Consider the following 57665-nt stretch of genomic DNA (forward strand, 5'->3'; position numbering starts at 1 on the left):
AGCAGAACAAACCGTTTGCGCCGCACTTTTAAAAGGTGAGACGTTTAAAGAATAATATTATCTTATTCTGTATATTATCAGTACATCTAAATAAAAATAACTTGTAAATTAATACCTTATAGTTGAGTATTACTCATTAAATTAGGAGATAAGGGATGTTATCGGATAACTAACAGATTAGGCAAGGATTGGAGCTGGATAAAGTTAGTAACGAACACCCTATTAATTGTAAAATCTTTGCAAATACCTCACACATTTTTTTGTTGTTGTAATTTTTATTTATATTTAGATTGCTCCTGCTGACTTGAGCCAACCATTTTTTTCTCCTCTCCATGTCAGTGGGGAAGCCATACATTCACACACCTTTCTCTGAGCGATTGGAGCATCCCCATGCAGCACAGCAAACCATGGTGAAGACTATGCAACGACAACATGAAAGAAAGGACACATACAAAATGCTTGGCATGCTATTTAATTTATTAGAAATGTATTCATGAATTGCTGTAAATAGTTATTGCATTTATTTGAATAAAAATACAAAAAAAAAGTAATATCGTAATATATTATTACAATTTAAAATAACTGTTTTCTATTTGAATGTATTTTAAAATGTAATTTACTCCTGTGATGCCAAGCTGAATTTTCAGCCTCATTACTTTTGAACGGCAGTTTATATACAAGTTGTTTTAAAGCTGAATATATTGTGTATATGAATAAGTATTGTAAGAATTATACATTAGATATATAATATTTATAATACATAAATAATTATATTACTATATATAGAATTGTAAACAATAAGCTTCATTTCACTAAATTTTACATTTACGTAACTGCTGCTAATAATTAATAGTTCATTGACCCATTGTGCGGTGCGAGCTGGAAATCACCTGTCACCAGCCTGTCTCTGTACTATCTGAAAAGTCATAAATATGACATTAGTTACCATGAGATTAGTGACAGATTAGAAACAATGAACATGAGGTAACATAAAAAGGCAACAGAAACCCTAGCCTGAAATAAGTTGAGGCAAATAACGGTAAGCGGACACTAATCCTCAAATATTAGCTGATTTGATCTTTAAAAAACAACATCGCTGTAACAACATACTCATGCTACATACATATGTCGGTGTGCTACATAAATATATAAAATAAATGCATTTATTGACTACTAATTACCAGAAATCGCAGTTCTGTCACTCTAACAGTTTGGAATGCCCGCCAAAGCACTTCCTGGAACTATCTGAAGTCTACGTGAATCACGTGACGATCAAGCATTTAGAACTTCCGTTGTCGCAACTCTCTCTCTGGCCCAACGGTCAGCGGATGTAGAAAGGAAGTCCCGCCTTACATTTAAAAGGGCCAATGACCTTTTAGATACACACATCACCTGTCAATCAACTTTAGAACGCACATGCGCATTAACTAGACAAGCCGGTGTGTTTTTTGTTGTTGTTTTTTTTTTTTTTTGGCGTAATATCAGTATTGTCAGATTTTACTGCTGATTTGAAATATGTTCTTGATCGTAATCTTTACCAACCATTTTTGAGATTTTGGTCTTTCTCCATTCAAGTAGATAGGAGCTGCACTGGCATGATTGGAAATAACCTCCTGAGAGCATTGCAAAGATGGCCGACAGTGGACTGACTTGCTAGAAAGACTTTGTTTATCCTCACATCATATAGATTTTTTTAAATAGGCCCATTGAAACGATGATTTTGTTTTTGTTTTCTTTTATGAATTCATTTTTAACAGTCATGTTAATTTGATGGACCCACATATTGATTTAAATGTGGATATAGACATAAATAGACAGTGACACCTAGTGGTGTGGATGCAGCATCATTTAAATCAATAGTTTTCATTTACAGATGCCATTGTAGAAATTCACTATTCACAATCAGCCACGATTCATTTAATCCAAGAGTGAAGTGTCCAATAACAATACGGTTACTGAGATTAAGCGAGTAGTATTCTGCTGGTCATCTGATCCTAATATGGCCGCCCCCATGAGGGCGCCCCTGCCCCATGTAGAATAAAACAGCTTTTATATGGTTACATGTTTACATGTTTCAATCCATAATTTTTTACATTACTTTCATTAATTTTTTTTTAAATGTCAAATTTCTGAAAATTTAATTTTTGTTGCACATTCGAGCACCGAACGATACATTTACCTGATCTACAGTCAGATTTTCCCTTTTCAATAGTAATTCATTTAATCTGAGGTGGGAAAACTGATCCTAGACCAGCGGTTCTGATTAAGATGTGTTATGATGAGTACTTTTTAGTGTCATCATATTAGAGACAAGTGTTCATACTGATATTGGGGCAAGCAAATTTATGATTCCCCTGAAAGATATTATCTAGCTTTTTATATATTTATTTAGTATAATACATAATATAACTGTTACACTGTAGATTAAAACAAAATTTACCAACACTTAAAAATACTTTTAATAACTGTTAAATGAGTTTGAATAAGCATTTAATTGATATAAATGTTACACAGAAGTCTTGCCAAATCAAAAATATTTTTGCATATCGAGACAAATTGCCATCATTATTGCCCTCAGATCTACACTTTATCACCTGTGGAAGTCTTTTGCCCCTTGAGTTACAATGGATGCCTTGGTGCTGTTATTTAACCATTAATTAAAAGTTTAATTATGAAAGACCACAGGATTTGGAATTGAGAATTCTCAAACAATACATTGGTCACAATTGAGCCCTCATTCTGAGAGCTTTAATTTGCTGGTCTGACTGTTGCCTGATATCTTTCTGCACAGACACATACACAGAAGACGTTCTGCCTGTATTTAATGTGTGTATTTATTGACATTGCATTCAGTGTTCAATCATGGCACTGTTTCAGAATTTTCTTGGATGGCTTGGTCGCTTGAGTCACTGCATATCCAGAAGGAACTCAAACCTGAGTGCACAATGTGCTGAACAATGGGCCAGCATCCCGAAGATGGAGTCCAGATACCTGTAGCTGGAAGATCAGGCATCCATGAGGGCTAAGGGGAGGCAGGCATTCGATTTGAGCACTATAGATAGGAATTACTGGATAAGATGGTGCCACATACTGGACAATTACCTGCAAAAAGAGAGAAGAGAAAGAGAAGGGGAGAAAGGAGAAGGAAAGGAGAGAGACAGGATCTACAAGGGCTGACGAGAGACAGGCCTTTGATTTCAGTATGACTGACTGGAACTACTGGATAAAGGGCCGCCTGATCATAGAGAAATACCTGGAAAGGCTGGGAAAAGAGAGAGGAAGGAAAAAGGAAATGTGCAAAAGAAAAATAGAGGCTGAAGAAAAGAGACAGACAGGGTGTTTTAAAAAAAGAAAGAACTCGAAAGGTAGAAAGATGAAGGAAGACCAAAAAGACCAACACTCAACTCTAATGCGTGTTGAGGTCAAGCCCGTGTCGCCTTCTGAATCCCTTGATTCACTTGTATCAGAATCATTGGTGGATCAAAGGGCCTCTCTTCGACTGACTCCAGCTGTCAAGATTAAATCCTACCTCTTTCAAATCACCAGCAGAACCATTGGAGGTCATACGAGTCTCTCCAAAGCCAACTCCACCCCTGTCCGGTTCTTCAATCCATGGGTCATGGGTGGCGGAACCAGTGGTGGTTCAGGTGGCCTCTCAAAACCTATTCTAACATTCATCAAGATGAAACCCACAGTGAGTTTTCCTGTCCAAAATGGGCCAGACATAGGTCAGATGGCCTTAAGACACCAAACTTCACAAGCCGTCAACCATAAACCCTCAGCCGGTTCTCCCTCTGTCAGGTCATCAATGGCAGAACCATTGGTGGATAAAAGGGCCTCTCTAAAACTGACTCCAGTTGTCACGATTAAATCTTTGGCCAGTTCTACCTCTCTCAAAACTTCAGCAGAACCATTGGAGGGCATACAGGTCACTCAAACGCGAACTCTACCTCTGCCTGGTTCTTCAATCCACAGGACATCAGTGACAGAACCAGTGGTGGTACAGATGGCCTCAAAAACCTACTCAACCTGTTGTCAAGATGAAATCTGTGGCCGGTTCTTCCATCCTAAAATGGACAGTGGCAGAACCAGTGGTAGTTCAGATGACCTCTCGAGATCAGACTCCACCAGCCGTCAACAGCAAACCCTCAGCCAGTTCTTCCCTTGTCAGGACATCAATGGTAGAACCTGGCTTGTGATGAAACCTGAACGATTGTATAAGGAAACATTTGCGTGGCAGTTCCTCTAGGACCCCCTACACCGGTTGCTAAGCAACCCGGCTCACCGCTACTAGTACGTTAGGTAAAATGCCAATATAGTAGCTGCAAATCATAGCACTTGGCATCTCTGCAAACTTCAGCTGAGGTGAAGCCACAGTCAGCCTGTTCATCCATGTTTGGGCTAGTTGCAGAACTCAACTTACTGGACAGTGATATAGAAGAGAGCGATTATGTGGAGTACACCAGTAGGACGCTCTCTCCCAGTGATATTGAGGAGGCCAAACACCAACAATAGAAGAAGGATAGGAGGAAGCGCGACAGGCTCTTTAGATGGATGGAGAAGGAAAGTAACGACGAATAGAGGCTGGTGTCCTTCCTAATCTGTGTGATTGTCTGTCTCATCTACACCTGTCTACAGTGACAAATGTCAAGGTGAATGGCGACTCTCCCCTCTGATGTCTCCCCATATGCATCTGTGCATGATGCTTGCACACCCGGCCCCTAATCAGGCTGATTAGCCCTCGAGAGGGATAAAGGCCGACCGAAGATGGCAGTGGGACAGAGAGAGAGATTTACGGACAGCTGTCCGACACCTGTGTGTGTTTGTCTTTTTGGTTAAGTTTATAATTAAAATATTCTTTATATTGTGAAGCTGGTTCTCATCTCCTCCTTTCCCATGAATCCCCTTTACACTGGTGCCGAAACTCGGGAAGGAGCAGGGATGCGCCATAGTAGAGTCCTCACCACTACCATCCACCCCAAAGGAGCAGCTGAGGCCATCCAATGGAGGAGCCCAGCCACCTGGAAGCGGAGGGACGAGGGGCTCCCAACCAACCGCCTGGGGCGGTTACCGGAGACCTCAACCGTCCACCAAAAACACGGCGGGGCGTTCCGTCTGGAGGACTGCCTCCGATCCGCCCGGGGAGATGCGGCTGTCGTCTGTTAGAGGGTGGAGGAGTGGCCGAGGACCAAGCTACATCGTATCGGAGAACCGGCGAGTAAGTGTTTTTCTCTCTCTGTCTCTCTCCCGCTGCCGCTCTCACGATCGCCGTTACGGTATGTTGGTGCCACATTTTGTTGTGTTTCCCTACCTCATCCAGGTGGGGATGACCTGCCGGCACGCTGTTCTCCAGGGAAAGGGGGGTGTAAGTCATGTCGGGGTCTCCCCGGCCTGAGAGAACAAGGAAGGAATGTGGCAGGGCAGAGGGCGGGGCCGGGTCGTGATGCTACACACCCGGTCCCTAATCAGGCTGATTAGCCCTCGAGAGGAATAAAAGCCGACTGACGACGACAGTGCGACAGAGAGAGAGATTTACGGGCAGCTGTCCGACACCTGTGTAAGTGTTTGTCTTTTTGGTTCAGTTTCATATTAAAATATTATTTATATTATCAAGCCTGTAAATCATGAAGAGGAATCGTCCTCTTAAAAATGACATTTCATTACATTAGCCTCAGTCACCATTCACTGTCCATAAAATCAATGTGAATGCACGGTGACTGAGGCTAACATTCTGCCAAACATCTCCGTTTGTGTTCCACACATGAAGGTAATTCATAAAGGTTTGGAACAACATGAGGGTGAATAAGCGATGACAGAAGTTTTATTTTTGAGTGAACTATAACTTTTTTTCCCACATTTTTAAGTAAAGGCAAGCATTCACACTGATAATGGGACAAACCATTTTAATATTCCATGCCAGGACATTATTTACAACTTTTTCATTCAGCAAAAATATTTGGAATACAAAATATAACTGTAGCGCCATGTCCTAACCAGATGAGATTCCTACGACAAGCAACTTGTCAGTCCAAATGTAACGTGAAGTCAACATTATTATTCAACTAGAGCATATTTAATGTACTGTATAATGTACAGTTATGAGAAGCAGGATTTTGGAATGGCACGACACAAAACAAAAAGTGATCGAAATTTGCTTTATCACGTCAGGTCTGGTTAGGACACGTATTGACACTGTACATCAAAACTAACATTATAAGCATTATTAAAAAAAACTAAAAATCTGTTTGAAGATTAAAACTGAAGAGGGAATTAAAATCAAAGAACTCATGCTTAAAGTGCAGCCGGTGCTATTTAATCTGCAATAAGACATTTTTAACCAAAAGACATTATTGCCTTATTGAACTGCCCCTGAAAACGTTTGCTTTTGTGCTTTGGGTTGGTCTACTCAACGCAAATCTCAGGAAAACATCCTGAGGACAGTATAACGTGAAAGTTAAATGACTGTTTGACGATAAAGTCATTTAAGTGACATTTCCATGGATCCAAAAAACTAAACATTAAATACAATGTCACAGTTTTTTGCAGCGTTACGGGTCAAAGGTCAGATCATTACAAATAGTGCAAGTACAATCTATGGCTATGTTCAGAGGAGCATACTACCATACAACTCTGAATAATTCTGCAGTATGTAGGATGCAGTATGTAGTATGGATAGTGTTTCTAGTATGCAAGTGAATGAATACACGTGTGATGACTTACTACAGTTGCTCAAACGTGCAGTATGCAACCAGTGCACACTACATGCAATGGCATACTAGCATAATACTCGAACTACTTCTGCTGTATATGGTATCTTTTCCATGTGATGATAACATGTGATGTGATGAGGTCATATGACAACAATGTAGCATGCTTGAAATATTTATGATGGAATAATGCATTCTGTTTATTTCCTTCACGGTATTCCGTACGTAGTAAGCCAGTATTCCATTCTGAATGCAGCCAGTGTTCCAGTAAGCAAAGGAAAACATCATACTACTATTAAGGACACACAAAAGCGCAGAAGAGCGCTGAAGTCTTACAAAGGTCAAGCATCAAAAACAATTATTACGATTCAAAGTGCTTGATTATGGAATGTCAATGAAGTGAAGAATAGTGAACACATATTCAAATTTGACCCTGTTTACTTAAAGCACATTCCTGGTCTTATTGTAACTGGTTACATCAATATAGCGTTTGAAATGGGAATTTGAGCATCGTTTCTATCGCGGTTATGCAAAATGTCACCGCATGATCCAAATAAGAGTTTAAGCTACACATATGCGTTATATTATAAGCATTATAAGGGCTGAACGATTTGGATAAAATGTCATTGAAATTATTTAAAAAATATTCAAAACCCTTGTGATTTGTTTTTAATTTATCAAAATGAAATAATGTTCTAGAACGGGTGAGTCCTCTTAAAAAGAACCAAACTAAATAAATAAAACATCTTCGCACCTGTTCACTGTGTACCTGTGTGTGTGTGTGTGTGTGTGTGTGTGTGTGTGTGCGTGTGTGTGCGTGTGTGTGAGAAATGGTCTCAGCACACTTTTCATCTTTCTTTTTTACCCAGTCGACATGAAAATGATATAACTGTTATAAACTGTAATACAGAATTATGAAGATTATAATAATATAACAACTATTAAAATGATTTTAAATTATTATTATTATTATTATTATTTTAGGAAAATATTATTATTATTGCATAATAAAAATAATAATAATAACTTATTATTAAATTAAGAAAATATTATTATTGCATAATAAAAATAATAATATGAATAACTTATAAATAAGTTAAGAAAATATTATTATTATTATTATTATTATTGCATTAAAATTATAATATTAATAACTTAAGTTAAGAATATATTATTATTATTGCTTAATAAAATAATAATATTAATAACTTATAAGTTAAGAAAATATTATTATAATTATTATTGCATTAAAATAATAATATTAATAACTTATTTATAAGTTAAGAAAATATTATTATAATTATTATTGCATTAAAATAATAATATTAATAACTTATTTATAAGTTAAGAAAATATTATTATTATTGCACAATACAAATAATAATAATAGTAACTTATTATTAAGTTAAGAAAATATTATTATTATTATACAATAGTAATATATTTCTGTAATAATTTCTTAACTTGCTCGTGACTTTCCACTGCAGTCCAGTTAAACCCTCAAGCTTTTTATTATTAATTAATATTATTAATAGTATTATTATTATTATATAATAATGTATACACAGTTTATATATATATATATATATATATATATATATATATATATATATATATATATATATACACTATTCATTATTTTTAATAATTAAGATTTTTAATCTTTTAGCAATTTTTTGCATTTCTACTATTACTTTGGACATCGTTTTAAATCATGAAGGATTTTTTACAATTCTATTTATTTTTTAATCACTTTTTATAAAAATACGTATATCATGATATATATCGTTATCGGCCAAAAAAAAATTTCTTTGCTAGTTATAAGCTAATAAGCTAATCTTAAATGAAAATGTAATAACTTGCTCCGCCTCATCGTCGGAAATCCTTACATTTCAACTTCGCCCCTCCAACCACCCTCCATTCTTTTATGTAATTCCCAATTTTCACCATCCAATCAATTCATGATGGATAAAATAAAGTACCATCCCACATTTGTTCTTCTTCAATATCCTGTTTCACCTGTAAACTCCGTTGCATTACAGAAGACTTAGTGACAGTCCACAGAACAGGTAAAGTTATATGGGTTTGGAACAACATGAGGGTGAGTAAATGATTGCAGGTTTTGGTTTAGTCGTGGGGGTCACTGATCTCTAGGTGGTCTGGTATGGGCAGCCCAGTGAGGACAGTCAAGCATTTGTTCCAGATGCTGAATACGGGACAGATGGGCTGCGAGAAGGTGATGTCAAACGTGTACAGATGTTGCGTTCCAGCCGCATCGTAAAACGCTAACGAACCCGAGTCGTAGTCGAGCAGAACGCCCAGACGGCGCATGCGAGGAGAGGGGTCGATTGGAAACTCTTTGCCGTTATGCCGCACTGCCCATGACGTGTTGCATCGGCAGAGCACCCATGACGCCGAATCCTTACCGACCCACGTGTGCTTGGGAGCTGATTTGTAGGCAATACCGATGGCGAACCTTGAAGCAATTAAAGAAACACAAACATAAATAACAGATGTTTTAAAGGAACAGTTCATCCAAAAACAATGCTCTAAATCTGTATATTGTTATTTCTTCTATAAAACACAAAAGGAATTTTTTTTTCAGCTTTCTTGCCATAAGACAGTTTATAGTGACTACATAAGTCCAGCTCCTAAATGCACACACAAGCAGCACTAACATTAAATGTGCAATCACATTCCATAACATCATCATGTGGCATTGCATCATACTGTATCATATCACTGAATCTATATAAGGGTCTGCGTTTACCATGTGCTCCCTCCAATCAGAACTTCCCAGTAGTGTCGTCCGCTGTCTATGTACACATTCCCAGTGACACCATAGTTCCCAGTGCTGCTGAAGCGGTCCTGTGCGTGGCTTTTCATGGACGATGTCTCGTCGCGCTCCACAGTCAGACTGTCGTGTGATACCTTTAACTTCCTGTGGGCGGACTTCGGGTCGAGTTTAAACGGCTGACCTGTCAATCAACATTAACTACAGTCAACAATGCAATGCAAGTTCATCCATTGCATTAACCCTCTACTAGGTAACGAAATGATTTTTTTTTTATGATTCACACTGGTGCATAAACTTTATTTTAAAACATTTAGATGGACCAAAATGGTTTCTATGTTAATTGCTTAAATGCCTTTGTTGACAAGCAACCCTGTGTGACAGTGGAATGAAAAACAGGTAAGCTAGGACAGGGTTTCTCAAACTGGGTTCTGGGGACCCTTCAGGGGGCCACAAAGCAGTTTTAGAGGGTCCAAATTTTTGGGGGGAAAAGTGTGAAAAAATGTAATATTATTTGATATTGGGGGTCTGTGTATCTCAGCGAGTATTGGCGCTGACTATCGCACCTGGAGTCGTGAGTTTGAGTGACTCCAGTCAGGTCTCCTTAGCAACCAAATTGGCCCGGTTGCTAGGGAGGGTAGAGTCACATGGGGTAACCTCCTCGTGGTCGTTATAATGTGGTTCTCTCTCTCAGAAGGGCGTGTGGCGAGTTGTGCGTGGATGCTGCGGAGAATAGCGTGAAGCCTCCACATGCGCTACGTCTCCACGGTAACACACTCAACAAGTCACGTGATAAGATGTGCGGATTGACGGTCTCAGACGTGGAGGCAACCGAGATTCATCCTGCGCCACCAGGATTGAGGCGAGTCATTACGCCACCACGAGGACTTAGAGCGCATTGGGAATTGGGCGTTCCAAATTGGAAAGAAAATCCAAAATATACACATCTGCATTTATTTAATTTACATTTACATTTATGCATTTGGCAGACGCTTTTATCCAAAGTGACTTACAGAGCACTTATTACAGGGACAATCCCCCCGGAGCAACTTGGAGTTAAGTGTCTTACTCAAGGACACAATGGTGGTGACTGTGGGGATCGAACCAGCAACCTTCTGAATACCAGTTATGTGCTTTAGCCCACTACACCACCACCACTCCATATATATAAAGAATCATGCATAATGCATGCATCTTGATGCAGATTACAGTTAATACAGTCATTAGAGGCTAATCTCGCAGGAAAGCATTAAGCATTTTACTAACATAGATGTCACAGAATTAAGTGCATACTCACTGTTGGTCTTCAGTTTGCCTGGTGCACTGCTGCGGGTCCCGGCCTGGTTTATGGCTTTCACCAGGAAAATGTACATGGTTCCACTCTGCAGCCCGTGAACAGTGTAATGATTCTGTTTAATGTTGGGAACGATCATCCAGCTATCCATCGATTTACACAGACCTGGAGCAACAAAACCAGAAACTTACTGCAAAATTAAAACAAGTGATATATTGAAAACCATAACATGTTCTATATGACGTGCATCAAGTCATCTGATGTCACAGGATAGCTTTGTGCGAGGAACCCAAATAGTGTGGCCTTATTTACTGAGTAAGCTTGTGATCTTGATTCATATTGTACTACATGCCCAATCCTTTACAAAATAATCTGCTCCATTTCCATCATTCCCACAGATGTGGCATGTTGATGCACAATTGGATGACACATTTTCATGGATTCCTGCAGAATTCTGTGGTGAAAATGTTTATTTCTGAGTCAGAACATCAAGTTCCCTGCAGTGCTTTTATGATGCGCTTGGTTTATTATACAATTATAGCCTGATTTAATCTGATTTTCGCTTTTCTGGTAATGAGGTCACCATTGAATGCTCCAATGGATTGGATACGGTCAGGCTGCACTTTGAAGACAGTTCATCTGGACTGAATTTGAATATTGTTCTCTTCTCGCTCCGCTCGCTTTACTTACTGACAACATTAGTGTGTCCGGTGGAGATGGTGTACTGGAGCTCGTAAGAAACAATGCTGAATTCATCCTCTGATGTCCAGTGCACTGTGATGGTGTCGTAAGATGCTGTGCAAAGCTCCTCGCGTATAGCAGGCGCACTAGGAGCTGGGACAAAACAAAACAGTTTAGTCACAGAGAACTAATGTAACTGAATATGAGGTTTAGTTCAGTAGTGTGGTAAGAAAACAGTTGGCAAACATTGTTGTTCTTGATACTGGCACGAAGAACTTATTTTGCACAGTCAAACAGATGGATAGACAGATGACGATATATCGGCCAATATTCAGACATTTAGTTGATATATGGGCCGATGGATGGATGGAAGAAAGGTCCGAAGGATGATTGGACAGACAGATGTCAATATTTGGTCAATTTGTTGATAAATCGGCCAACAGACAAATGGACAGAGATTTCTGCTAATCGACCAAAATGACATTTTGAGTAATTATTTGGCATTTCCGTGATATATTGGCTAACGGACGGACATATCGGCTGATATACTGGCCAATATTTGGACATTTTCAGTCATTTTGTTGGTATATTCGCTGACGGATTGAGATATTGGCTGACATATCGGCCAGTTGTTGGACATTTTATTGATATATCGGCTGGCGGACGGACATATCGGCTGAAATATTGGCCAATATTTGGTCATTTTGAGTAATTGTTGGTCATTTTATTGATAAATCGGCTGACAGACGGACATATAAGCTGATCTATTGGCTAATATTTAGCCGTTTTCAGTCATATTGTTGATAAATTGGCTGACGGATGGAGATATTGGCTGACATATTGGCCAGTTTTTGGTCATTTTGAGTCATTTTTGGTCATTTTATTGATATTTCGGCTGACGGATGGACATATCGGCTGATATATCAGCTAATATTTAGACATTTTCAGTCATTTTGTTGATAAATTTGCTGAAGGATGGAAATATTGGCTGATATACCGGCTAGTTTTTGGTAATATTTTAAAATTTTAGGTCATTTTATTGATATATTGGCTGGCAGACGGACATATCGGCTGTAACATTGGCCAATATTTGGACATTTTGAGTAACTTTTGGTCATTTTGAGAAGTTTTGGTCAATTTATTGATATATCGGCTGACGGACAGACATATCGGCTGAAATATTGGCCAATTTTTGGTCATTTTATTGATAAATTGGCTGACGGATGGAGATATTGGCTAACGTACCGGACAGTTTTTGGTAATTTGGAGTAATTTTTGGTCATTTTATTGATATATCGGCTGACAGATGGACAGATATGTAGATCGATAGATATCAGCGGATATATCAGCCAATATTTGGTCATTTTGAGTCATTTTTGGTCATTTTATTGATATATCGGCTGGCGGACGGACATATCGGCTGAAATATTGGCCAATATTTGGTCATTTTGAGTAATTGTTGGTCATTTTATTGATAAATCGGCTGACGGACAGACATATAAGCTGATCTATTGGCTAATATTTAGCCGTTTTCAGTCATATTGTTGATAAATTGGCTGACGGATGGAGATATTGGCTGACATATTGGCCAGTTTTTGGTCATTTTGAGTCATTTTTGGTCATTTTATTGATATTTCGGCTGACGGATGGACATATCGGCTGATATATCAGCTAATATTTAGACATTTTCAGTCATTTTGTTGATAAATTTGCTGAAGGATGGAAATATTGGCTGATATACCGGCTAGTTTTTGGTAATATTTTAGAATTTTAGGTCATTTTATTGATATATTGGCTGGCAGACGGACATATCGGCTGTAACATTGGCCAATATTTGGACATTTTGAGTAACTTTTGGTCATTTTGAGAAGTTTTGGTCAATTTATTGATATATCGGCCGACGGACAGACATATCGGCTGAAATATTGGCCAATTTTTGGACATTTTATTGATATATCGGCTGACAGATGGACAGATATGTAGATCGATAGATATCAGCGGATATATCAGCCAATATTTGGTCATTTTGAGTCAATTTGGTCATTTTCTTGATATATCGAATGATGGACGGACATATCGGCTGATATATCGGCTAATATTTGGTCATTTTCAGTAATTTGTGACCATTTTGTTGATATATCGTCTGACAGACGTACAGATATATAGATCAATATATATTGGCGTATATATCTGTCAATTTTTGGTCATTTTATTGATATATTGGCTGGCGGACGGACATATCAGCTGAAATATTGGCCAATATTTGGTCATTTTGAGTAACTTTTGGTCATTTTCTTGATATATCGAATGACGGATGGACATATCGGATGAAATATTAGCTAATATTTGGACATATTCAGTCATTTTGTTGATAAACTGGCTAATGGATGGAGATGTCAGCTGATATACAGGCTAATATTTGGTCATTTTGAGTCATTGGATGGATAGATGGATTTTTTCTTCTGGAACCAGACTGGTACCCTCTATTGTAAACACAGACATCCTTTCTTTTACTCTTCCTCTTACAAATGCCATCCAATCCTCATCAAATGTGGCGCATAAGCAGCAGAAAAGGATTAATGCCCCAAGGAGCCTGATGGTGTCAGACATTAACAGACATCTGTGAACAAACCTGTGAGGTAATCCAAACTCTCCAGCAGTTTCTTCTCTCTGCTAAAGTCCAGTGTGAACGCATCAAACGTGTCATTCAGGTTCATCTCTGGGATCAGGACCTGTGATGATGCTGTTGCCATGGAGACTCTACAATCACATTTGAAACAGAGAATAGGTTAAAACATTAGCTGTGTCTCGTTTCAAAGGCTGCGTCCCCTGGAGGTCGCATTAGTCGGCCGCATACGTCATCGAGGCGGTCTCATTTCAGAAAAGCAAGTAGGACACACCGAATGCAACCTTTGAATGTGACCTTCTTTCACGGCAATTCGGAGGATGCATGAGGTGTATCCATCGTGGACACTTACAACCCACAAATGACGCCAATTTGCCTGAAAACATGAACATAAACGCAAGTAATATTGCAGTACCTCAGTAGACGGGTGCAGAGTATATAATACTGTATGTATAATTATAGTAATACATATATCTCCACATCATTATAGCTCTCCTAAAATCTACCTCATACACTCCCATCCAAAGGGAATTTGTTCCCTTCTCACTCAAAGCGCTAGTGCTTGTTAAAGAGTGGCGTGTTGTCATAGCAACCATGATAAGTTCAGTTTCCTTTTGTCCCACAATGGCCGTCTCGTTTAAATAAGGCTTGTTTAAAGGAGGATGCTCGGTATACTGCAGTCTTTAAAGGACGTGTCCTAGCTAGCACGCAGCCTTCGAAACGAGACACAGCTATTGATTTATTAGCAATGGAACAGTCTGACGTAAATGTTTGTTTTGAGTCTATTTGAACACTTTTTTTTTTTTAATAATTTATGTTCAATGTGAATTAGCTGTCATTAAGTCATTTTGAGTCATTTTTGGTCATTTTGAATAGTTTTGGTCATTTTATTGATATTTCGGCTGACGGATGGACATATCGGCTGATATATCGGCTAATATTTAGATGTTTTCAGTCATTTTATTGATATTTCTGCTGACGGATGGACATATCGGCTGATATATCGGCCAGTTTTTGGTCATTTTATTGATATTTCGGCTGACGGATGGACATATCGTCTGATATATCGGCTAATATCTAGATGTTTTCAGTCATTTTATTGATATTTCTGCTGACGGATGGACATATCGGCTGCTATATCGGCCAGTTTTTGGTCATTTTATTGATATTTCAGCTGACGGATGGACATATCGGCTGATATATCGGCTAATATCTAGATGTTTTCAGTCATTTTATTGATATTTCTGCTGACAGATGGACATATCGGCTGCTATATCGGCCAGTTTTTGGTCATTTTATTGATATTTCGGCTGACGGATGGACATATCGGCTGCTATATCCGCCAGTTTTTGGTCATGTTATTGATATTTCGGCTGACGGATGGACATATCGGCTGATATATCGGCGAATATTTAGATGTTTTCAGTCATTTTATTCACAGTTCGGCTGACAGATGGGCATATCGGCTGCTATATCGGACAGTTTTTGGTCATTTTATTGATATTTCGGCTGACGGATGGACATATCGGCTGCTATATCCGCCAGTTTTTGGTCATGTTATTGATATTTCGGCTGACGGATGGACATATCGGCTGATATATCGGCTAATATTTAGATGTTTTCAGTAATTTTATTGATATTTCGGCTGACGGATGGACATATCGGCTGCTATATCGGCCAGTTTTTGGTCATTTTATTGATATTTCGGCTGACGGATGGACATATCGGCTGATATATCGGCCAGTTTTTGGTCATTTTATTGATATTTCGGCTGACGGATGGACATATCGGCTGATATATCAGCTAATATTTAGATGTTTTCAGTCATTTTATTCATAGTTCGGCTGACAGATGGGCATATCGGCTGATATATCGGCCAGTTTTTGGTCATGTTATTGATATTTCAGCTGACGGATGGACATATCGGCGAATATTTAGATGTTTTCAGTCATTTTATTGATATTTCAGCTGACGGATGGACATTTCGGCTGCTATATCGGATAATATTTAGATGTTTTCAGTCATTTTATTGATATATCGAATGACGGATGGACATATCGGCTGATATATCGGCTAATATTTAGATGTTTTCAGTCATTTTATTGATATTTCAGCTATATCGGATAATATTTAGATGTTTTCAGTCATTTTATTGATATATCGAATGACGGATGGACAGATCGGCTGATATATCAGCTAATATTTAGATGTTTTCAGTCATTTTATTGATATTTCAGCTGACGGATGGACATATCGGCTGCTATATCGGATAATATTTAGATGTTTTCAGTCATTTTATTGATATATCGAATGACGGACGGACATATCGGCTGATTTATCAGCTAATATTTAGACATTTTCAGTCATATTGTCGATAAATTGGCTGATGGATGGAGATATTGGCTGATATACCGGACAGTTTTTGGTCATTATTAATAATTTGAAGTCATTTTGTTGATATATTGGCTGGCAGATGGACATATCAGCTGAAATATTGGCCAATATTTGGTCATTTTGAGTCACTTTTGGTCATTTTATTGATATATCGGCTGACAGATGGACAGAAATGTAGATCGATAGATATCAGCAGATATATCAGTTAATATTTGGTCATTTTGAGCCACTTTTGGTCATTTTGAGTAGTTTTGGTCATTTTATTGATATATCGGCTGACGGATGGACATATCGGCTGATATATCAGCTAATATTTCAAAGTTTTCAGTAATTTTGTTGATAAATTGGCTGACGGATGGAGATATTGGCTGATATATCGGCCAGATTTTGGTCATGTTATTGATATTTCGGCTGACGGACGGACATATCAGCTGATCTATCAGCTAATATTTCGACGTTTTTAGTCATTTTGTTAATAAATTGGCTGAAGGATGGAGATGTTGGCTGATATACCGGCCAGTTTTTGGTCATTATTAATAATTTTAGGTAATTTTGTTGATATATCGAATGACAGACGGACATATCGGCTGATATATCGGCTAATAATTGGTAATTTTCAGTAATTTGTGGCCATTTTTTATATATATATATATATACACACAAGCTAAAAGTGGTCTAATTCACATTGATCATATACTGTATATATATGATCAATGTGAATTAGACCACTTTTAGCTTCCTTCCACTATAAATCTCGTGTAGTCAAACTTTTGACTTTCGGCATATACTCTCTGGTCCACACTGCAGCACACATGTGATGTTTCTTTACCTCTCTGAGATGCTCTTTGCGGTCTGTAGAAAACGGGCGTGATCGTTCTCTTTCAGGACGTGGTCGGCTTGAGTGATGAGCGATGAAGATCTCTCCATGAACTGTTTACAGTTAGCTATCTGTTGAGCGAGCTTTCTCAACCGAACCACCTACAAACAAACACACATTGCAAACAAACAACAACTATTAGCATAATAGCTAAAGCAAATGGAGCAAAATATGAGATCTAGAATTTGGATCTTAAAGAATTAAAGTACACATGGCTTATACAGTATTAAAACGTTGAATTTTCAAGGCTTTTTAAACTTTTTATTAAAGGTGCATTTGGGAAATCGGTGTTCTCAATCGACATCTGTAGTTGAAACATAAAATTACAAATGACTTAATAGCTACCCCAAGAGTCACGATATGTTTCCATTCATGTTCCGAATTCAATTTATGTGGAAAAAGTGAAATATTGCACAATAAATTGGCATGTAAAGGCTTATTGCATAGCAAAATAGAAATTAAAATAGAAAATAGAAATGCAAGTTGACGCTACTGTGGCCCTTAGATGAGGACTTGATCGTCAGAGCCGTAGCCTAGCGTGCTGCGCTCATGACGTGTGGTGCTGATGCATCGCGGGTGACCTTGAGTTCGAGTCCTGGCTCGTGAGGTCCTTACCCGATCCCATTCCCATTCAAAGCCAAATGGACAAAAAAACTAAAACAGACGGAGCGTATTTCCAAATGCACAGATTACGCTAAATTTGACACACAGACCTAAAAACGCTGTTTACGCGATGCAACCAAAGTGAGATGCTCTTATAAAAGCCCTTAAAATAAATCTATCTCAGACAATTTGACGAATTCAATCGCAAAATCGATTTCACTGTGGACTTTATGCTGATGACAGGCTTATGCTGAATAACACTTTTTGTAATGTCTTTTCAATGCTCATCTGCCGTAATAATGTATCTATTTATTTGAAATATTATTTGTACTGTATAATCATTTAAACACAACTATATATAATTATTTAATCCCTATATATATTGAATTATTGTTATTTGAGGGCCTTTCTCATCAAATATTTAAATATATGAAGAATTGCGATTAATTAATTGCATATCCTTAAAATTGTAATCGATTGACAGACCCCATATACTGTATATGTGTATGTGTATGTATATATATATATATATATATATATATATATATATATATATATATATATATACATACATATTAGGGCTGTTGATTTAACGCGTTAATTCAGTGCGATTAATTTTATTAAAAATAACGCGTAAAAAAAAAAAAAAATTAATGCAATTAATCGCAATGTCCCGGGACCCTAATAAGGAAGATTCCTGAGAAATACAAGCTTGTAGTACCACCTGTTTACTCCAGGGGGCAGGAAGTGAAACTTCAGCTGTGTGAGCAACACACAGTTTATACAGTGAACAAACACTTCAGCAGAACAACACAAACATGTGTTACATTCTTGTGTTCAAAACACTAGAAGGAGCGTTTTGGAGGAGAGAGAGAGAGCGAGAGAGTGAGACTCAACACTTCATATTTGAGAATTTAACCCATTATAGTGTTCAATGAATAGTGGTCTCTCCTTAGCAATAAAAGTGTGGCCTTTAACATCGATGAGCCATAAGGAAGGAAACAGAGTTCCTCTGCAATGATCAAAGCCTTTTGTTTCTCTCCCATTTTAGAATAACTCAACATGAACGGCATTTTCAAAACATTGTGGCGATGAAATCCTCATCAATCCAACAAGCTAATGAACGTCAGAATTCCCAGACTTCCATTTGTGTTATTTCAAAGTTTCGATGACTTCACCGTTATTACAAAATATGGAAAACAGTAATGATGAAGGATGAGTGCATGTGCTCTATTTGAATGCTAACGGGGCTTTTTTAATTGTTATAATGGTTTATGATACTACCTTTCCTTCTCTTATCTTAGTGCTGATAATTTGCCTTCTCTGCTGGACGATATTTATGAGAACATCACATTCCTCCGTGAGTTTACTCTCCTGATGAGCTGCATTGTGCTGAAATCAAAACAAACATATGAATGAACAAATGATGGAAATGATGCAGGTAAACATGAACACAATTGTGAACAAACAACAAGAGCAACTTCCCTCATAACATATCAAGTGAGTGAATAAAGCACTCAGACATTAAAGGCTGAACGTCCCATTAACATACATTGTGGTCAAACAGCTGTAAAGACAGCACATCAGGTAACACGGGCTATAATGAAGGTGTGATATCTCACGGACGGTCAACCTAAATATGTCCTAATCATGTACACTATGCATTTTGAACTGGGATACAAGAAACCCTTTAAACATCAAACAAAATGACAAATATTTGTAATGCTTAGCGTCGCTAATCTCAATCAATACAGGCCTATATAATATAATTCAAAGGGACTGTAAAGAGTGCATAAAACCAGGTGAATTGGTCTTTACCTCCACATGTTGACAGGTCTGAATTAACTTCCCCATCAGGTTTTCCAGCTCATTATTCCTCTTGATCAGATTACTGAGGTTAGAATCCAACATTTGCTGTGGAAATATAACAGCGAAATCAGCTAAACAGCACTTTTGCATATACACATATACATCTATACAGAGCTTAACACATCAAAATGAAATCAGGAAAGATTTACAAAAACAAACAAACATCCTACAGCCTTGATTTTGTTTGTAGATGTTGCTCGCCTCTGCTCTGTTGTTTACTGCATGACCTGAGCACAGACTAATGCTTTAATCTGTCAGTAAGCATTTTAAACATCATCTGACCGCGACCCACGGCCCGGAGCGATACTACTCATGGATGGGAGGGGGGGGGGTGGATTTGGAAAAGTAGATCAAGCCTGTCTGATGAGCTGCAATGCCACAGCAGCTTGATTCGTCGTCAACATGTGCAGTCCAGTGTACACTACTGAAATTGCTTCTATTCTGCATTTTTCTCATTTAATACAACTAATTTAGGCAGGACAATTTCAGTCAAATCTTCCCTTCATAGGCAAGATCATTGAAAAGACTTGGACAATTTCCAGTGTGGGTTCCAACAGCAGCGTAGCACAGAGATGGCGCTCATAAAGATACGCTAAGTACTGATTCAGGCTAGTACTGACACTGTTGAGCACAACATTCTCCTAGACAGACTGGAAAACTGGGTAGGGCATCTTTGGGATGGTCCCTCAGGTGGTTACTATGTGAACATAGGTAACTATGAATCTGAGAGGACACCCATGACATTCTTGCACCGCTCTTGTTCAACATATGGTCCCACTAGGCCAAATTATGAATAAGATCCAAATTGCGTACCATAGCTATGCAGACGACACCCAGATTTACCTAGCCCTATCGCCAAATGACTACAGCAGACGCTCTGTGCCAGTGCACTGATGAAACTAACAGTTGGATGTGCCAAACTTCCTTCAGTTAAACAAAGTTAAGAAAGAGGTAATTGTATTTGGCAACAAAGGTGGAATTCCCAACACATACCTTGATCCAGGGGTCTAAAGACAAAAAATCAAGTAAATGGTCTGCACTTATATGGCGCCTTTTTAAACTTAGCGGTATTCAAAGCGCTTTACACTGCGACCCATTCACCCATTCACACACCAATGATGTCAGAGTTGCCATGTAAGGTGCTAGCGTGCCATTGGGAGCAACTTGGGGTTCAGTGTGTTGCCCAAGGACACTTCGGCATGTGGAGTCGTGTGGGCCGGGAATCAAACCACCAACCCTGTGATTAGCAGCCGACCCACTCTACCACCTGAGCCACAGTAGACACAGTAAACTAGTGAGAGAGTGAAAATTGAAACTCACAATGTAGGGCTGGCCGATAAAACGATATCGATATTTATCACGATAAACAAAATCAACGATAAGCTTGAGGAATTTTCGCTATTTACTGCATGTCGCTAAAACACAAGCAGTTCGGCTTTCTCAGGCTGCGTTTCCACTGGGGCGGACGAAATCCGCTCAAAGCCGCTCACAGCGCTAGGAGAGAGTCGCTCCGCACCGCTGCCAATCCTACGATCCACCTTGCGAGCGTGACGCTCGGCTTTCATAGGAATGAACTGAAAACGCTCTCAGCTTCGCTCACAACGCGCCAGTGGTAACGTAGGGTCAGACGGGATGAACTTGCTAATGCTAGCTGCCTTGCTAACGATTAGGCTACGTCGGACACCGGATTGATTCCATCTGCACCGCAAGACTTCAACGGTTGTGTCCGCTCATCGTCTCTAGTGAAGAGCGCGACAGAACAACAGTGATGTGGACGACCGCTCGGATCTTTCTGTAATCTTGAATATTGTTCTCGAGCACCAAACATGCATCATTTCTGCCCCGTCCCGCTCCGCACGCGTCGCCTCTTTGTAGACATGAAGCGCCGCACGAGTTAACGAGGTTTCAAAGCAGCTTTTAGATCAAAAAGTTTTTCCCTTTTAAATGTATCTTTATTAATCAGCATGTTACGAGCCTTTAATAATAAACAAATCGACTTCGGTTCTAATGTTGTGAAAGTTAATTCGATGTCTGGAATGGATAATGAAAGACTAAAATTACTAGTTGGTCGACGAGTCTCTCACTTTAATGAAAATATACAAATGTTTTCTAAATGTTCTCTCGGGACACCCCTGAACCCACATTCAGCATCATGCCACAGTTACGAGGGCTTCTACGCCCCATACTTGAGTATCTGAATCTAAAGAAATATACAAAATATTTCATTTTAATGTAAAATATCCCAACAAACACTGGACTGCTGTCACTCTGAACAAACAGATGATCTTTAACATTCATTTTCAATTGATAAACGGTAAAAGACGGTAAAATTGGTAACAGATCCCGCAGACCGCACTGCTTTGGCCGTCTCTGGACCCCCTGTGCAGTTTTATAGAGACTATTTTGACTGTTTAGAATAAATGTTTTCTTCTTTTCTTCCGTCAACTTTGACATAAAAAAAGAAAGTGCTATTTAAATAAAAATAGTAGGTGGTGTATTAAAACAACATACTGCAAAGTATTCTATTCTGAACATAGACTAAACCGGTTAACATTGCTTAAAGTGCATTTCAAATGGATGCTTTTATCCAAACCCTCTCCACTAAATCATTTATGCATGATATATGCAGGTTAAAAGCCACAGAATAGTGGAGAAATGTGTTTCTAAAGACGTCCCGTTGTTAGCCGTGATTCGATTTTCTAAAAACTGTAAAAATGGGTTTGATCGGGCATGTGAAACATTGACATATCAAGTGAAGCCTTCGACAGTGAAAAAATGAAAGAACATTTGCATCTGTGTGTTACGGTTTTAAAAATAAAATGGCTAAAGTTCTGTGTTTAATATCAGGGAGTCCCAGAGCAGAGGGCTCCAGTGGGCGTTCTGAAATGCAGGACTCATCGTGTGAAGAGAGCTTTGAAAATCTAAAGAAATATCTTACTGGAGACGTGCAAAACAGCTAAACTCACCTGGTATACTGCAGTTAATACACCAATGCTCATTTTGAAAATCTGCTTTCAAAGCTCAGACCAAGTGCAACCATCATATGAATCCCAGTGAAACATGATAAGTGGAAATTACTACAGTGGTGCTGGAGTGTCGTTCACAAACGTTTCTGAGTTTAAGCATTTTCGCTAATCATTTCCAGCAATTGGGTTTTTCTCAGGAAGGAAACGGGTCTCTTCGAGTCAAAGGTGTAGAACCAAACACACTTTCCAAAAAGAGGAAACTGACTGACTTCCCTATTTCATCCGTTCTGAATGACTTTCCACTAATATTCTACCATTCAGAATGTTACGCTTGCAAAGAAAAAATAGTTTTGTCTATGTGCATGTGCACTTGTGTGTTAGTTGTCTGTCTGTCTATCTATCTATCTATCCATCTATCTATAATCTGTCTCTCTATCTATCATCTATCATCTATGTGTCTATCTATCTGTCTGTCTGTCAGTCTATCTATCCATCTATCTGTCTGTCTATCTATCAATCTGTCTGTCTATCTGTCTGTCTATCATCTATCTATCTGTCTGTCTGTCTGTCTGTCTGTCTATCATCCATCTATATGTCTATCTATCTGTCTGTCTATCTATCTATCCATCTGTCTGTCTATCTATCATCTATCTGTCTGTCTATCTGTCTGTCTATCATCTATCTATCTATCTATCTATCTATCTATCTATCTATCTATCTGTCTGTCTGTCTGTCTGTCTGTCAATCATCTATCTGTCTGTCTGTCTGTTTGTCTATCCATCTATCTATAATCTGTCTATCTATCTATGTGTCTATCTATCTATCTATCTATCTATCCATCTATCTGTCTGTCTGTCTATCTATAATCTGTCTGTCTATCTATCATCTATCTGTCTGTCTATCTGTCTGTCTGTCTATCATCTATCTATCTATCTATCTATCTGTCTGTCTGTCTATCTATCTATCCATCTATCTGTCATCTGTCTGTCTATCTATCATCTATCTGTCTGTCTGTCTGTTTGTCTGTCTATCTATCCATCTATCTATAATCTGTCTGTCTATCATCTATCTATCTATCTGTCTGTCTGTCTGTCTGTCTATCCATCTATATGTCTATCTATCTATCCATCTATATGTCTATCTATCTATCCATCTATCTGTCTGTCTGTCTGTCTATCTATAATCTGTCTGTCTATCTATCATCTATCTGTCTGTCTATCTATCTATCTGTCTGTCTGTCTGTCTATCTGTCATCTGTCTGTCTATCTATCATCTATCTGTCTGTCTGTCTGTTTGTCTATCCATCTATCTATAATCTGTCTATCTATCTATCTATCTATCTATGTGTCTATCTATCTATCTATCCATCTATCTGTCTGTCTGTCTATCCATAATCTGTCTGTCTATCTATCATCTATCTGTCTGTCTATCATCTATCTATCTATCTATCTATCTATCTATCTGTCTGTCTGTCTATCCATCTATATGTCTATCTATCTGTCTGTCTATCTATCTATCCATCTATCTGTCATCTGTCTGTCTATCTATCATCTATCTGTCTGTCTGTCTGTCTGTCTATCTATCTATAATCTGTCAGTCTATCATCTCTCTGTCTATCTATCTATCTGTCTGTCTGTCTATCTGTCTGTCTGTCATCTGTCTGTCTATCTATCATCTATCTGTCTGTTTGTCTATCCATCTATCTATAATCTGTCTATCTATCTATCTATCTATCTATCTATCTATCTATCTATCTATCTATCTATCTATCTATCTATGTGTCTATTTATCTATCTATCCATCTATCTGTCTGTCTGTCTATCTATAATCTGTCTGTCTATCTATCATCTATCTGTCTGTCTATCTGTCTGTCTATCATCTATCTATCTATCTATCTATCTGTCTGTCTGTCTATCTATCTATATGTCTGTCTATCTATAATCTGTCTGTCTGTCTATCTGTCTGTCTGTCTATCTATCTATCTGTCTGTCTATCTATAATCTGTCTGTCTATCTATCATCAATCTATCTATCTATCCATCTATCTGTCATCTGTCTGTCTATCTATCATCTATCTGTCTGTCTGTCTGTTTGTCTGTCTATCTATCATCTATCTATAATCTGTCTGTCTATCTATCATCTATGTGTCTATCTATCTATCCATCTATCTGTCTATCTATCCATCTATCTGTCTGTCTATCTATCATCTATCTGTCTGTCTATCATCTATCTATCTATCTATCTGTCTGTCTATCTGTCTGTCTGTATCTATCTATCTGTCTATCTGTCTGTCTATCTATCTATCATCTATCTGTCTGTCTATCATCTATCTATCTATCTATCTGTCTGTCTATCTGTCTGTCTGTCTGTATCTATCTATCTGTCTATCTGTCTGTCTATCTATCTATCATCTATCTGTCTGTCTGTCTGTCTATCATCTATCTATCTGTCTGTCTATCTATCTATCCATCTATCTGTCATCTGTCTGTCTGTCTGTCTATCCATCCATCTGTCTGTCTATCTATAATCTGTCTGTCTATCTATCATCTATCTGTCTGTCTATCATCTATCTATCTATCTATCTATCTATCTATGTCTGTCTATCTATAATCTGTCCGTCTGTCTATCTGTCTGTCTATCTATAATCTGTCTGTCTATCTATCATCAATCTATCTATCTATCTGTCTGTCTGTCTATCTGTCTGTCATCTATCTATCTATCACTCTAAACTAGCAACAGCCAAGCAACCTTTCAAAAACCTTATCAACACCCTAGCAACCATAACACCTTGGAAATAGTCTTGCAACTACTTAGAATACTTTAGCAATGGCCCAGGACCTCTCAAACAGTCAGATATGTCAATGTTTGCATGTCATCAGAAGTGTGTTTATGAATCTTTAATAACATAGTAATGCTGCATGCAAGTTAAGAAATGATTACTTAAACGAGGCACTGTTTTACAACAACAAAAATGATTTTTAAAGTTTAATTATTCACCAAATGAAGGGTTTTGTATCTATATAAAGGCAAGATATATGTGCTGACGCGACATGTGTCCTCGCTTTAATTTAGAACTTGATTATTTAATCGAAATTACAAAATATGCTTTAAAGTGAGGATAAAAATATGGATGAATACTGTCAATGATTATAGATTGAGATAATCTCCAACCACAGAGGAATCCGGAGGAATAATAATAATTTTTTTAAAACTATCAGTGTCGATTTTTCCCAATAACTGATAGATTCACAAAGCTACTATCGCATTGATTAATCTGTAAAATCAATATATCGGTCGACATCTGCTTGGGGCATTAATGAGACTCCAATTTACAACAGATTTCAATGCAGCTCATCTAATCAGAATTTAGAGTCAGAACTATCTGATCTTCATTAATCTTCACAATGTGTCTTACCTTCAGCTTGTCGTATCGTTCTCCTAATGACGACACCTGGTGCTCACGATGATGCCCCACCAGTTTACACAGCGAGCAGATCAGCTGTTCATCCATCATGCAGTACATGTTCACCTTCTCCTCACCGTGCTCTGGACAGGCCAGTCCTCTGAGACGCGAGTCTGGTAGTGGTTCCGTAAGACGGTGACCCGTGAAGGGCTTCTTGTTCGGGTGAGTCGCCCGAAGGCATTCCTGGCAGTATGAAACCTCACAGGTAATGCAAGTCTTTACCGCATCCTGCGGCGGGTCCTGCTCACAGAACTGGCACCGGACTGGCTCGCACGATGAAGTCATGGCCGTGCGATCGTCCATGCTCGAGGGGAACTGGTCGCAGCGGCGAGATTCTTTCGGAGAGTTGGGTCCACTTAGCGAGGCCTTCTGGATGCGGTCGATGATGTTCTGTAAAGTGACGTTGCGTTTGAGTCGGTCTAGGCCCTGCTCGTCAAGTGTGATGACATAGCGGCACGTGGGACACTGGAATGCAGTGAACTGTTGTGTGGACTCGTCGAATGCGCCAGAGTGGGACTCTAGGATACGGTGAGCGCAGTTAAAGCACAGGCTGTGGGCGCAAGGCAGCAGTAAAGGGTCGTCAAAAAGCTCTAGACAGATTGGGCAAGTCAACTCCGACTCCAGTGTGTCCATCTTCAGTGAAGCGTTGCAGACATTAGCGAAACCCAGGGAAGCTGTTCAGCTGTCTAAAAACAAATCAAATCTTGCATGAGAGTCAAACTGGGCACAGCCGTCATGTGTTTTGAAAACGAGAGAAAACTGTATCATATGCAGTGTATTCAGCAGCGGCGCAACACTTGCTAGCCAAAGTTAGCTGCACGCTACTTACACTGCATGCAGCGACATTTACATTTACATTTATGCATTTGGCAGACGCTTTTATCCAAAGCGACTTACAGAGCCCTTATTACAGGGACAGTCCCCCCCGGAGCAACCTGGAGTTAAGTGCCTTGCTCAAGGGCCCAACAGTGGCATCTTGGTAGTGCTGGGGCTTGAACCCCCGACCTTCTGGTCAGTAACCCTGAGCCTCAACCACTGAGCCACCACTGCCCCGACATCACTGTATTAAAGGTGTGCTTTAATTCCTACAGTATAAAGACACACTAGACTACTAATATATGCATATTCTGTGCATTGTGTACATTTTTGTGTCATTTTATTCATCGATTATGCACGGCCACTTTAATTGAGCACGAGAGACTCGGAGCCGAACCCCCCACTTCACTGGAGCTCACGCGACACTCTGCCGCGCTGCTAATGCTTCCAATGTTAATGCTGTAACTTGTTAACAGGGGTGGAGAAACATATACGTTCTGCTCACGTGGCGATCATGCTTGCTTGAAATGAGCATCACACAACGGTATGGCCATTCTGCAAGCTTCATTACTGTGATCATTTTTACACTTTTACTAAATTAAATCACATTTGTTGTGATCAATCGTTATTTTAGAAAGATGAGTGGTTTGCTCTCGACACTTCCGCTATGGCTGAATATGATACCGGAAGCTCGTTATCGGAATTACGTGTCAGAACAGCCGATAGAAATACAGTAGCCTACAAGGGACATGACTGTTGAAAAACTGTCAGAGATAATGTATATAATGTGCTACAGGGGTGCACCTGCACCTGCAGGCCCCTCCTCAACACCGCCCATGTTGACAGGTCAGTCGAGCACAATACCTCAAGCCAGATCTGCAGCGAGTACACTGCGTCTTTGTTTCTGACAGGTCTCACCACAGCTGCGAGCAGATGAACTCTGGCCATGAGTTCTCTTCATCCACTCATTATGTGTGAAAAGAATCTAAAGCTCATTACTACACAATGGTCTTTGATGCTGTGTGAAGACGCAGCAATTACCGTTGAAACATTCACTGAGCGACTGTTTCACTAACACTTAGGGTCACAAAAGGGCAAAACACTGGCTTACCGTGTATCAAGCGCTGAAACTTTGCTCAGTGAAAAATAACCTGCAATCATGTTTAATGGTGAAACAGTCACATGAGTCACCTTTGCAACCTGAACTATTTCAGAATGAAGCGTAACGAATGGAACACAGCGTAGGTGTTTTGAGATGCGTTTTGCTTGGTATCTAAAAATGTGGTGATCCACCACCCTTGGAGTCGCCAGTTCAAATCCAGGGTGTGCTGAGCGACTCCAGTCAGGTCTCCTTAGCAACCAATTGGCCCGGTTGCTAGGGAGGGTAGAGTCACATGGGGTAACCTCCTCGTGGTCGCTATAATGTGGTTCTCGCTCTCGGTGTGGCCTGTGGTGAGTTGTGCGTGGATGCCGCGGAGAATAGCGTGACGCCTCCACATGCGCTACGTCTCCATGGTAACACGCTCAACAAGCCACGCTGACGGTCTCAAATGTGGAGGCAACTGAGATTCGTCACTACGCCAGCACGAGTACTTAGAGCTCATTGGAAATTGGCCATTCCAAATTGGGGATAAAAGTAAAAATAAATAAATATGCAGTGACCAAGACGTACGGCAAGTCAAAGATGTATACCCAGCACGTGTTGACAGTATATAGCAAAACAACATAGTTGGAAAACCCAACGGTTTGTCAGAATTCATCGAGTTCGGGTCGGGTCAAAGACCTCTATTGCACGTGTGGAATAGCCGAATCGTGATTTTGGTATTCGAATAGTGCCGCGACGAACGATTAACCGAATGTCGACTATTCGTGCACATCCTTAGTTGTCAGACCGCAATTCGTAACACGTAACACAACGTGAGTGCGCATGTCATTCTCTACATTGCCACATGGGGCGCTATTGCAGACATTACTGTGAACTGTCCACTTCTACGAGAACTACTGTCATAGCGGATTAACTGTTTGAAGAGAATATTGCTGAGCAAATAAGTTAAAGTCAGGGACGTTTGAAGGCAACTCTTTCGCCCCCTTGAGTACTGAGGTTTGCTACCGCCACAGTAACGCAAGAAGCCTCACTAGCCTATTTCTAGGATACTAATCAAATAAATTATTTACAATGATTATGTTGACTCCTTTCTTTGTTTCCATTAAAACACACACGATGGTCTTCTTTGGAACATTCTAAGATCACGCTGGATAACATGATCGTCAGGTATTGATCATGCTGTCATTAAAGCATGTCAATCTCAAGACATTCTCAAATTCGTGCACATTTTTCCAGTTCAACTTTATAATTAAATTTTTATGCCAATAAGAGGTCTTCCATTATGCTTAATTGACTTCAGAATCACAATAAACAGAATAAAACCATAGTGGTGGTGGCATAGTGGGCTAAAGCACATGACTGGTAATCAGAAGGTTGCTGGTTTGATTCCCACAGTCACCACCATTGTGTCCTTGAGTAAGGCACTTAACTCCAGGTTGCTCCGGGGGGATTGTCCCTGTAATAAGGGCTCTGTAAGTCACTTTGGGTAAAAGCGTCTGCCAAATGCATAAATGTAAATGTAAAACATAGCCCAAAATGCAGAATTCCACTTTAAACTCTGTACAGTCACTGCACAAATCTGTTTTCCAAACCAAACATTTCCATGTTTTAATAGTTATTTCTGATGTCTATTATTACAGGTAAAGAACAGCCTAAAAACCCAAGCATTCAGAATAAATTCATATCTAACTATAAAAAGCCCCTGTAAGCAACAAACCTTGACATTTTCCAATATGCTAAACATACTATTGACCTCATAATTGCTATTTAACAGAACAAAGCCAAGCCCAAAATGCCAGAGGAGTCACAAATGAATTTTCAAAATACAAATATTCCATGAAGAACTCATAAAAGCTGTATGCACAATGATACATTATAAAAGACAAATCGTTTTAGATGGAGAACAGCATGCCACATTGCAGAACATGTCAACTACCCACATGTAGCCAGTGCAAAACACTTGGTGTCATGCATACAGCACGCAGTCACACATAGTACGCGATTCTGTCTCACCCACCGATGGATTTCGCATTGATGTGCACTTCAGAGCCATTTCCAATGAACTTCCGTACAAATGTCAGAAAGCTTGTTTCACACGGATAAAAACCCCTCGTGCGTCAGGGCAAGAATTCCAGATGGTGCGCTCGTCCATAACATGTTAATCCGTAGTTGTGGGTATTACAGAACACTGACCGCACACACACAAACACACTCGAGAGAAGCGCATGGCAAGTAGCAGTCAGCACAACAGGAAAAGCTGCCCCAGATAATTCCAGGAAAACCAACTCCACCTAGAAATACAGTGGAGAGAGAGAGAGAGAGAGAGAGAGAGACAGAGCTTTTGGGTCACTGTCTATCTTTCAATCGGTTTCTCTCTCGTCTCACTTCAATGTGTCGCTCTCACACACAATGCTGCCCTGTGTATCGGCCCTTATGTGGGCACTGTCACCAGGGAATAAAACCAACGGGATGGGCCCAAAATAGCAGATGGGATTCATGTGAAGTGCAGCTTTGCATTCTGTTCTCACTGGCCCATTTGACTGGGAATAAATATTTACATGTGACCTCATCTGCCATTCATACAGAGCTTAATCGGAAAAAGACTTGCATTTCTAGCGAGGAGTGCGATGGATCCCCAGCTGAAAAGAAAAATGAGAGCCAAGGGCAGCCTAAACTGGTCTTCTGGTCTCCCAGGTTAGCTCTAGAGGTGGTCTGGGCAGTGTTTAGCTGGGGGATTAACTTGCCGACCCGCTATACCAGCTGAGCGCCAGCTTGGCCACACTGGAAGACCAGATTAAACTAGCAGTTTAAGACCAGCTGGTTTAAGTTGACTGTTTCAGCAGGGAACAAATTAGGCAATCAAAAAGAGTTCGCTGTTTCACTGTGAGGATCAGATCAGAACGAACAATGCGATTAACAGAATGAGGGCAAAGAGAGTGTCAGAGAGATTAAAAATGAGATTAAAACACAATTGAGGGGCCATTCAGATGAAATGCGTTCGTGCGCTTAAAGCTAGATTTTAAAAGTCTTGCCATGCCATGCGTTTGGTTTAAACGGCCCCTAAACCTGTAAATGACCCTTCGTTAAAATGTACAGAATGTCCCATAAGAATGCATAGGACCGTCCAAAAGTGCTGGCCAGGCTGACTCAGACAAACGTCCGATATGTTTAAGGGTGAAGTGTGTATTTTCTGCGCTACTTGTGGCACCAAATGGAATTACAATAGTATGTGTAAGGGGGTTAAAGGGAAAGGAGGCGGCGAGAACCGGCTTAGCAATATAAATACTATATTTAATCAAATAAAAGACTGCCCGTAATTCTCTCTCTCTCGAACGGTCATCACCGGCCGCCTTTATCCCTCGCGTGCCCTATCAGGCTGATTGGGGACCGGGCGTGCGTCATTCCAGCCCGGCCCCGCCCCCCTCCGCTCTACAGTATGTTTTCAAACAACCTTTGCCAACAACGTTCAGACCCTTCATGCCATTTCGCACCCTCTGATTCCCACAAGACCACTGTAACATGAACACAGCGGACAGAAAGCGTTGAAGTGGCGTGGGGTGTAAAGACGGTGTTTGAATGTGTACTGTTGTCCTAGCAACCGCGGTTTGAATCTTCATTTTGGTCCCACTGTTTTCCCCATCCGATTTCATGTTTCCACTCTTAATATTTCCTTTAACCCGCCGCCGGCACGTCCTGCTGGATATTTCCGTCATTACAGCAGAAACCATTTAAAATACTCTATTTCTATATTTTTGGGTATACAGATAAGTGTAAGACATCATTAGAGACTATAAAGGGTCTACTTTTATTTGTGTACACTCACAATAACAACAAAATCTTTGTAAAATAAAGAAAATAAAAAGGGTGAGCTGTGAGCAGTCTCTGTGTTCACGAGCATATTTCTGAAACACGTCACAAAAATGAACTTAAACTCCACGAATTCTTCTCACACAAACATGAAACATATGTCTAAAGAAAGCTTCAAATGTCTACTTTTAAATAAAACTATTCAAATTTAAAACAAATATTCTCCTACAATGCAATCTGTTTGAAACAAAGCGATGTACAGTTTTTACCGGTCCATCTCATTATATGTAATGTGCACACCCACCAGCAGAGGGCGCCATTCATACGCTAATGTGCTGACACGTTCAACGCTAATGAACACGCCCCCGACTGTGTTCAGAGGTTTGATGTAAACACAACACAACTCAACTTTTCTGCGTGTTTGTAACGACACACATGCGAGGAATCTCCTGGATATTAAGGAAGAGTTAACATTTTCCTCAGAAGAAGAGCGGGACTCCGATGAACGTTAGTATTTTGAAGAGAGACTTGATCCAGCCGAGGATACAATTTCGGACGAGTAAGTCAATTAGTTTTCATTAGCTGATGTGCTATTTTATATAAACATGTTCATATTTTACTAGTGGGACTGTTTCCAGACTTGCCAGCCAGGATTCAGATTATTGACATTTGAAATATGTCCTAATAAGTAAGTTTTAGTTACATTTAAATGCTGTTTCGGCTAAAGCAGGTATTTAAATTGTATGCTGTATGATATAAATATGATATGTGATATGATATAAAAATAATATGAATGTTTCGATTAACACAATGTTTTTACTGTATTTTGGATCAAATAAATGCAGTCTTGGTGAGCAGAAGAGACTTCTTTTAACGGTAGTGTAGGTCTAAAATCAAGTAAAGTCTTTATGTAAAGAAAATATATAGTCAGATTACTTATTTTAACTTAAAACTTGATTTTGATCATTAAGTCTCCTCACATTCATTCTCTATCTCTGATTGATAGGCCCAGGGGAGGGGTCTTTTGTCTCAGGTGTGAATCACATCAATATTCATGATAGGCCACGCCTCCTCGCATATTACCCATCAACAATAAAAGTGTCTTACAAAAATGAAATGACTATATTGTTTTGTATGAATGAGTGATCAGGATGATTTTCACATCATTTTGTAGCAAAAACTCTCGGCTATAAGATCCAGTTCTCAAAAGTCTTGTGGACAAATGTTTAGTATGTGTTATATGACCTTATTTCAATGACTTAAAATTTTAGTTTTAAAAAAAAACATGCATAAACGTTATTTTCTCAAAAATACAAACCTGTACATACATGTTGCTTACATATGTTTTTAAGCAACTGAAAAAGGCACAAATGTCAAGGCATGTCAAAACTTCTCCAAGGCCCAAAATACCCTCAGACCCCAGAGGATTACTACTTAAAATAATAGATAAACATGTTGATTTCATCACAGTGATTTGGTCACGTTGAATGTTAGGGAGTGCAGAGAAGGCTTTGATCCGGAGGCGGGGTTGTCGATCGCACTCGTACCCGCCACTCGGCATCGCTATTATCGCTCAGTAATATTATAGTAACCATGTTTTGATTTTTTTACATTTACATTTTTACATTTATGTATTTGGCAGACGCTTTTATCCAAAGTGACTTACAGTGCACTTATTACAGGGACAATCCCCCCGGAGCAACCTGGAGTTAAGTGCCTTACTCAAGGACACAATGGTGGTGGCTGTGGGGATCAAACCAGCGACCTTCTGAGTACCAATGTATTATACAGAGCACTTATTACAGGGACAATCCCCCGGAGCAACCTGGAGTTAAGTGCCTTACTCAAGGACACAATGGTGGTGGCTGTGGGGTTCGAACCAGCGTTCTTCTGATTACCAGATTACCAGTTATGTGCTTAGGCCACTTAGACCACTACACCACCACCACTCATAGTAGCCATGGTTAATGTTGTGGTTACTGTAAATTTACAAAACAATACCATGGTGAAACCATGGTTACTGGTGTAAACCCAAGGTTATTTTTTCTAAGGTAAGGATAAGTTTAGGGGTTAATGTAGTGACTCTGGGACTCTAAATAAATACAGTAAACACACTGCAGTGATGCCAATCCTGTATGTTTAGTATTTAAATACGGGTGCAAATAGTATCTGACACTATACGCCCCGCCGCGTTCTCGGGGAACAGAAGGGGTCTCCCCCGCCCCTGGCAGCGTTTCTCCCGCTCCAGGCGGACGGCAGCGAGCCCCTCCTCGCTCGGCGGCCTCAGAACCAGTCGCGTTTCAGCGGCTGATAGGGGACTCCTCTACCCCTGGCAGTGGCCCTGACCGCTCCAGGCGGTCGGTTAGGAGCCCCTTCTCCCCTCGTGGTCGGCAGCCGTTCCTACGCTTCCAGGCGGCCGGGCTCCTCGTCCCCCGGCAGATGGCCGCGGCTGCTCCATTGGGGTGGACGGTAGTGGCGAGAACACATCCCAAACTTAAATTGTATTCCCTCACAACCCCGATATATTGATATATATTTTGACAGAGAGCCGGACAACTTTGTAGTCGCACCAGTGCGAACATTTAGTCGCCGTCTGGAGCCCTAATATGATAATATATCATGATTCACTGACAACTTTTAAGATACTTTTATGGTGTTTGTTTGTTTTGTTTTTGTATTTTGGAGCTTGACCGTTATAGTCACAATGAAATGTTGTTGTTTCGAAAGGAGCTGTGCGAAGAGTGAAACTTCTGTTTTGGTGTTCCACAGACAAAAATAACAGCATTCGGGTTTGGAGCAACATGAGGGTGAGCAAATAATGTCATTCTGCTTCTCCAGTAATTTCCACTTAAACTCTGCGGGTATGTGGGCGGGGCCAGACGTGTGCAATAAGTTTACCCTTAAATTGTAAAAGTCTCCTGATACACAAGCCATAGAAGACATAGAATAGAATACCATCACTTTTGCATTTATGGTATATAAAATAAAGAGCGTCACCTTGAGGTGATGATGTAGAAATATAACTATTAATAAAGTATAAAGTTTTTTACATAGCACTTAAATAGACATGTCATATATCAAATGAAAGTTCTCATTTGCAGGAATGTGACTATGGAGGTAAGTTGTTGTGCTATCACCACAGTTTGAGTGTTTATCAAAAGAATCACAATGCAATTAGTTAAAGATGATCTCTGTAAGACAACAAAGACAAACGTCTCATGTCTGCTCCGATCGCTGCTTCTGGAAGCCACAAATAGCCGCAAACTCTATATCAGCTCTTACTTTAGGTTGTTTTCTTGTTTACATGTCTGAGAGCTTGCTTGGTAACATAATCCAATGTTATATCTCATATCCAGCGTTTCCCACAGGATTTTGTGAGACTTTGGGGTGTAGGGGTGTCATGCTACTCCGTAAGAAGATTTTGCACGTAACTGGTAATCAGAAGGTTGCTGGTTCATCCCCAGGTTGCTCCGGGGGGATTTTCCCTGTAATAAGTGCACTGTAAGTCGCTTTGGATAAAAATGTCTGCCAAATGCATAAATGTAAATGTAAATGTACTTGTCCGGAGAGAAAGAAGGACATTTAAGTTACAACATGTCAAAGTATATGTTGTATATTTGAAATCAAGGCCCCGCCCTCACTCTCGCTGAATCAATCTTAAGGACACGCCCCTGCAATTTTGACTTTTGACTTATGACGGTGTGAAATAATTAATTATAGAAATTTAGATATTAAATTTAAAGCTCCAATCTCCTCAGTCCTCCGAAGATCCCGAAACAAAATCGCTCAGAGAACCTGTCAATCACAGCTGTCAATCATGATGTCACAGCAGCGTTTTTATAGCATCAAATAACTAAAAACAAACTTATTTTGAAAACAAACACTTGAAATGACATCAACGTGATAGAAACGACAGTAAATGACAGAAACTATCTTTGGAAAAAAGATATGTGAAGTGTAATTTAATTGTTTAGTTGGTCTCACGTCCCGTTGAATAACATAGGAAGGCGGGGTTTATGACCTATACTAGGACCAGCCACCGGGGGGCGATCGAGACGTTTTGGCGTCACTTTTGAGGGCTTGTGCGGCACACTTGCTCTAAACACAACGTTACAGATCTTTTATGTTAATGTGAGAAGTGTAAAAATATTTTTGGTTCATTATGAAACTGCGGCGGGACAAATTAGACAGTGGCGGGACAAATTAGACTGTGGCGGGCTGTTGATATTCAATGGAACGGTGGGGAACATGCACACAATCCATTATAGACTGGATGTCTATGGTGTGAGTGCTCAACTGCATTAGAGCGCCACCTACATTTCAGATCTGTATATTGTAGGTGATTAAATGTTTACTAAGTATTTGCCGTCATATAGTGGAATAAATAAGACTTTTTGTAGGGAGATAGAGCAAACAGAACCAGAAATACATGCTTACAAATTAAAAAAATATATATTTAAAAAATGTAAAAGTGTTTATCATTAGATTTTAAACATATACAGTATTATTTATTAATTATTGAAATCTTTTTATTTTTATTCAAAAGGGGTTTTCTGTAAAACAAGACTATATTTTTGCAAGTAGTCCTCTGTTTGTGTGTAAGTTGAGCTATTTGAATGCAGGCGGCAACCTAAAGATGCACCAGAGTTAAAGAGGGAAGGGTTGTTTCAAGATACTGTAATCGGCATGCCTTACACTCCCTTGGTTTGGCTGGAACATTCAGCTCAAAGATCTGTGTTTTCTTAAACTATACTATACTACTTAAACTAACACTTATATTTCCACAGAGGCACAAAACATACTTTTTCCTCTGCGTTTGTCTTTTTAATGCCAGAGTCACTCTGGTGGCACTCACATTTACAGCATACTTAACCTACTTTCAGATCTGCAGTACAATAGAGTGACATGTCAATGAATGGGACATCTAGTGGGAGTTAATGGAAAATATAAACGTCCTGAAATAGACTTGAGCCACACAACTGAGGCACTCTATTCATCATCTGAGCACTTCAAAGTTTTCTAAGTATATATTGGAAACAACTCTGGAGGTAAAGACTGCCTCATAGAACTACTGAAACAACGATCTTACTTTTATGACTGTGACTCTGACATTTTACTTTTACAGACAACCAAAATTGTTGAATTTGCTATACCAGCTGCTCAAACTCTGGTTTAAATCATATAAAACAACGAAAAGAAAAATATGAATGCCTGATGAGGGGTGTCTCGTACAGTGTTGGGTGTAATGCATTACAAAGTAATTAATTGAAAAAGTAAAGTAAGGGATTACTCTTAATTTTTTGTAATTTAATCACAGTTACTTCTGATATAATTGCGTTAAATATTGTATAGATTATAGAACAATTCTACAAAACAATAGTGAATTAAAATCGTAAATTAACGTCTCATGTTAAAATTTAAGTTTTCTAATTTAACGCCGCCCCTTTAAATTCTTTGGAATTCAAGAATCATTTATTTGATTTTATATGATTTATTTGAAAGAAATTAAAGAACAGTTTCATCCTTGTATTTTTTATTTTTTATCATCTGGACGAGTTTGATCAGGGTTTTACAAAGTAATTAGTAATAAGTAACGCGATTACTTTTCAGACATAGTAATAAGTACAGTAATCTAATTACACTTAATTAGTTCTAAGTAATTGATTATTTTATTAGGGTTACTTACCCAACACTGGTCTCGTACACTCAAAGTAGTATTAAAAAGTAGATGTCACATTTTTAAAACCAAAAAAATAGCCTTTAAACAGGTGAAGGAATGCAGAATCATTCTTACCTGCAACATCGTGAAAGCGTAAAGTGTAAAAATGGACACAAACGATGAAAGTATCGCATTAAGTTAGTTCCAAGAGCGTCCAGTTTTAGTCTGTCAAAGAGCCGTTTGTAGAGAAGTACAGTTGCTTTGTTTTTGTCAGTTTCAGTGGGGAATATCGCTAGACCCTGCTGCCCTTCTGTCAGTCTGAGACGCAGCCTGTGATTCACTTTTCCCCTCTTCAAAAAATACACGTTTTACTAACGGCTGTGTGCTGCTGACCGACCACCCACCCAACCAATCAGAACAAAGATTGGAGGACTGATGACCAATCACCTCACTCAGCGGTTCAGGTAATGTTGTTTTTATTAACACATTTAAAGGGATAGTTCAACCCAAACTTTTAATTCTGTCATACTCACATGCCATTCCAGACCTTCGTTATTCTTTTCTGTGGAACAGAGTTTATTTTTATTTTATTTTTATCTTTTTGAGGAATTAAAAAAAACAGCAAATATGAATATGTGAAATATTCATAATAACGAATAACAGAATAGGGGTTAAGAATGGCATGCAGGTTTTAATAAAATAAAATACAAAAATATTAAATGAATTAAATAAACAATATGAACAAATGAAAATAAAATAAAACTAAACTAAATAAAATGAAAAAAATAAACTAATACAATAAAATAATAATAATAATAATATAAAATACAAAAATAAAATAAAATAAAATAAATTAAATTTAAATTAAATTAAATTAATTGTCTGGACCAGAGCAGTTTTATTTTCTGTGTATATGTATTTCCTTTTTTAACAAAGTTGAAGTGGGACAAATCGAAGGGCTTGTCTCTTTTTATTTTCTATAGTCAATAGCATTTATTTTAACATCACTGCTGTGAACCATAATTTGCTATACTTGCTATTAACATTGTAGAATGCATTTGATTGGACCAAAATTTGTATACACCTCTATATGCAAAATGAGTCATCAATATTTTGGGGCCTTTTATACATAAAAAATGTATGAATGTATTTGTCTGCTACCCACAAGTAATATACACATCTACAACACGGGTGATGCTGATTCAGTGCATTGCACTACAGCTAATTATAGATTTAATGCTGCATTGTCCAATTTGACATGTGACATCTGACACCTGCTCTACTGGGAAAGTCTTTGATCACTTATTTTACTTTATTCTGTTTTGTTTAAATAAAAAAAATTTAAAACAATGCCGAATGTAGTCAGTCCAGTTATGTGCAAGTGAATAATGGAAATATATTTTGGTCCACTGGTGCAATATTACTGCAACTCTTTCCCAAGTCTGTGGTCAAATGGAAGAATGCAGGAATTCCAGGTCGCTGCAGCCAAATGGGTTCAACAGTACCTTCTTTCCCAAGTTAGTTATTGACATTTATTTAATTAATTACTTCAGGAACTTCACCATGAATGAATGTGATCAATACCTTCCAACATCTGATATTGATTCTGATCATTTTTCCACATATGAGCTTTAACCCCGGATTGGGATCACTGCCCGGAACGTGCATTTTTTCCAAGCCTCACTCTGGCGTTATTTTGTGGCTCTAATTCTGTCCTTCAACCTTCATCCAAGTCTCAGTGATCAGGGATAGATTTAAGAGAAAACAACTAACTGACAACTAACCTGAGGTAAGAAAATAGGGCAAGAAAAGGAAGCTGTGCTATAAACTGCAGTGAAAGCCCAAAATGGGAGTGTAAAGCGGCCTGTCTGGGAGTTTTTAGGGCTGGAATTGCCAAGAGAACTGACACTGATTCCAAGTTAAGATGAGATCACAAATATCAGCATTTTGTGAATTCAAGGCAAAGTTCAAACTGAAGTAAATGATGTAAACACACGTTGTATCAATGGAGCAGCACATGCTGAACTAGTTTTGCATTTCCTTTTGTTGTGTGTAATTGCTGCATCAGAGCCGCTTTGTCCTTGTTATGACACTCGACACGGCTTGTTTTCTGTACTGTACATTTACTGTTTCAGGCTGAATTATCTGTAGAAGACATTAACTTGTGTATTACTTGAGCTGTAAAGTTGTTTAAATCCACGTTTTGCAGGATTACAGGGTTTACAGCATGAAGACGTCATGCATCGAAGTTGCAAAATTTGATATAACTTTTATATATTTGTTTTTGTACCAGTGACCTTCTGATTACCAGTTATGTGCTTTAGCCCACTACACCACCACCAACACCTCTGCAAAAAACGTTTGAAACGTATTGACGTAAGTGTCTCACAGGAACAAAGATTTTTTGCTTTTTTTATAGAAAAGGAGGGACGAGTTGAAACACATTTTTGTGGTAATAATAATAATAATAATAATAATAATAATAATAATAATGATAATAAATTCTATATTATTATAATTATAAATATGTTATTATTGCTTTTATTGTTATTATGAATAATCATAATAGTAATAATAATTATTGTTACCATTATTAACTTTCATTATTAATAATATTATTATTATTATAATTATTGTTATCATTAAATCACAGTAATTAATTCGATTAATAATAATTATTAATATTATTATTAACTATTATTATTATTACTATCATCAATATTATTATTTTTATAACAGTGATTAATTATATATATATATATATATATATATATATATATATATATATATATATATATATATATATATATATATATATATTATAAACATATCATTATTATTGTTATTATTATAATTTTCATTATTATTAATCAAAGTAATAAATTCAATTAATAACAATCATAATAATAATAATAATATGATTTTCTTATATGTAATAATATTGTTGTTTTTAATATTAATAATAATCAATAGTAATTATTACTTTTAATTAAAAATTATATTTTTAATAATAGTGATTAATAATATATAAATATATTATTATGATGATTATTATTATTATCACTATTGTTATCATTAATCACAGTAATTCATTTGATTAATACTCATAATAATAATAATAATATGATTCTTATAATAAATATGTTATTAATATTGTTGTTATTAATATTAATACAAATAATAATAGTAATTATTACTATTATTATTAATATTATTATTATTATCAATATTATTTTCAATCACAGTGATTCATAATCATAAAAAATATATATTATTATTAGTCACAGTAATAATTTTGATTAATAATCATACGATTCTTATAATAAATATGTTATTAATATTGTTGTTATTAATATTAATAAAAATCATAATATTAATTATTACTATTATTATTAACTCTATTATTATTTTTAAACACAGTGATTAATAATAATACTAAATATATTATTATTATTATAACATTATTATTCATCAGTAATAAATTAATTTATAATAATAATAATTATAATAATAGTTATAATGTAAGTTTATAAAAGGGGATGTTTGGCAGAATGTTCAAGCTGATCTTTTTTATAAAACTAAAGTGGAAGGTGATTTTTACTGCTCAGCTCCAAAAAGGATGAAAAACACCCTAAAATATCATAAAAGTAGTCCATAAAACTGTGTACTATATTTTAAGTCTTATGAAGCCACATGATCGCTTGTATTATTATAACATTCATTATTATTAATCTGCAATAAATTAATTTATAATAATAATAATAATAATAATAATTATAATAATAGTTAGAATGTAAGTTGTAACTATGTGTACTATATTTTAAGTCTTATGAAGCCATATGATAGCTTGGATTGTTGCATGTACAATTTACACTTTATGATACTTTTTAAGGTGCTTTTTGTCATTTTCAAGGATGTAAAAATCGCCATCCACTTTCGCTGCATGGAAAACAGCAGCTCGGACATTCTACACAATATCTCCTTAATATAGATAGAGCTTTAATTGTTGGTGACTTCAACATTCACATCGATAATGCAAATGACACATTGAGATTAGCATTCGTTGATATTCTCAACTCTCTCGGAGTCAGATAAAATGTGACAGGACCAACTCATCGCCATAATCGTACGCCAGATTTAATTCTGTCATATGGAGTTGATGTTGATACTATAGAAATTGTACCGCAGAGTGATGACATCTCAGATCATTACCTCATCTCTTATATGGCGTAGAACTATTCATCCAACCACTAACGATGGCTTCACTAATAATCTTCCAGAATTGTCTCACATACTCAATAAGCCAAAATATATAGAAGAACTTGACGTAACAACAATATAAATACAGTCTTCGCTAGCACTCTTGATAGCGTCGCCACCTTCGATTAAAGACAAATGCTGTCGATTGAGCTTAACTTGTGCTGAACCCGGAATATTCCTTTAATGAACAAACCCTAACCAGAATATCTGAGGTCAAAACAGTCCAAAGAAAAGATGTTTCAGGCTTATAAATAAACGTTTCGATCAGTTACCTCAGCGCTAGTTTTCTTCATTTCAGCTTATAAATGACTAAATAAAAGACTGAATGTCTAACAGCATTTTTTATTCCACTCTGCTCCCCAAAAAGGTTAAACCCGAAATGAAAAGCAGCAAACAGTCTTAACATCCTTACCTCATTCTGAGATGCAATTACACTGTCACTTTCCTCCAGAAACTCACTAAGAACCAGATGCTAAATGAGATATTTTCCTTACAGTGCTGTTGGCAAATCATCATGTAAAGAAGTGAGATCCTCGTCCACATGATTTCATCAGTGAGTCCACTTCTCATGCTCTGAGCTTTTGTCTTTGCTCGGGATAATTAGCTCTGTCCCTGGATACATTGGAAGTAAATACCCCCCCTCCTCGTGCAATGAGGCTGTCAGTCAATGCAGAGAGGCGTCAGGGTTTGGAGGTTGCGTCGTAATTAGGACAAAAGTGTTAAAACTGGTTAGAGGACCTGACATCAAGAGGGCTGTCTCTAAATAATGGTCCCTCATTCACAGCACTCATTTGCATGGAATTCATGCAAGGCCACCTTCACTTCAGCCTAAATTAAACAAGCCATGAAAAGGTTGCATAAAGAATGCCATTGTAAGTATTAGACTTCAAGAGCGATGAGAAATGTCTTTTGTTTTTACACAGTGTGTACACAGAATGCTCATCTGAAGCATCTTTGCATGAAACTGAACCATATCCAGTTTACTCATGAATAAAAGATAACAGATATATTTATGTGACAAAACATTAAGAAGATCTGACAGACTGTATTAAAGCAACAGCTCACACAAAAATGACAATTCTGTCAACGTTTACTCAGCATCGTGTCGTTCTTAAATTATGTTTTTTCTTCCATGAAACACAAAAGAAAATGAAATAGATGCAAATATTGGTTAAGACAAGCGGCAATAGAAGATGGATGTTGTGTATTTTTATCTCCCTAATTTGTTTGTTTTGTTTCATTTATGTTTTTTTTCGTACTTTTTATAGTTTTAGTATTGAAAACTATGTTAAAATGAGAAATATGTTTTATCCTGTGTTTGTGAATTGATAATAATAATAATAATAATAATCAATTCTATATTATTATTAATATTATTATTATAAATATGTTGTTGTTGTTATTATTAATAATAACAATCATAATAGTAATAATAATTATTATTACTATTATTAACTCTATTATTATTATTAAGATTATTATTATTATCACTATTAATCACAGTAATTAATTTAATTAATTATCATCATAATAATCATATGATTCTTATAATAAATATACTATTAATATTTTTGTTATTAATATTAATACAAATCATAATATTAATTATTACTATTATTATTATTAAGATTATTATTATTATCACTATTGTTATTATTAATCACAGTAATTAATTGAATTAATTATCATCATAATAATCATATGATTCTTATAATAAATATATTAGTAATATTTTTGTTATTAATATTAATACAAATCATAATTTTATTTATTACTATTATTATTAACTCTTATTATTTTTAAACACAGTGATTAATAATAATAAATATATAATTATTATTATTATTATAAATATCTAATAATTATTATTGTTATTATAACATTCATTATTATTAATCTGCAATAAATTAATTTATAATAATAATAATAATAATTATAATAATAGTTAGAATGTAAGTTGTAACTATGTGTACTATATTTTAAGTCTTATGAAGCCATATGATAGCTTGGATTGTTGCATGTACAATTGACACTTTATGATACTTTTTAAGGTGCTTTTTGCCATTTTCAAAGATGTAAAAATCACCATCCACTTTCGCTGCATGGAAAAAAGCAGCTCGGACATTCTACACAATATCTCCTTAATATAGATAGAGCTTTAATTGTTGGTGACTTCAACATTCACATCGATAATGCAAATTACACACTGAGATTAGCATTCGTCGATATTCTCAACTCTCTCGGAGTCAGATAAAATGTGACAGGACCAACTCATCGCCATAATCACACGCCAGATTTAATTCTGTCATATGGAGTTGATGTTGATACTATAGAAATTGTACCGCAGAGCGATGACATCTCAGATCATTACCTCATCTCTCATATGGCGTAGAACTATTCATCCAACCACTAACGATGGCTTCACTAATAATCTTCCAGAATTGTCTCACATACTCAATAAGCCAAAATATATAGAAGAACTTGACGTAACAACAATATAAATACAGTCTTCGCTAGCACTCCTGATAGCGTCGCCACCTTCGATTAAAGACAAATTTAAAAAAAAAAAAGACCTGCACCATAGTACAAGGATCCCACTCATGCTCTCAAGAGAGCAGCTTGGAAAATGGAGCACATGTGGAAGAATACAACATTTGAAGTATTTCATTGTGCGTGGAAGGATAGTGTCTGTGGCTACAGACAGGCACTAAAAGCTGCCAGGTCAGCATATTTTAGCAAACTCATTGAAAATAACCACAACAATCCTATGTGTTTATTCAGTACAGTGGCTAAACTATTTAGAAATAAAGCCTCGACTGAACCAGATATTCCGACGCAGCTCAATATTAATGACTTTACAGATAAAATGGAAATAATCAGAAATAAAATTGGAATTATGAAATCATCTGTCACAGCACCTCAGAAAACAGTGTCCCATAATTTTCCTCATGTGCAATCCTTCGCTGTCATAGGTCATGAAGAGCTAACAAAACTTATCGAAACATCAAAAGCCACAACATGTTTATAAGATCCAATACCAACTAATCTCTTAAAAGAGGTGTTCCCATTAATCTCAGAACCTCTTCTTTATATCATTAACTCCTCGCTATCCTCAGGACATGTCCCAAGAAACTTTAAAATGGCAGTTATCAAACCTCTTATTAAGAAGCCACAACTTGATCCTGGAGAACTTGCTAACTATAGACCAATTTCAAATCTCCCGTTTATGTCGAAAATACTAGAAAACTGTGTCCTTCCAACTATGATCATTTTTACTGAGAAATAGTATATATTAACTATTTCAGTCAGGATTTAGGCCTCATCACAGTACAGAGAAATTGACTAATCAAACAAAGTTAAGGATGGAGTGCCACAGGGATCAGTTTTAGGGCCTCTGCTTTTCTCCTTGTATATGCTTCCCCTGGGAGATATTATCAGGGATTGTGGAATAAGTTTCCACTGCTATGACGACGATACACAACTTTATATTTCTTCTAAACCCAATGAGATTTCACAATTCTCCAAATTAGCAGAGTGTATCAATGAAATAAAAGATTGGATGGCCAGAAATGTCGTTCTACTCAATTCCGACAAAACAGAGGGACAAATTATTGGATCAAAAACCTCTAAAAATAAGCAGCTGAAATATAATTTGACTCTAGATAGATGTTCTGTTACATCGTCTTCAACAGCGAAGAACTTAGGTGTTATATTTGATACCAATCTGTCCTTTCAAAATCAAATTACCAATGTTTCTTGTTTCCCTGTCTTAACCTCCGGGGACTCCTATCCTGAGGTCACCAGAGCCGGTCAGATCCCGCTCTGTTCCTGCTTGGTGTCGGACTCCACTGCTACATGTCTCTGAGTGATGGTGACAAACTGCAGCCGGTTTCACCTAGACATCACTTCAGTCTTTTCACTTCAGAGGATGAACTGATGCCAACTGTAAGACATGGGATACTTCATATGCCACTGCCTGAACCTTGGACATCGGATAGACCCCACCGAACCTCACCGAAATGACCTGCTGTTGAACTGCGATGCACCTCATTGATCTCTGCCTGCATCACCTCGGTCTATTGATGGACTACACACTTGCAATACATCGACTATCAATTAATTGCCAACAAAAGCCTTCATCAGTCAATTAACAATATTATATTACAGATATTACGGTTTCATTTTCTGTCAAAGTCTGATCTTCTGTAAAGCAGCTTTGAAACTATGTGTGACTTTTGTGTTCACTGAAGAAAGAATGTTTTTGTGTTTGAGGGTGAATAAATTGTCATTCTTGAGTTAAAAACTCCTTAAATACTACCGCATGCTTTTCATGTCTGTTGTTGCCATGGTGTTGTGTGGGCAGTCTGCTGAACATCTTGGCATTTGTGAAAAACCTGAGCTGCTCACTTGCACCTTTTGGGGGAAACCAGGACAAAAGCAATTGGTTTTAAGTTGCTGTCCTGACACAAGGCAATTGGATGTGACAGAAGTGTGTTTAGTTTCACAAAGATCCACACAGGTCAACCAGTAAACAGCGATGGATTATGGAGCTCTGCCAGAATTCAAAGCTATCCCTGAGTCATAAGCAGGGCTGGACTGGGAAGAGAAATTGGCCTGGGATTTTATATAGCAACTGGCTCAAACGTTTGAGCGCCGTTTTGTGAGCCGTTTTGCATAACGCGGCGGCTCATTTTAGCTTATCGCCAGCCTATTCGGCCAGTTTCGTGGCCGACACACCGGCCCGCTCGGTTTTCTCGATGGCCAGTCCGCCCCTAATCGGCCCCAAAGTGCGTCGGCCCACCGGGAAAATGCCCGGTATGCCAGATTACCAGTCCAGCCCTGATTGGCCCCAAAATGCGTTGGCCCACCAGGAAAATGCCTGGTATGCCAGATTAACAGTCCAGCCCTGATCAGCCCCAAAATGCGTTGGCCCACCGGGAAAATGTCCGGTACGCCAGATTACCAGCCCTGATCGGCCCCAAAATGCGTCGTCTCACCGGGAAAATGCCGGTATGCCAGATTACCAGTCCAGCCCTGATCGGCCCCAAAATGTGTCGGCCCACCGGGAAAATGCCCGGTATGCCAGATTACCAGTCCAGCCCCAAAATGCGTCGGCCCACCGGGGAAATGCCCGGTATGCCAGATTACCAGTCCAGCCCTGATCGGCCCCAAAATGCGTCGGCCTGCCAGGACAATGCCCGGTATGCCAGATTACCAGTCCAGCCCTGGCCGTAAAATGTCATAAGATAGCATTGTGTGACGAACAGAGCAAAAAGTAAGTGTTTATGAACTGATAATCTGCAGTTTTACTCGTGAAAGGGAATAAAAGTCGCTGTAGCACCTCTAGTGTTCATTTCACCAGGAAACTGCCGAAACAGACAACGAGTCACGTAAAAATGAATTGGCAAAAAAGGTAATAAGGCTACTAGATAATATTGACTTTTGTATGACAAATTGCTTGTTGTGTTCGTCACTTTGAATGTTTCATCTCTGCTAAATGACTAAATAACTGTGAATGTAAAGACACACAAAAACAAAACAAACGAATTAGTTGTTGTACATCCGTGGTTCTCAAACTATTCAGACCATCCAGTACCACCTTTGATCAAGACTTCTTCCTACATGACACATATACTGCCAAATAAGTGTCCAGACTCAAAAACACAATGATGTAATCAGAGAGAGGTTATGAGCAGTTTTGTGTGCTTTTTATTTCCTGTCATGCTCTCCTTATAATACAAGTTTTGAAAAATTCACCATCACTAGCAAATGACTTTCTTTGCTACAAACTCCCGGTAAAGTCCCTGAAAGAGGATCATATTGTAATGACATCACTCTTATTCAATGTGTGCCAACATTGTCACATTACAGTAAAAGGTCACCGTTCCTTAAAGGAACATTCATTTTAGTCTGGTACTATACGAACCGCATGCACACTATTCTACCACAGCATATTTTGTTTAATTTATGCCAAAAATAAATGTGTGACCATTTAGCACAGATATACAGTACGGTGCAAAAGTTTTCGGCACTTGTGTAAAATGTTGCATAGTGAGGATGTCTTCAAAAATAATGACATAAATTGTTTTTATTTATCACTTAATGTCATGCAAAGTCCAGTAAACATTAAAAAAAGCTAAATCAATATTCGGTGTGACCACCTTTGCCTTTAAAACAGCACTAATTCTCCTACTTCCACCTGGACACAGTTTCTGTTGGTTCTTGGCAGATAGGACGTCCCAAGCGTCATGGAGAATTCTCCACAGTTCTTCACGTCTCTTCATGTAATCTCAGACTGACCTGATGTTCTGTGGGGGGCACTGTGAGGGCAGTGCCATCTGTTGCAGGTCTCCCTGTTCTTCTATTCTAATCTTTCCTATATGCAACAGTAACGTTTGGGAGTCTAAAATGGACAGTACTGAAATGGAATAAATAACAGCAATAAATCATAAAAATATATATATTTGTATTTCTTAAACTTTTTAATGGTTGACTATTATTGTGTAAAAAAAAAAAGCAGAAATAAAAAATGGTTCTGCACATCAGTTTACAAACAATTTCTGTATTGGTTACAAAATAAATTAATAATTGTTTTATAGTTTCATGTGCTTTATAAATTCAGTTAGTGTGTTCCATTGAAATGCATTAAGTATTCATTTAGTACGGCTGAATTAAACATAAAAGGGAGGAAAGAAATTTTTGAAAGAACTATATAAAATATTAAACCATATCAATGTCGATAAATTATTCATGTTTGCATCATGTGACAACAAAGCATGGGGTTTAATCTGTAAACATTAAAATACTGTTTCAAAAGTATAGACACAGGACATAAACAATATGTGTGATAACATGATTTTACTGTCATTAAATCACGCACTGACCACATCTGTGTGAAGTTAGAGACATTTTTACACCTTTGTTGCCATGACGATGTATCAAAGATCAATAGTCCGCCACAAAAACGTACATTTAAACAACTTTACAGTTCTAATAACACACAAGGTTTAACAGAGGAATTAATGTAAAATTATAAGCGTCACATTTCTGCCTTTAAACCCTTTAAAAATTGCCCCCATTGACTTCCATTGTAAGTGTCCCACTGGAACACACATTTGTGCTTTTATAAAGAAAAGGAGGGAAGAGTCAAAATACATTTTTGGGTAATCAATACTATGCCACAAATACTGTTGATTGAGTAACTTGTACACATTCCTTTAAATAAAATATGTATATTTACAATAGAAATATTTCCATGTTTTCCAGTCAATGGGAAACCTGATAATAAATCCCATCATCTTTTAATGAGACTAAACAAACTAAACTAATCACATTCACAAATACAGTGAGTTAATCCTACTAGATCCCTATTCAGCTCATCTCATCTCATCATATGAAGATAATCTCGACTCTCAGGCACCAAATAAGTAGGTCATCAATTAAAAGGCCAAACGCACGACACCACACTCGTACAGATCTCATGTTACTTACACGAATGTGATCAGTGCAGTGTGTCCTCAAGGTAACAGTTATCAGGAGCCAGATAGACGTGCTTTAGATGTTCAGACAAAAGCATATTAAAGATAGCAAAACACAATCAACTGACTCGTTGTGTTGTGCTGCCCTGCATGCCCCCCGCCGGCCCTGCCCCTTTTAGTAGGCCGTGTAATCATGCGAGCATGAAACATACAGAGGGGGATCTTCTCCATGCGTTGTGCAGAAACTAACAGGACGAGCTGTTGACCCCAAAACCCCTCCCAGTCTCCCAAAAAACAAAGGACCCGTGTAATAATGCTTTGAGCTTCATGTTTGATGTTGAAGATACAATGAAACTTCAATGAAACAATGTAGCACTCCATTAATCCTCCTGAGCCATGAAGAGAACCCTCTTATATATTATATACATTAAAGCAATATCATTGAAAGCGACTAGATAGCATCATCATAAATCATAAATATCATTTTCACAATTACTAGGATTATTTTCAAGATTATATTTGTCATTATACGGATAATTCGCACCAAAGATGAAAATTACGTCATCACTCTCATGTTGTTCCAAATCCATACGAGACTGTCTATATTCATATATTAATCTAAGTACGGTCAACTCATTTGATTTTACAGCATGGAACACAAAAGTAAATGCAATATTGTTTTTTTTAATAATGGGTTCACCGATGAATGATGTAATTTAAAGAGTCTTCAAACAATAAACCTAACAACACCATTAAAGGGACAGTTCACCCAAAATTGAAATACTTGCATCATTTGCTCACCCTCATGCCATCCCAGATGTGTTTATTCTGCAGAACACAAATTAAGATTTTTAGAAGAATATTTCAGCTCTGTTGGTCCATACAATGCAAGTGAATGGTGGCCAGAACTTTGAAGCTCAAAAAAGCAAATAAAGGCAGCATAAAAGTAATCCTCACAACTCCAGAGGTTTAATCCAGGCGACATGATAGGTGTGGTTGAGAAACTGTAAATTATCCTCCCTATCCAGTAGGTGGCGACATGCGCGAAGAACGCCAAGTGCCAAAAACAAAAGAAGACAAATGTGAAAGTGAAAGTGGAGATCTATAGTAGAAAAGGACTTGTTTCTTGCAATGTTGTAATGTTTCTCACCCACACCTATCATATCACTTCTGAAGACATGGATTAAACCACTGGAGTCGTGAGGATTACTTTTATGCTGCCTTTATGTGCTTTTTGGAGCTTCAAAGTTCTGGTCACCATTCACTTGCATTGTATGGACCTACAGATCTGAAATATTCTTCTAAAAATCTTCATTTGTGTTCTGCAGAAGAAAGAAAGTCACATCTGGGATGGCATGAGGGTGAGTAAATAATGAGAGAAGTTTCATTTTTGGGTGAACTGTCCCTTTAAGTTCGAAACATGTAGAAGTTTATTAGACACATCACAAAAACATGAAAATAGATTTGTGACCATTTGGATTGCATAAATACACTTTATAGAAAAAGAAAAAAGCTTTTTTTTTTTTTTTTTTAGATTTACTCATTTCAATTTCATTATAAAATTCCACACATTTTTATTGTACAATCATGAACAAAATGACATTAAATAAAACTTGAAAAATCTAAAAAAAAAAAAAAAAAAAATTATTATTTAATTTAGTAAAATACTACTCAATTCAGTTCTACTCAATAATTCAATTCAATTTGATGGACATTTAATTTGAAATGAATTATAAATCTGTTCTCGGCCCTTAAAAATTGTTTGGTCACCATTTAATTCTGCATAGTTTTTCTGTACAATGAAAGTGAATGGTGACTGGATTCACATCTGCTTCTGTGTTTCACAGTGGAAAGTCTAATGGGTTTGGAACAACATGAAGGTGAATAAATGATGACAGATTTTTCTTTTTTTTATCACTTTAACTGCAGTTACAAGCAAGAACTGGAAATACTGTAGATTCACATGGTCTGAAAAAGATGAATTCGTTGTGTACAGTACAATGTCACATTGCACAGCGTGTTTTGCTCGACTGCTGTATAATTAGTCGGGAATGTCGAATGCATTAACAGCCGGTTGCTCAGCTGTGAGGGGTTCTGTGTGCACTGACCGCAGACTGATTCGATTTGCCCTTGGAATAAAGACTCAGAGAGACACCCCTCCCATCATGGGCTTGTCCACACACACACACACACACACACACACACACACACACACACAGAGGCCTGAGTCAGCTTCAGATGGCACACCCACAGTCATCTGACACATACTGCACAAACAACTAGAAAACACTTAATCTTGCAATCTCTAATCCAGAAGGTTTCAAAGTCGAAGACTGCAAGACTCCCTCAGACAAAATTTAAGAGACAGCGAGCCCCTTAATACCCCCCCCCCTCTCTTTTTATGTGCATATTTATATACAGTACATACAATAATAAAGGCCTATAATATAGCTACATATACATACATACAGTACATACATATAAATATATTCATAGGTCTATCGACGTATCACATATCAGGGCCCGGGATTTTACAGAGCAATTGGCCCAAGAGAAGAGCGGGGGGGGGGGTGTTCACTCTCCTTTTCTGCATAGCGCGGCGGCTCGTTTTAGATTATCGCGGGCCATTTTCACCATTTCATTACCGACCCACCGGCCCGCTCGGTTCTTCCGATGGCCAGTCCGCCCCTGATCGGCCCCAAAGTGCGTCGGTCCAGCGGGAAAATGCCCGTTATGCCAGATTACCAGTCCAGCCCTGCTTCCGGTCCGTACAGTACTTCTGTAATAAGGAATTTTCTTACCATCGGACCAGTTAAGTTTGTGCGAGTCTGTGGCCGTATGGGGCAGTCAGTGCTGCAGCTGTTTATGCCAGTGCCAATCAGACCTCATCAGAATTCAGGGATCTCAAAGTTTCAAACTACATTTAACTTGACACAGCATCTTAAAAACACAACGCTTATGACTAGAGACACCGAAAACTAGTGAGACGTGACACAACCAAAGTGAGGCGCTCGACAAACGTCCTATAGAGTCCTATAAAGAGGCTGGTGTGCAAAACCTTGGCACCCCACTTCAATGGGCATGCACTGTGCCCGCCATCATCTCCTACGGCACTTCCCGACCAGATTCTCGCACTTAGGCTCCCTCTATCAGGTCTTCCTGGGGCACGGTTAATTCCAGCAGAGCCACATGCCTAAATGTTTCAGACTCCAGCACCACATCTGGCCTGAGTGTGGAAACTGTGATGGTATCTGGGAACTTTAGCTGGTCGACCGTCAGCGGACAGTCCCGACTTGTGGTTTTGGCTCACCCTCCCTTGCGAAGGCAATCCTCTGCTTCTCCACGCCCTGTTTACTCGGAGTGACACCTTTTATTTAATTAAAGGTGTTTAGGTGTGCTGAAAACAAGTCTGTAACAGTCTAAGGACGGGCAAGGAGGAGGCGGGAACTGGCTGAACAGTCAATAAAATATAACTTAAAACAACTCTCTCTCTCTCTCTCTCTCTCTCTCTCAAACTGGCGCCGCCAGCTCGTCTTTATCCCCCTCCTGGCTGATTACATTTACATTTATGCATTTGGCAGATGCTTTTATCCAAAGCGACTTACAGTGCCCTTATTACAGGGACAATCCCCCCCGGAGCAACCTGGAGTTAAGGGCCTTGCTCAAGGACACAATGGTGGTGGCTGTGGGGACCAAACCAGCGACCTTCTGCTTACCAGTTATGTGCTTTAGACCACTATGCCACCACCCCACCATTAGGGCCAACGCCCGGCTCCCAACGCCCAATGCCCAACCCCGGCATGATGCGCTCCCCTCCCTTCCTGAAGGGGAGGCATTACCCTTCTGGCCGTGCCTGCCGGCAGGTCTTCCCCTCCTTTCTCGAGCCCTGGGACAGAGAGAGGCGGAGTGACAGAGAGAGAGAGAGAGAGTTGAGGAGACGCCCAGTCCTCAACTGCTCCTCCAGCCCCTGGTGGATGGAACCGGCCCTCCCATTTTTCAGCGGACAGCAGCGGTTCCTCCTGCTCTCGGTGGCCAGCAGTGACCCCTCCGTCCCCAGGCAGACAGCCCTGGCGGATGGCAGTGGTGAGGACTTCCTCTTCCCTCTTCCCTCCCAGGTTTTGGCACCACTATTACGGTATAAGGACGGGCAATGTGGAGGTGGGATCCAGCTGAACAGTCAACGTAAAATCTAATGATATAGATGAACTTAAAACAACATAAAAGATAAACGAACAGACACACGTGCGGCGTGGCCGCATGCATCTCTCTCTCGAACTGGCGCCTTCGGCACGTCTTTATCCCCCTCCCGGCTGATTAGCCCGATTCAGGGCCAGCCTTGTGTCCACATGGCCTGGCCGCGCCCACCTCGATTGCTTTTCTCTTTTCCTTGAAACTTGAATGTAGTCAGATGATGTTATTTTAATGCTGCAATATTTAGATTAGTTTACTGATTTATTTTTCTTGCTTAAGACACATTAGGGGAAGTAGTGAAAAATGCAGAATTTAATCGTTAATCGAATCGAAATAGTTTTTGAATCAAAAACCTGTGAATCTCAAAACGTCTTTAAGGTTGAAGTTTGGGTTAATATAATATGCGTTACATCATTTACAGCTAAAACAACACGCTTTAAAACTCGCTTTTGGCGCCCCCCTGTGGGCATTTAACCCGCAAACTAGAGCTCACACGTGATGAAATGTTTAACACTTCCAGCTTCGGCCACTGGGGGGGCAATGTTTCAAATTTTGGTGAGCGCCAGAAGTCAAGTCTGCATTTCTAAATGTTACAGTTTTCATAGTACATAGAACTCTCATCTCAAAACATCAAAGGAAATTGTGTTCCTCATTTGAACCCTTTTAACACTAGATGCACAATTCAAATACACTAACCCAATTGTTGCATGCAAATGAATAAAAATCACCAGAATTCAGCAAAAGTCTCTTTCTAAATGTATACATGGATCTGGTCTTACCAGCTTCCCCATGGCGATGGTCAGTTTTATCATCTCTGGATGCAGAAATTGCGACAAGAGGTACCCGACATACTGAACACACGCCTGAAAGAAATGTTAGTTGTCAGATAATGTTCTCTTTCTCTCTTTCTCTCAATATGTGGGTGTGTTCAAACACATACCTCACCGACACACGCACCACATCTGAACGACAGGTTTTCACAGGACTGCCTTTAATCCATCACTTTAACCCTTCACGTCAAACTATGTGTTTTGGAGAGACGTTATGAAGGACTTTGACATATTCATTTCAATTCTACCTTTTATACAACACCTTCTGAGTTGCATTTTTTGTGTTTCACTGTTTCACTTCATTTTTAAGTGCTTTTAAAAAAGTGTTCCTGTTGTGTGGCTTCAGAAGAATACTTTTATGGAGCTTGACATCTGTGCTCACTATGAACTGTTGCTGTAATATGGAAAAGAGCTGCATTTATAATAAAAAATAATCAAAAAAATGATCAAAAACTTAATAAAAATAATCATTAAAAAAAATATTTTTAAAAATCATTAAAAATGTAATAAAAAATTTAATTTAAAAAATCATTTAAAAAAATTCATAAAAAACGTAAAAATTATTCATAAAAAAATTATTAAAAACAAATTCATACAAAAATCATAACAAACGTAATAAAAATAATTCATTAAAAAAATAATTTAAAAAAATTCATCAAAAAATGTTTTTAAAAAATCATCAAAAAGAATCATCAAAATATTTACCAAAAAAAATACATAAAATAAATAATTACAAAATGTAATAAAACAAAATCATAAAAAATTCAACAAAAAAAATATCAAAGAAAATCCTAAATATAATAATAACAATAATAATCAAAACAATTAATCAAAATAATTTTGTGTCCATTAAAAAAACAGCATAAAGGTTTGGAGCAACATGACAAATAAAGATTGACAATTTTCATTTTTGGCTGAAATTCCTTTAATAAATAAATGGGTCAATGACATCACACACATTTTCTTAAGTTTTTATTATTCTATTAGTCTAATTTATTCAAATATACATTAAAATGCAATATTTAACAACAGTAAATATAAATATTTTTATATAATTTTTTTTTTTAAAATCACATTTTATTCAATAACAATTTATAATATTGTAAATATATACACTCACCTAAAGGATTATTAGGAACACCATACTAATACTGTGTTTGACCCCCTTTCGCCTTCAGAACTGCCTTAATTCTACGTGGCATTGATTCAACAAGGTGCTGAAAGCATTCTTTAGAAATGTTGGCCCATATTGATAGGATAGCATCTTGCAGTTGATGGAGATTTGTGGGATGCACATCCAGGGCACGAAGCTCCTGTTCCACCACATCCCAAAGATGCTCTATTGGGTTGAGATCTGGTGACTGTGGGGGCCATTTTAGTACAGTGAACTCATTGTCATGTTCAAGAAACCAATTTGAAATGATTCGAGCTTTGTGACATGGTGCATTATCCTGCTGGAAGTAGCCATCAGAGGATGGGTACATGGTGGCCATAAAGGGATGGACATGGTCAGAAACAATGCTCAGGTAGGCCGTGGCATTTAAACGATGCCCAATTGGCACTAAGGGGCCTAAAGTGTGCCAAGAAAACATCCCCCACACCATTACACCACCACCACCAGCCTGCACAGTGGTAACAAGGCATGATGGATCCATGTTCTCATTCTGTTTACGCCAAATTCTGACTCTACCATCTGAATGTCTCAACAGAAATCGAGACTCATCAGACCAGGCAACATTTTTCCAGTCTTCAACTGTCCAATTTTGGTGAGCTCTTGCAAATTGTAGCCTCTTTTTCCTATTTGTAGTGGAGATGAGTGGTACCCGGTGGGGTCTTCTGCTGTTGTAGCCCATCCGCCTCAAGGTTGTGCGTGTTGTGGCTTCACAAATGCTTTGCTGCATACCTCGGTTGTAACGAGTGGTTATTTCAGGCAAAGTTGCTCTTCTATCAGCTTGAATCAGTCGGCCCATTCTCCTCTGACCTCTAGCATCAACAAGGCATTTTCGCCCACAGGACTGCCGCATACTGGATGTTTTTCTCTTTTCACATCATTCTTTGTAAACCCTAGAAATGGTTGTGCGTGAAAATCCCAGTAACTGAGCAGATTGTGAAATACTCAGACCGGCCCGTCTGGCACCAACAACCATGCCACGCTCAAAATTGCTTAAATCACCTTTCTTTCCCATTCTGACATTCAGTTTGGAGTTCAGGAGATTGTCTTGACCAGGACCACACCCCTAAATGCATTGAAGCAACTGCCATGTGATTGGTTGATTAGATAATTGAACAGGTGTTCCTAATAATCCTTTAGGTGAGTGTATATATATATATTTTAAATGAACAATTAGGTTGTGTACACTCATGTATTCAAGGATAATAGTGTGTTACATTTCTTATACTCGTCACCTCAGACCTCCTTATGTGATGATCCGAATAGTTATCAGAGACAAAAATTGCATTTGTACTTTTTTCACCATAAAACAGTTTACTAGGACTACACAGGACGTTTAGAAATATCAATTCCAAATCTAGAACATTGTTTATAGTTTTCATTTTTAAAGCAGTTATTTGTTATATAATATATGTAATGTTATGTCAGTCATTGAACTAGTTAAAGGAATTTCCCTGTGCTCTCAACCTCCAATAAAGCAACTTTACTGCATATATTTCATCGACACCTCCATATAATTATATTCCCAGACAATCTACAGATGCTCAAAAGGATAGAAGAAAAAGAAACTACCGTTGTCAGCGGGAAAGCATCTTTTCACAATGGTTTTGTGTTGTGATTGTGCTGTTCTGGGTTGCTATGGCTGTCGTGTCTCTGCAGAGTTTTACTGCGCTCAGTTTGATTGATGCATATAGATGACATGCATGAACCTGACAATGAATGCACAAAAATGTACAAAGTCAGCCAAGTAAAAGTGTGTGTGAACTAACACTTTACAGGAGTTTATTGTGCATCTTATCTCCAATATAGATGACCCCAATTACGATTCATCTATTTCTCAATGCATCATTTATCTGTTGTGAGTCACCAAACCCTCAGAAACACGAGATTGCTTCACCTATGTTTCTATCTGACAAACAGTAAAACATTGTTTGCAGCTTTTCATGCATGCATTGCCTTGTTCCAGGGAAACATCTGGAGTTGAGGTTTGTAAAGCACTCCGGGGAAGTCGATGAAAGAGCAGAAAACCTTTAGAAGGAAGTTTTCTCCTTTGACGATGTGAAGGAAAGCACTAG

At 38.2% G+C, this 57665-nt stretch overlaps 1 protein-coding gene across 4 annotated transcripts; it reads right to left on the bottom strand.

Annotated features, from left to right (window-relative positions):
* Positions 1–8182: 8182 nt before the first annotated feature.
* On the bottom strand, positions 8183–54484 carry LOC127658918 (E3 ubiquitin-protein ligase Midline-1-like). Of its 4 annotated transcripts, none has more exons than XM_052148489.1 (10): positions 54369–54484; positions 26226–26959; positions 19795–19890; positions 19261–19368; positions 17326–17474; positions 14109–14236; positions 11486–11629; positions 10799–10960; positions 9478–9685; positions 8183–9183 (listed from the first exon to the last, which is right to left on the bottom strand). In XM_052148489.1, the coding sequence occupies exons 2-10, from the start codon at positions 26904–26906 to the stop codon at positions 8835–8837; spliced, it is 2025 nt and encodes a 674-aa protein (XP_052004449.1). In that variant the 5' UTR covers positions 26907–26959; positions 54369–54484; the 3' UTR covers positions 8183–8834. The 4 variants fall into 4 exon arrangements, with proteins under 4 accessions (XP_052004449.1, XP_052004450.1, XP_052004448.1 ...); XM_052148490.1 differs by lacking the exon at positions 54369–54484 and adding an exon at positions 49412–49581; XM_052148488.1 differs by lacking the exon at positions 54369–54484 and adding an exon at positions 37796–37977.
* Positions 54485–57665: the final 3181 nt, after the last annotated feature.

The sequence above is a fragment of the Xyrauchen texanus genome, chromosome 18 (assembly GCF_025860055.1).
Source record: "Xyrauchen texanus isolate HMW12.3.18 chromosome 18, RBS_HiC_50CHRs, whole genome shotgun sequence".
NCBI lineage: Eukaryota > Metazoa > Chordata > Actinopteri > Cypriniformes > Catostomidae > Xyrauchen > Xyrauchen texanus.

What these genes read in the sequence shown, in the direction of transcription:
- LOC127658918 (XM_052148489.1), bottom strand. Translation starts at nt 26,906, where the DNA reads ATGGACACACTGGAGTCGGAGTTGACTTGCCCAATCTGTCTAGAGCTT. An exon ending in CGGACACACTAATGTTGTCA is followed by an intron (nt 10,961 to 11,485) that starts GTAAGTAAAGCG and finishes TTGTTGCTCCAG; the next exon opens with GTCTGTGTAAATCGATGGAT. An exon ending in AGGCAAACTGAAGACCAACA is followed by an intron (nt 9,686 to 10,798) that starts GTGAGTATGCAC and finishes GTTGATTGACAG; the next exon opens with GTCAGCCGTTTAAACTCGAC.